The following is a 67,053-nucleotide window of genomic DNA, read 5'->3' as shown; positions in this document are numbered from 1 at the left end:
AATTAAAAGGCATACAGACCGGAAAGGAAGAAATAAAACTTTTTTTTTTTTTTTTTTTGCGGTATGCGGGCCTCTCACTGTTGTGGCCTCTCCCGTTGCGGAGCACAGGCTCCAGACACACAGGCTCAGCGGCCATGGCTCACGGGCCCAGCCGCTCCGCGGCATGTGGGATCTTCCCGGACTGGGGCACAAACCCGTGTCCCCTGCATCGGCAGGCAGACTCTCAACCACTGCGCCACCAGGAAAGCCCGAAATAAAACTATCTTAATATTGATGGCATGATTGTGTGCTAAGGAATCTATGAAAAAGATGCTAGACTAAAATGAGTTAAGCAAGGTCACAAGGAAACAAGGTCAAAATACAAAAATCAATTGTATTTCTGAAGACTATCAATAATCATTTAGAATAAAATCTAAAACCATGAAGTCTTTAGGGATACATTTAACAATATGTGCAAGATCTTTAACACCAAAAATTACAAAACACTGCTGAGAAAAACTAAAGACCTTAATAAATGTAAGGCTATATCATATTTATGGAAAGACGCCATATTGTTAGGATCTCAAGTCTCTCCAAATCTTTTGTTACAACACAATCAAAAGCCAAGCTGACTTTTTTGTAGAAATTAACAGGATGATCCTAAAATTTACATGAAAATGTAAAGGACTTAGACGAGCCAAAATGAATTTCAAAAAGGAATAAAGTTAGAGGATTTATACTACCTGATTCTTAGACTTACCATAAGCTACAGTGATCATGACAGTACTACTGATGCAAGAATAAGTCATGTAGATCAATGGAACAGAATAGAGTCCAGAAGTAGATTCATGCCCACATGGTCCATTTTATTCAGTAAAGATGCCAATGAAGAAAGGCAAGTCTTTTCATCTAATGGTGCTGAGCAACTAGATGTCAATATGCAAAAAAGAACTTCTACCCTTACCTTACACCACAAACATTAACTTGAAGTGGATCACTGACCTAAACATAAATTTATATAAACATAAAAGCTAAGACTATACAACTGCTAGGAGAAAACAGAGAACAAAGTCTTTGTGATGTAGGGTTATGCAAAGATTTCTTAGGACACAAAAACCATAAAAGAAAAAATTAATAAACTAAACTTTACCAAAAGTATAAACTTTTATTCTTTGAAAGACACTGTTAAGAAAATGGCAAGGCAAGCCACAAACTGGGATAAAATATTTGAGATATATATCTGACAAAGACTTGTTTCCAGAATGTATAAGGAATTCTTACAACTTTAGCCATGAGAGAAATGGAAACTTAAAAACTACAAGCTACCACGACACACCTATTAGAATGGCTAAAATTTAAAAGATCAGCAATACCAAGTGTTGGTGAGCATGTGGATCTCCTGGAACTCACGCATTGCTAGTGAGGATTCCAAATAGTACAACTAATTGGAAAACAGGTTGGTAGTTTCTTAAAAGTTAAACATACACTTACCACACAACCCAGCAATTACACTCTTAGGTATGTTCCCACAAGCAATGAAAACATGTGTCCACACAAAGACCTGCACACAAACGTTCACAGTAATTTTATTTAAAATAGCAAAAAACTGGGAACTACCCAAGAGTCCAGATGAGTGGATAAACAAATTGTAGTATGTCCATATAAGATACTACTCAGAAATTAAAAAATCTCGAAAACCTGCAGAGTAAAAAGAGCCAGATACAACAGAGTAATGTTGTGTGATTCTGTTTATAGGAAAATCTAGAAAAGAGTAATTTATAGTGACAGAAAGCAGATCAGTAGTTGGGGACGGAATGGGGAGGGGCAAGGAACCTTCTACGATAGTGGAAATGTTCTCTATCTTGATTGTGGTGGGGCTGACACAGGAGCATATACTGTCAAAATTCAAACTGTATAATGCTCACTTAAAACAGGTATGTTTTATCGTATGTAAATTATCCTTAAGCAGATGACTGTGAAAAGAATAAGCTCAATATGTTTGGACTGCTATGGAAAGAGCACTAAGACCCATTATTAAGTGACAAGGAAGCCACAAAATAACACACAGGATGAGTTTTTTATATTAAGTATTCTTATGTGCACACTGTAAAAAAAAAAAAAGGAATAACATTTATCAACCTATTACGGTAGTGTCTGAATTTTTATAAGTATTATTTTGCAAGCCCACCTCGCAAAATTGATAAAGATTCTTGACAAAAACAGGTGACTTATGAAAAAAAAAAACCTATGAGACCATTCCTCACTGAACTCAGAAGGGAGCCCAGCACCTGAGGACTCCCAGGTGTGTGTGTTTCTTACCAGCACCATTTCTCAGTGACTGAACACAGACACCTGAGTCCAGGAGAACGTCCTCAGCCCAGCTGCCTACAGCAGCGTTTCCAAACCCCCCCACAGAAGATGCCTCCAGGACAACACGCCAACCCCTGGGCCGAGCCACGGGGCATGTTGGGGGCCGTGTCTGAAATAAATGCCTTTCAGACAAGCAGCCTCTAGGGTGAATCCACTGCCCACAGACAGCAGGGAAGGGCTGGGACCTGCTGCTTCAGCCTCACCTGGGCACTTGTTGAAAATGCAGAATCCCAAGCCCAGCCCTGACCCACAGAGTCAGAAAGGATCTTAAGCAGACAACCAGGGCTTCTTGCTCCAAGCTGGGCTGTCTAAACCCCGCCTCGCCCACTGCCCGGAGGAGCACTTTCTGCCCACTCTGAAGCGGGCACCATGAACTCCGTGCTCCTGGGAAAGTGGCATCACGGTGCCTGACCCCAGGACGCGCCCAAGTGCATCACGCTCACCTTGGCCCAGGCCAGTTTCTCCTGGATGGCAGCATTGCTGGGCTCCACATGGCGAGCAAACTTGAGGTTGTTGATGGTGTATTCGTGGCCACAGTATACTCTCTGGGGAAAAAGCCAAGCCCGCCAGCTCTGAGGAGACTCATTAACCCACCCTCAGCCCCTCAGAGACGGGTGTGAGGGACCTGGCTGGTCCTGGGGGCAGCACCCACGAGACGTCCCTCAGGACAAGGACACGTCTTGCGTGTATGTTAAATGACAATGAAAAGTATGCTTAAAGAAAAAAACACACTTCCAGAAGCAATGCCTCTACCCTCCTGCTCCTCCCAAGATGCAGGGGAGACCCCAATGGGGAGAGCCAGCAGGGTCCTCCCACCACCGGGTGAGCGAGCGGGTGGGGCACCACCTACCGTGTCTGGAGGGAGCCGGCCCAGGACCTCGAGCAGGGCTTTGTACATCTCATCCGCTGTCCCCTCGTAGAACTTCCCGCAGCCAGCCACAAACAATGTGTCGCCTACAAGACAGGACAGTGTGGAGCTGGAGGGGCTGTCAGCAGTGCATGCCCCCTCAAGGGCCGGGGCTTTGCCCTGACCCCTGTGCTGACTGGGCCACAGCCCCAGACCTGACCTCCACCCCAAAAGGGCCCAGGGATGACCCACGAGTACTGGTTTCCACCCTTCCCAAACCTTTTCCCTCAAGTTGCACTAACTGGCACCGCCAGGCCCCAAACAGCTGTTCAGACCCAAACCTTAGAGTTACCCTGGCTGCTCCCTTCACCGCCCAGTCCTATCAGTCATAGCTCTGAGAATCCCCAAAACCCAGCCCTTTCCCCCACCCATCCAGCAGACCCCTCCCAGGCCAGACCTTCCTGTGACTTCCCTTACTCCCAACAGCCAGCACCATTCTGTAAGACCCCCATGATCTTGCCTGGACCCTCCAGGAGCCCCTCACGTGGGACCACAGCCCCCATGGGCCCTTGAGACACGGACCTGCCACCTCCCAGACTTGCCCCCTTCCTGCCGCAGCCCTACCTCCACCTGACACCCACCAGGTCTCCACGTGCTGCTTCCCTCCCCCAAGACTCTTCCCTGAGAACGGGCTTCATGCCCAGCAGACACACATGGCACATTTGTTCTCCAGGCCCCTGGAGTGGGGGAGGTGGGGGAGGGCCAGGGACCCCACAATAGGGAGCAACAATCCCCCTCCACCAGCGTTTGCCAGGCCTCTTCCCAGGGAGCTCCAGGCCAGGCCAGGCAGGAGCCAATGCCCACCCAGTGGCCATGGTGCAGCACTGTCCCCTCAGAACAAGACCACAGATGAGAGAGTTGGGTAGCCTGTGAGCAAAGCCTCAACACGCAGGACTGGGGCTATGCCCTAAAGGACCCCTCAACCTCGTGGTCTGGGCACCAATGAGAGGCCAAGGAGAGCCCAGAGGACAGGCCATGAGCAGGCACAGTAGGCTGGGGGGATCTGGTCCTCCCTCCAGGGACCAGCAGTACCTGCTGTTTACACACCGGAATTTCATGGGCCTCCTGCCACAGGGGCTGGGGAGCCCGCCTGGGCCTCCTCCGTGGGGCCATGTCCTCAACCAGCAGGACACTGAGAGACCCGGGGGCCCCCACGTCTCTCCCTGGCAGTGGGACCACCATTCACCTGCACCCCCAGCCTCTCGCTGACTGCTCTCCATCTTCACCACCAGCTAAGAGTGCCTGGAGGCATCCCTCCCCTATGCAGGCTGCCCCACCCCCAGGCTCTACAGAGCCAGCCTTGCCTCTCCTCCCTGCACACTGGGCCATGGTTCTAGCAACGACTTCAGCCTCCATTTCCCCACCGCCGCCACCTGAGCTGCTCCTGGCGCTCACTGCCATGAGTTCCCAAATCTGAGGTCCCAGATCCTGACCTCTCAAACAGACAACCCACTAGTGCCATCACAGCACCCTGCTCCAGGCCTGCCCCCCCAGACAGCCATCCCATCTTCCTCCCCTGCTCTGTGGGTGCCCAGTCCTGCCCACCACGTCCCAGGGCCACATGCACACCCTTCTCTGGGCTGTCACCTCCTCTGCTTGCATCCTTTTCCCTTTGTTCAGCTCACCCCAGAGGAGAAGGGAGTGGGGCCATGGGTCACTCACATCCGAGCTCGAGGCCTGGAGCTGCCAGTCACCTCACCTCTGGACGCTGCAGGTTCCTCAGCCATGCACACAGAGGCCAGCCGGGGCCCTGCTGGACTGCCCTGCTCCCCTGCTCCTCACTGCTGATGCCCCAGGCAGCTCAGCTTCACCACTGAGGACCCTGTGTGACTCTCACCTATTTAGTATAAAAGCTACCAATTAGATAACGCACTCCCCTGCCGGCCACTGTCATGCAGACTAGAGAACAGCACGTGCAGGACATGGTCCAGGGCCTGCCTGGCGGTAACCAGCCCTCCACACCTTCCACAGCTGGCACTCGGCTTCTAACATGAGCGCGGTCCAAGGGGGCCACCGCCACGGGCCCGCACAACCCCAGGCCCTGCCGGGGGGGCAGACGGACACCCAGGGGCCGGGCAGCATGACAGAGACAGGAGCGCAGCTGTGAGAGTTCACCGGACCCAGCGCTGGTTCCACACCCCTCACCTCACACCCACAACCACCCAGTGGGGGAGACCCCACACCCACCACTGACGCAGGGGAAACTGTGCTTAAGAGAGGGGGTCACACCTTGCACAGGCAGCCAGCCCACCTGCCCCAAAGCGCTGTCTGCCGAGGCCCATCGGGAGGCCAGGGGCTCCCACAACATGCCCAGGGGCCCGTGGCCCACACTCAGCAGTCGGCTCAAAGCCCACACATCCTGCTACTGCAGCAAAGACCCTAAAAATGACTGTATTTTAAAAAATAAACATAATAGATTTGGAGATAATTTTGGATTTACAGACAAGCTGCAGGGACAGTCCAGAGGCCCTGTGACCCCTCATTCGGCCTGTGTGTCCATTCATGCTAGCGTCCCCACCCCTGATCTCATGTGGCTTTCCCATCAACACCTTTTCCCCACTCTAGGAGCCCACACTGCTTCAGCTGTTGTATTTTTAAACAAACTTTCACTGCGGTTATAATATCATGATTGTTACATAACTGGGGAAGACTCAAGACTGAAAACTGCTTATACTCGCTAAACAAGCTAAGGGGGAAGAGGGGCCTGCTCTGTGCCCATCCACGGCCACTGGTTCACACCGCCCTGAACACCCACCGTCACACGGCTGCTCTGCTTCACAGGTTCCCCAACCACCATCAAGATTCTTCCATTTCCTCTCAAAAGGAGAAACACCGCCAGTTGCTGGAAAGGCCTGCTCGCCCCAATCGAGAGCCACTCACACAGCCCGATGCTGGTGGGGCTTCACCTCCACCTTCCAAGCTCTTTGGGCCACCGTGTGCGACACCCTGACGTGGGGCTGGCTTTTGCCAGACCCACTCAGCTCACAGCCCGTGGAGGGATGGGGCAGCGCCCAGCACTGATCAGGCCCCACACAAGGCGGGTCTGACTGGCTCCACTTGGGGTCTCCCTTGGCCCCTCACTTGCCTACCTGTCTGCTGCTGGACGTAGTGGGGGCTGGGACTGCACCCCCACCAGGCAGAGTCTCTCAAGGAAAGGCCTGTCCCCATGCACCTGACAACGATGACCAGGATCAGAGGGGCGCATTCAGGCCAGCCTCGCGAGGAGGTAGCACCCCCACCACATTCCCACCACAGCTGCCTGTACCCTGGATGTGTTTGAAGCCAAGTCCCACGCTCTACCCTGAGGGCTGTGGTCCTCCTCACAGAGCCCAGCACAGTCTGCCTGGCAGGAGATGCTCTGCTGCTCTGCCCAAAGGTGTGCAAAGCCATCTCTATGCCAAGAGGGTCTTTGCAAAGAACACCAGACCCCCCAGCTCAAACATCTGAATACTCACCTGTGAACACCACGGGGCGCTCGGGACTGTTGGGTTTGCTCACAAAGTAGCAGATGTGTCCGGAAGTGTGACATGGCGTCGACAGGCACTTGACGTTGAGAGACCCCACCTTAAACAGAGCACACACTGGCCTGTGCTCCCTGCGTGTGGGGAGCCTGTCCTAAGGCTCACAGATTCTCCCAGACCCCATGCCCGCCCCACAGCAGGAGCTGCCATTAAGGGCCAGTGGGCTTCCACAACCACTGCTCCATTGAGCAAGTCATGGGTCTTGCTGGTGACCACAGGACCCAGTCCTTGAGGGTACCCCAGATGCAGAGACGCCCTGGAAGCCGGTGTTTGCTGGTATGCAAACGAAAGGGCTGATTTTGTTTTCTCCTCAAAACCAGGCCAAATCTGAACCAGGCGTCTTGCCAGAAAAGACAGTTTTCCTTCTTAGCTGCTTGGCCTTTTGTTTTGTTTCCCTTCTCTGCCTCCATCCCCCACCCCACTCTTTACTTCAAAAACGTTCAAACCTACCAAAAACTAAAATGACAATTAATCCGTGTGCCCTTTACCTGGGTCACTAAATGCTAACAGGTCCCACCTGTGCGGCACCTGCTTTGTTCACACACACATATCTTGACACACTGCCCCTAGACACTCCAGCTACATCTCCTGAGAAAAGGACATCCTCCCATATAAACTCACTATTATCAACACCCAAGAAATTTAACACTGATGTCAAATATGATCCCACATAGAGTCCGTATTTCAATGTCCCCAGCTGTCTCAAAACCATGCATACAGCTTCTCCCCTCAGCCGGTCACCATCTGCACACTGATTTGCTTGCAATGCTCTCAACACAAGGGACTATCCAGGCCCAGGCAGCCCCAAGAGCCCATCCACCCATGCACAGGCCAGGCTGTCTCCACAGCTAAGCCCTTGACTGCCCCTCTGGGTTCCTGGGGTAAGTGAGGGGACAGCCAGCAGGAGGCGGCTCTAGGGCCTGGAGCCCAGCAGGGCCACAGTTGAGCCCCTTCCATTCACTCCTCACCTGCAGTGTGGACAGGTGTGTGACCTTGTGAGTCAGGGCTCCGATCCGGTCATCACCCCCATACACCTTCAACCCAGGTTCCAACTTGACCAGCTTCTCGTTCCCGCCAGCGTGGTCCCTGGAAGTCAAAAAGGGGAGCTGGGGCTACTGCCGATATGAACAGGGTTTGCCTGATTTTACACCCTAACCAAACGGAATTTTTATTTTTCCCAGTTATGTTTCTCAGAAGAGAAATGCATCTTCCAACCCAGGATCCTCGCTTCTTGTCTGTCATTTGGCTCCACTGAAAAAGAATGTCCTCAGACACCCCATTCCCAAGAGAGGCACTTCTGTGCCCCTGCCGTCTTGCTGCAGAAGCTTCTGGAGCAGATGAACCAAATCACAAACACCTGGATAATCCCTACACCCGTGATTCCCAGACTTTGGGCACATCAGAGTCACCTGAGGATCTGTAAACAGCGCCAAGGCGTGACTCCCACACGCACATCCTGATGCAGTGGGCCTGGGGAAGCCCACAGCCCAGGAGTTTTAAAGGCCCTCAGGTGATTCTGATTCACAGACCAGATGGGACCCACTGCCCCGAGCAGATTGCAAAGCTGTCTTCTAAAACAATGCCCAGCTGCCAGAGGGGGATCTGTCCACCCAGGGACAGGCCAGCTCGGAATGACCTCCCCACGTGACTCGAATGTGCAGCCAGCATTGAGGCACCTCCTGGAAACTCATCCAGGAGTGCCCCACGCTTCCCAGGTCAAGAGAAGAGCTCCACGCCTTGGCCTTGTGGGGTAAGAAATACACTAGTGCAAGCCCTGCCAGGGTCTCGGGGCAGGGCTGGGAGTGTCCTGAGCCCAGAAGATTAGCCTTTCCAGGATGAGGCGAGGGCTTTCCAATCACCAGGGAACACCTGCTCCTCACTACACATTCACCTACGGGCCCAGAAACAGCAGGGCTCACAGATAAGAGGGGGCAGCCCTCTGCTCCCTGCCCTGCAGGGGGCTGATACACACAAGCTGGCACCAAGCACTCAGCACACTCATCACTGACCCCCGAAAATGCCACCTATAAGTGGGAGGGTGGCACAGGCCACACCCTGGAGCTCAGTTTGGGGCCTGTTTTAATTTATAAGGCATCACAATGTGGGAAAAGCCGTGGGAGAGAGACTCGCACTGTGAAAAGCTGGGGAGGTGGAGCCCCCCAGTGTAGCCCCACAGAGGCCAGAGGAGTAAGGGCGCCTCGGCACCACACGGGGCGGAGTTTCTGAGAGAAGGAGTGGCTGTGCTAAGTAGTCACTGCAGATCCTTGGGCCTGAATCAGTCAGGAAGTAACACCTGATACCCCAGAGGCTAAACAACCCCAAAGATTCTCAGCGACTTAGTTACATCAACAAGTTTCCAACACTTAGCAGACTTTGGCCAACCACATCCACGTGACACTCCCACACAGAAGATGAAAGGTGTCCTTTTACCCGAAGACACGCCCCAAGCTCCGTGAGATGCCACAGAACAGGTTCAAAGCTGTCCTAGCTGCCCTCTGGCAGTTATTTGGAAAAGAAAATTCAGAGCCAAATAAACATTTTTTCCTAGCTTTGAAGAGGCTCAAAAGTTTCAAAAACCCACAAGGGCCTTGGGCAGGCAACTCTAGTCCTAAGACCCAAATATAAGAACTTTTTTCATCCTTTAGCTTTCAAATATCAAAAAAACCGCAACCTCTCCAAATGATTGCTTGATTTTCAAAAACACTTATGTCTAGACTAGTTTATTCCCCGACATCAAGGCCAATTTCCCACCACACAAGCACAAGAGCTTTCAAAGATGTTGCCAAAGGTCCACCCATGGCCACAGGATATACAGCATAAGCCTCTCCCCTTGGAGCCCCCAAGTCACCAGACCCCATCACCAGGCCTGAGGGACACAGGGCAGCAGCACAGAGGCTAGTGCCCAGAAGCCCCGTCAGAACCCCACTGGGGCTGACCCTTAGCTCACAGCTGTGGAGGAAAGAAGGGCTTCCAGGGCTCTGAGCCCCTAGGCTCCCACCTGTGGGGGGACCCCTGGGAGCCTGCGAGCGCCCCACCCCCCTCCACCTGGTGGATGCTCCCCCTTGGGGTGTGCGCGGCACAGCTGTAAGGCCCAAGCAACTCTGCTGGCACAGAAGTTTGGCCTCTGGAGCACTTACCAGTGGTGGTGGGTGGTGAGCACTGTAGTCAGCTTCACACCGTGCTTCCTCACCATTTCCACAACCTGCAACCAAACATGAGGCAGGACACAGGCCACAGTCACACCCCGGCACTGGCTCATCAGTCTGCAGGGTGATGCCCAGTGGAGCCTGCCAATTTGCCCCAGCTCCAGGAGAGCAGGGTGACAAGGAGGCTTTTTCTCCCTTGATCTGTTCGGCAGTTCAGTCCCACCCACAACCTCTCAAAGCCCCTCCAGCAGAGACTGCCACTCTTAGAGGCAGCACTAAGGGGCAGAAAGCCCTGAGGAGGAGGAGAAAGTACTGAGAAGGGCTCCTCCTTCTCTTGCCCAGGGACTCTACAGACAGGAGCCCTTTTCTCTCCACTCCAAAGCCTTTGGTCGCTTCCACCCCTCTCACTGGCCCTTTGCCCCTGTAACAGGGTGGCTGGACACTAGTTTAACTGTTTTTCAAAAACCAAATGGATTAATTTCTGTTCAGCTTTGGCCAAGTTGCAAGGGCACTGTGGTTATCAAACTCATCAGGAGATGAAGAACTGGTGCTGAGGCCTCGCCTCCCACCTTCTGGGGCTGCACCGGGTCCACAATGGCAGCCTCCTTGGTGTCATCATCAATGATCAGGTACATGTAATTGTCGGTCAGAGCAGGCAGTAACTCAACCTTCATCGTGCCCTGCTCCACGGTCAAGCTCTTCCTTAAATCCGTGTGATGGAGAAAGATTCCCAGCAGGGCTGGACCTGAAGACAAAATGTGGTTCCAGTCAGCGTCCACATGAGGCCACGCTGGGCCGAGACTTCAAAGCAAGCCCTTGGCCCAGCAGTCCAGGCATCCGGGGAAGTGACATCCCAGGGATGCAACGTGGTGAGCCTCGAAATACGAGGTTTTCTAAGTTCTTTGATAAAGAAGAGGATAGCGTCATTTAACCATATCCGTAAGGAAAACAGAGAACACGATTCATGTTCATAATTGTGGAAATCAGCTCTTTCAGACTTAGGATCCCTATTTTCTTTTTCAAAGGTTCTAAAAGGACACAAATGCCAGCCTGTCCCTGTGATTCAAACCTTTGTCAGATGTGACCACTGCCAGTTCTGGGGTTGTTCACACCTGATTCAGAGAAAGACCATGAAGAATGAAAGCGCCAGGCCAGGCTCTTTTCCCTCGGCATATGGCTGCCTCTGCAAGCTAACAGAGCCTGAGTCCTGTGCAGTTACTCACAGCCCTTCTCAGGTCTCGAGCCAGAAAAGAAAACAATATCCACTTTCAAATGGCAGGAACTCGAAATTTGGATAATGCACAAAAGCCACCCGGGGCCTGAGAAATGGGACAGCTGGTCACAACTGTTCTAGATTCGAGTGTGCATGATACAGAATCACCATCCAACTGAGCCAAAGAAGGCTGCCAGGGTGGGCTGGGAGTGACCAAGGGGCAAAGCATCCTCCGCCCAAGAGACAGGTGCCAAAATGTTTTCAACAATGAAACTCCTATTCAATCTAAAAATTCCCAAAGGCCCCCAACAATACTTTAAATCTTAGTGTAAAAGGGATTAAAACTGCAAAAGGTGACAGAAGACAGCCATGAAATTCTGGAGTAGGTAGGTGCTGGGATGGGACCTCTCCAAAAAAAGGGATCCAGAGAACAGGCAGCATCAACCAACAGACTGATAGACCACGTCCACTGGGGCCGTCTAATACAGAATTCAAGCTCATCTGCCATGGCCAGGGAACTGCCTGAATTGCAGCGTTAAGGATCACACAGAGGTAGCTAAGTCCTCCTTTTGACAACCAGCTGGGCTTTTTCCAGGCCCTTTTCCTCATGCTCGGCAAAACAAACATTTTCACATGATCAGGTTTCTGTGCTATGCCACCTCCTCTCAGCCCCGATATGTGCCATACGAGCTCCAGGAGGACTACAGAGCAGAGTCAAGGCCAAGCCTTGAGACACATTTTGTTGGGCTTCTCTTGAACTGGATCCCTCCTTCTGCATGGCATCAAAGGGCTGGCGCCCCCTCTGAACGGGGCAGCCACATTCTTGCTGATTCCCTACAGTCCCACTTCCACCACCCGCCTGACTCCTGACACAGAAACTCTTAGCTCTGATGCTCTGACGAGTTCCCTAAATGGAAAAAACCCAGCTCTTTCCTTAATAGTGGTGACACACTGCGCACTCCAGAACCTCGACTGCTCTCAGTAAGATCTGGAAGTGGCCAACGATGGCTTCCTTCTGCTTCATCTCCCTACCTAGGGCTCTGCGGTCATTTAGCTAACTGCTAGCCAGCTCCAAAGACTCAGCTTAACCCACTGCCCCTATTGCTACATCAGCCAGATAAGATATAAGGAAATAAAGGCGGTTTCAAAATCAAAGTCAAAATATTCCAACAAAGCAAGAGGTAACACAGTGAAAATGGAATCTGACAGCTGGAAGAGCAGGCCCTTGGAGGTCAGGGCGCCCATCGCCTCCTTTTTTTTTTTTTTTTTGCGGTACGTGGGCCTCTCACTGTTGTGGTCTCTCCCGCTGCGGAGCATAGGCTCCGGACGTGCAGGCTCAGCGGCCATGGCTCACGGGCCCAGCCGCTCCGCGGCATGTGGGATCTTCCCGGACCAGGGCAAGAACCTGCGTCCCCTGCATCGGCAGGCGGACTCTCAACCACTGCGCCACCAGGGAAGCCCCGCCTCCATTTTTGAGGCGGGGATAGGAGACCCAAAGAGGGCAAGGGTCCCACGGCTCACAGAACCCAGTTCTGCCCCAGGCTTTTCTTGCCGGCCACAGCTCACATGAAAAGCTGTGATTCACTTCGTGGAGAATTCTGTGCGGCTTCAGGCACAGTTCCATCATCCCTGGGCGTTAGAAATAATGGGGTTTGTATGGGGCGCCGCAGTCAAGGAGGATGGGGGCGCTCGCTGGCTGCCAGGCAGACCTTAGGGAAGCAGGGTTCCTATGACAAGGCTCCCGAGCGTCCCTGGAACACCCATTTCCTTATCTAGCACAAATCCTTCAGCAACCCCCAGCTGACAAGTTACCCCACTCTGTCTTCAGCCCTCTCAAAGTCTGACTCAACTGCTGTGTGGCCTTTTCTCGACCCCAATCGGCTTGCCTGCCGACGTCAGTTAGGGGTTAAAATCCTGTGTCAATAAAAAACAGCGTCAGCCGCGGCAGCCCCAGCGGCTCCCCGCCGCCCCCCCGGTGCGGGCCCCGCGCTGGAACGCCTCACGGATTGCGGCCGGCCTAACCGCCTTTAGCCCGGCTACGACGCCGGCCAGGACCCGCCGGCCGGGCGGCTCGCCTCGCCTCGCCCCCACGAGCCGGTCACCGTGGCCCCGGCCCCTGTCAGGCCAGCGCCTTGGCATCCCGGCCAGTCCGGCCCCGCGGCGGCCCCGGCCCACCTACCCAGGCCGCAACGGGCGCAGGACGCTCTCAGCGCAGCTAGGGTCCGGCAGCCGAGCAGCCAGTGGCCCAGCACCATGACCGAGTCGGAGGGCGGGCTGCGGCGCGAGGGGTGGGCGGGCTCTTCACGCCGGCGACGGCAAACCGCGGCCAACCAGCGCCCGCCGCCCCATCCCCGACCAATCAGCGCTCGCGCCCAAACCCGTGCCCTCAGTTCGCCCCGCCCTTCGGCCAATCAGCGCTCGCGGCCACACCGGTGCCTCCTTAGCGTCCCGCTGCCGCGGATCTGAGGGCCCCCTGAGAGGCACCTGCGCAAGAACTTCAGCCTCTCTCCGGGGAGCGGGCCGCGTCCCGAGGCCGGGTCAGCCCCGAGGCAGCCACTGGACAGCCGCTCCCAAGAGGACGAGCGCCGCGACTCCTGGGCACCCGGCGGAGTCGGCGGGACTGCGTTCCGAGGTAGTTGGTCCTCTCCGGGTAGCCTTCGGCGTCCGGTGGCCTGCCGGGCAGAGTCCACGTGACTCAGGGGGGCAACAGGCAGGAGCATGGCTGCCACCAGACCGCTGTCCCGCTTCTGGGAGTGGGGGAAGAACATCGTGTGCGTGGGCAGGAACTACGCAGACCACGTCAGGGAGATGCAGAGCGCCGCACTGAGCGAGCCGGTGCTCTTCCTGAAGCCGTCCACCGCCTACGCCCCCGAGGGCTCGCCGGTCCTCGTGCCCGCCTACACCCGCAACCTGCACCACGAGCTCGAGCTGGCCGTGGTGATGGGCAAGCGCTGCTGCGCCGTCCCGGAGGCCGCAGCCATGGGCTACGTGGCCGGCTATGCCCTGTGCCTGGACATGACCGCCAGGGACGTGCAGGACGAGTGCAAGAAAAAGGGGCTGCCCTGGACTCTGGCCAAGAGCTTCACGGCCTCCTGCCCGGTCAGCGCGTTCGTGCCCAAAGAGAAGATCCCTGACCCTCACAACCTGAAGCTCTGGCTCAAGGTCAACGGCGAACTCAGGCAGGAGGGTGAGACATCCTCCATGATTTTTTCCATCCCCTACATAATCAGCTACGTTTCAAAGATCATGACCTTGGAAGAAGGAGATGTTATCTTGACCGGGACGCCAAAGGGAGTGGGTCCCGTTAAAGAAAACGATGAGATCCAGGCTGGCATACACGGGGTCGTCAGTATGAGATTTAAGGTGGAAAAGCCGGAATATTGAGTGTATCCAAAGCACCCTAACTTCTTAACACGTTTCAGGGGGAAGGGGAACAAGATAAAAGCAAGAAAAGGTTATTTAATGTGATAATCCTTTAATGAGAAACCAATTTTTTAAAAATGATTGGATTGCTATGCCTCAACTCAAGGAAGATGGACCGTCGGAGAAAAACCTGATCTAGAAGAGCTGGGCCAGAAATGGAAATGAGAAGCAGTGCCTCCTAGGAAACAACAAGCCAAATGTTCAGAAAACTTACTTTCCTTTCCTAAAACTGGACCGGATAAGACTTCAGTGGGTCATTCTGCGACCACGTGTTCAAGACTTAAAATCTGCAAAGGAAATGGAAAAGCACGTTTCATCAGTGTTTCCCAAAGTTCCTTGATGATGAAAATCATCTGGAGGTATTTGTAAAAGTAAAAATTTCCAAATTGCTGGGCCATCCCAGGCCTAATATATTAATTAATGGAATCAATCTCTGGCACTCCAAGTGATTCTTATCATGCAAATGTGGAAAAACACTACTCCACATAGTTAATTAAAAGTTTAATAAGTGAGCAATTAATGAAAACCTCACTTGTTTACTTAGGGTGTGTATTCTGGCCCATAGATTCTGAGTTCGGGAGATAATTTTGAAACTATTGTTTCCCAAATAAATATGCTGTCTTTTGTGTGACCTAAAAGTGTACATTTTTCCCCCCAGTAGTGGTTAGGAGGGACACATCTCATTAAGGGGCTTCAGACCTTGGTCTTTGGCCTCCAGAATACTGTGCTTTATTAACAGAGTTAATCAGCACCTGTACCTCGCACCCAGCGATAAGGAAGCTTCAGGGAAGTCAAACTGCCTGGGAGTGCTGCTTTTGCTCTCACCTGCTCCCTTCTCTGACAAAAAGCTAAGTGAGATGCACAACACAGCTATCAGAGTGCCTGGCGGAGTCCTTTAGGCTTAGGCAGGCAGGAGCTCCTGCTGTTAGCCTAAACAGAAGGCACCTGCTGGCTCCTAACATTTATTGAGCACTTAGTACTACTAGGCACTGTGCCAAGAGTTTTCTGCGTATTATTTAATCCTCAACAAAGCTGGAGGGTGGTATTATTACTACCATCCCTGTTACACAGACGGAGACAGATTTAGAAGCTAGCCAGCCTGGCTGTATGGTCACTCAGCTAAGTGGCAGAGCCAAGATGTAACCCAGCCATCCCAAGACCAAATCCTGAAGTCTTTTTTTTCCGTATTTTTTTTTATTGAAGTATAGTTGATTTACAATGTTGTGCCAATCTCTGCTGCACAGCAAAGTGACTCAGTTTTACACATATAGAAAATTTTTTTTAAATATTCTTTTCCACTATGGTTTATCCCAGGAGATTGGATATAGCTCCCTGTGCTATACAGTAGGACCTTGTTTATCCATTCTAAATGTGCAAAACCTGAAGTCTTGACCACAACGCAGGCTGCGTCTTTTAAGTTGATATATTAGAAAGTTCAAATGTTTAGGTCTTATGCAACCTAAACTTTATGCAATTTATAATTTATTATGAGGAAGTGTCATAGTTGGATTTGTTTATAAAATGTCATACTATCTTTTATCTTTTTTGTTTTGTTTTGTTTTTTTGGCCACATCCGGGCCACAGCAGTGAAAGCCCAGAATCCTAACCACTAGGCCACTGGGGAACTCCCTTTTTTTTTTTTCTTTTTTTTTGCGGTACGCGGGCCTCTCACTGTTGTGGCCTCTCCCGCTGCGGAGCACAGGCTCCAGACGCACAGGCTCAGCGGCCATGGCTCACGGGCCCAGCAGCTCCACGGCATGTTGGATCTTCCCGGACTGGGCCACGCACCCTTGTCCCTTGCATCGGCAGGCGGACTCTCAACCACTGCACCACCAGGGAAGCCCCAGGAACTCCCTTCTTTTATCTTTTAATAACACTTCTTTTTTCAAATGCTTAAGCAATAGATGTTTATTATAGAAGACTCAGAAAATATGTATAAGCTAAAAACCAAAACACCCCAAATTTCATATGCACAGAGACAGTCCAAATTAAGCATTTGGTGTACATTCTTCCAAATCTGCAGATGTAATTGTGATCTTTTAAATAGAATTTGTTCATATCATACACTTTTCTAACCTTTTTTCACTATATATCGTGAGTATCTTTTCATGTCAGCACATTTCAGTGATTGCATATGATGAAGTCAGTCCTCCATTTTTGGTCATTGAAATATTTTCTAATTATTTGCTAGTAGTTATTTCCTTTGGCTAGGTTCCCATAGTGGAAGAGCTGAATCAAGGGTATGCTTATATTGAGAGTTTATTAGTAAAACTATCAGATATGAGGTCCAGCTGAACCAAGTCTACCAAGCTGACAGATGTGAAAGCAACCTAAAGGTACACAGCAGGAGCAGTGTTCACATATGGCCCCCTTGGGTGGACAAGCCAGCATCCAGATAATGTACGGTGCCCCTGAGGTCAATGTTCACCCAGTGGTGGCACAAGCTTTGTCACAGACAGCTGCTATCAGCATTGCAGGTATAGCACACAAACTCCTTGACTGCAGGAATCAAAAAGAGAGATACCAATTCTCATAATTCCTGATGTTGCTAAAATCGCAATAATCCTAATACCCAGAAAGTACATTTTCACCAACTTTTATTTTTGAATAAATTTAAACCTACTATAAAATTGAAAGACTAATGCAACAAACTCCATATACCCTGCACTAAATTCAACAATTGTTGACATTTGCTATGTTCATTCTCTCTCTTCCCACCCCACACCCTGTGTGTATACACACACACAAACAAACACGTTTTGGAAAACTGAAAACTGGAAGTGAGTTGCAGAAACACTCTACCCTTTCAGCATGCATCTCCTAAAAATAAGGACATTCTCCTATATAGTCACAATACCCTTATCACAACTTTTTAAAAATCCATGATATTATTAGTTCATATAGAGTATATGGCTTGACATCTGTTCTTCTGGACTTTTTTTTTTAATTGTTCATTAGGCATATACTGTGAATATCTTTCCAGGTCGGTGCATATTTTCATAACCACTTTTAATGACTGTGTCTTAGATCATGTACCCCAGAAGCAGAGCCTTAAGTGGGGATATTTGTTAAGGTGATTTTTAGGAGTGCTCTCAGGAAAATGAAGTGAAGAGGAAGTAGAAAGGGCAGGGAACAAACTAAGAACAGGGTCTCAGAACTGGAGATGAGTTTCAGTCCACTGACCATCCCAAGAGGATGTCATTGCCAGAATCTGCTCCCCCACCTCTACTGTAACTTCCCCAGGTAATTCTCCAACCTTTATAGAAGCTGAGGGCTAGGTGCCTACCAGAGATCTGGGTGGAGCCCAACACTCCCCTAGAACAGCAGTGCCCAACGTTTCTAGCACCAGGGACCGGTTTCATGGAAGACAAGTTTTCCACAGATGGGGGGGAAGGGGAAGAACGGTTTCCAGATGATTCAAATGCATTACATTTATTGTACACTTTATTACTATTACATTGTAATATATAATGAAATAATTATACAACTCACCATATTGCTGACAGGAGGTGGAGCTCAGGTGGTAATGCAAGCCATGGGAAGCAGCTGTAAATACAGATGAAGCTTCGCTCCCTAGCAGGCCACTCACCTCCTGCTGTGTGGCCCGGACCAGGGGTTGGGAACCCCTGCCCCAGAGGTTGCATAGGTTTCAAATGCTTTGCTACTAGAAACAATGATGCAAGGAACATCCTCCATACACATTATTTGGCACTTGTTTTTTTCCTTAGGGAAAGTCTTAGAGGTGAAATTTATTAAATAGTTTGCCGGTTACATTTTGATACTTTTCGCCAAATTGCCCAGGGGAAAGGATATACTAATTTGTACTTGACAAGAGTGTTAAAGAATACCTTTTTGCTCACACCTTAGCCAACACTGGGTATTGTGGCTATGGTCTTTTTAATTTGCGTTTCTCTGATTAATAGTGAAGCTGATATCTTTTCATGTGTTTATACAGTTATCTTTTTTTTTTTTTTTTTTTTGCGGTATGCGGGCTTCTCACTGTTGTGGCCCCTCCCGTTGCGGAGCACAGGCTCCGGACGCGCAGGCTCAGCGGCCATGGCTCACGGGCCCAGCCGCTACGCGGCATGTGGGATCTTCCCGGACTGGGACATGAACCCGTGTCCCCTGCATTGGCAGGCGGACTCTCAACCACTGCGCCACCAGGGAAGCCCAGTTATCTTTTTTTTAATAAGTTTATTTTATTTATTTTTGGTTGTGTTGGGTCTTCGTTGCAGCGCATGGGCTTTCTCTAGTTGCGATGAGCGGGGACTACTCTTTCTTGAGGTGTACAGGCTTCTCATTGCGGTGGCTTCTCTTGTTGCAGAGTACAGGCTCTAGGCACGCGGGCTTCAGTAGTTGTGGCTCTAGGGCTCTAGAGCTCAGGCTCAGTAGTTATGGTGCATGGGTTTAGTTGCTCCGCGGCATGTGGGATCTTCCCAGATCAGGGATCGAACCCGTGTCCCCTGTATTGGCAGGTGGATTCTTAACTACTGCACCACCAGGGAAGTCCCCACAGTTATCTTTTTAACAAGACTATTGGGCACATCTTTGGTGTAAATGTTGGTGTAGGATCTGATTTCAAGGAAGTTTTATATTTCCTTTCAATACAATTCATATGCTAAAACCTTCCTATATTCTAAAGGGAAAGAGTAAAGTAATTGTAAATCTAATAAGATACTAGAAAAAAATTCAAATTATAAAAGCAGAATAGACATAATACAACAAATATATTGTCAAATATGAGTGCCAATGATATTGCTATACCTCGACATTTACAATAACTGGTACTTATTGATCATATACTAAGTGCATGAGTCTAAGCACTTTACATATACTAACTTATTTAGTCTTAACAGTTGCCCACAGGAGTTGGTATATTATTATCCCCATTTACCAAAGGGGAAACCACAAATGTGGAGAAGCTTAGAGCTGGAGTCCATCCTGGGAGTAGCAGACGGGGTTGAGCCTGCAGCCACAGAGCCTGCCGACTCAGCCACCTCCACATCTACCTCCTCTAACTTGGCCTTCATGTCCCATTTGTAAAGTAGGCAAAATAACAGTAATTGCATAAATCAGGTAATATAAATAAAGTGTTTATTACAAAATCCATCACATTAAAAAGTATTCAATAATGTAACATTGTTGCAGCAATTTAATATCTAGAAACTTATCCCAAAGAAATAAGAATGTGGGGCTTTCCTGGTGGCACAGTGGTTGAGAGTCCGCCTGCCAATGCAGGGGACACGGGTTCGTGCCCTGGTCCGGGAAGATCCCACTTGCCGCAGAGCGGCTGGGCCCATGAGCCATGGCCGCTGAGCCTGTGCGTCCGGAGGCTGTGCTCTGCAACGGGAGAGGCCACAACAGTGAGAGGCCCGCGTACCGGAAAAAAAAAAAAAAAAAAAAAAAAATGTGGCCAAAGATTTAGCTATAGCCATCATTTGTAATAGCAAAAAATGTGAAACATTTTAAATGTCAAATGTTATTAGATTGGTTACATTCACTATCATATACTCATATAATAAAATATGTAGCTATTGAAATTATGTAGAATATTTAATGGCATGAAAAGTTTATTATAAATTATTAAGTATAAAAGCAGGTTATAGTATAACCTGTATTTGTAAATCATATGTTTTTAATTTTTTGGTTTTATTTTATAAATTATATGCTCTAACATAGATGGAGAGATGATAAAAACTCAGGAAAGACATTTACAAAAATGTGGATGCTTGTACACAGATGTTCAAGTAGCTATGATTGGCTAATCACAATAGCCAAAAGGTGGAACAGCCCAATTGTCCACCAAGATATTAATAGATAAACAAAAGGTGGTACATTTATCCAATTCATACATACTACTCAGCCATAAAAAGGAATGAAATTCTGACACGTTATAACATGGATGAACCTTGAAAACATTATGCTCAGAAAAATAAGCTAGACACAAAAGGACAAATATTGTATGATTCCATGTATATCAGGTACCAAGAATAGGCAAACTCATAGAGACCAAGTAGATTAGAGGTTATCAGAAACTGGGGGAGGGGGAAATGGGGAGTTATTGTCTTAATGAGTACAGAATTTCAATTTGTGATGATTAAAAATTTCTGGAAATGGATAGTGGCGATGTTTACAAAAATTGTGAATGTACTTAATGCCACTCAATTGTACACTTAAAAATGGTCAAAATGGTAAATTTTATGTGATGTATATTTTACCACAATAAAAAAACAAAACAAAAACACATTTATAAGAAAAGAATATATTTCCTACCAGTTTAAAAAAATTGGAAAAAAAAAATTGGGATGGGAGATTATGGGTTTTCTTTTCTTTCCTTTTCCTTTTTATCATTTTCTCTAATTTTTCTACAATAAACACATAAAACTTTATGATAAAAAATATTTAAAAAGCAAAAACAACTCCAGGGTTCCTCAAGATGAGTAATAGGTGGATAAATATATATTGTGTTTCTGCCACGTACAGAGTATTGAACCACAACAACAAAAACCCTCACCAAAGCAGAATTAGGAAAGGAAAACTGTATTTAAATGAACCACTAATAGAAGATTAGGAAAAATTATATAGTCACCAAACTATTTATATAAAGCAATATAAAACATGTAGATCAGAAGTCACTAGGACCAGGAAAAGCAGCTTCTGGAGAGCAGCAGAGAAATAGAGATCCTGGACAGGGAGTTGTAGATTTTGTGTTGATGGGGCAGAATGCTTCTTTCTTTCATTGATACTTCAAGTACCTGCATTCTGGCTAATCTACAGCCAAATTTTAGATACTGACCCGTTTGTAATCTTCATTCTGTGAATGTGTAAGTTAAGTAAGCTCTGTGAAGCACCTCTGATTCAGTGTGGCATGACAGCTAGCCCTGTAGATTCCAATTTCATCAGATGAAATAAGCAACTGTGATGTCCCTCTAGTGACAGGCATGGGGTCTCCTTAGTTAAATGCCAGCGGACTGAGAGGTCACCATGGTAGCAGTGAGGAAGTCATGCAGAGCCCTCTGCTGCCCACTAGGCCTTCACAGGCCTTGGTTAGGCAACACTAAGTACTGCATATGCACCTACTTTGAGAATGCTGGTATTTTGTACCTGTATTATGCAGTTGAGGCTAGTGGTGAAACATCCAGAGCAGCTGAGGGCCATGGACTATAGGAGCCCAGACAGCTGGTTCTGGCACCCAAAGTACCAGGTGTTGGCACTTTGAGACCTGCTGCTGGAGGTCAGAGCCCCAGGAGGCCTGGCACAGCAGCGCCGGACACACTATCTGGGCCAGGCATCCTTGTCCCTGCACCACTCTCCTTCCTTCCTTCCTTCCTTCCCTGTCCACCTTCACAATTCACCCTGATTAACACACCTATCCCCTCCCCGAGGGAGAAAGGAAGGAAGCCCTTCATCAGGTACACTTGATATTTGCATAACTATGATCAAGATCTTCATTACTTCATTTATTACCACAATTTAGACACACTAAGTGTCAACTCATATCCCTCCCCCATGGCTGCATATGGTTAAAGCCAGAGAAAACATTACTGACAAGATAAGTTTATCTCCCAACACCAGCTTTATAAAAGAATTTCGTTCACTTACTTTTTCTTTTTTCACTCCTGTGGTAGGTGAAGTGTAGCCTTTGAAGTGCCAGACCCAAATTACGCTGGACAAACCTCCCACACTGTGGATCAACACTGACCGCAGTGGTGGGTCTTTGCCCTGAAGCAAGTGACCAGTGACCGGAGATGGTGTGGAGCTGAGCAGAGCACTCTGGGGCTGCTGCAAAGGCAGCTGAAGTGGAGGGGCCGTCGCCCTGTCAAAGCAGAGCAGGTCACCCACCCTTCCAAGTTCCTAAGACTCGTCACCGCTTGTGAAACTTCTGAAGCTGGTCTTCCCTGAGTTGATTCAGACTCACAAATGTCAAGCCTGAGTCAGCAAGCCTTCACAAGCATTGGGTAGCTCTGATGTGTCATCAGAGAAAGCAACCGACTAGAAAAGCTCTACAGTGATCAAAACAGTTGTACAGCATCACCCATGGACTTCTGCCGTCCCCACCCGGCACTGGGAGAACCGGTCGTCCGCGCCCGTCAGCTCCAGCAAAGTAGTCTGAGCCATGGCCACGTTGTTTTTATAGGTTCTGATCTTTCTCCAGGCAAACAAGACAAAGAGGAAAGGGGCTTAAGAAAAATCATTCATATCTGTGGGAAAGATTAAACTTGTTTATTAATTCATGCAAACATTTTCCAACTTGGGAAGAGAGAGAGGGCAAAGCCAGTAGAAAAGGCCTTCTAAGAAATGAATAAGAGGGGGATTTTAGGATTTACTCTTAACTGACTCCAGGGGGAAACAGAATAACAATTTACAGAAACATTCTCACCACATTTGAACAAAATACAATTTTATCTGTAATTTTCAAACTCATTTTCCACTTTAAAGGCGGTTAAAACTTGTATTCTTTTCCAGAGTTTAAAATGACGTCTGGTTTTTAAATATTTCCTTGTCCAGACAAGTTCCTACTTGCCTCGATAGGATCTGCGAGCTTACAGGAGAGCACACTCGCTCTCAGTCCACCCCTTGCTCTATGAGATAAAAAAAACTGCAGGGAGAAAAAGAGAGTTAGTTTCTAAAATCACCTGGTATACAACGCTGAAAACCAATGACCACAAATAGAGAACAGCAATGAGTTTTCTTTACAGATATGAACAAATACTTCAGTTAAAGCTGTAAGACAATGGAAAGAGTTCCAGTCTCAGGCAGAGTTGGGAGAAAAATTATAGATCTGGCTTCTGACAGTAATTTTGTAAAAATCCACATCAATTTTTCATGACCTTTTTCTCAGGTAGGAAAGTTGGCATTTCAAATCCAACATATAGAAAAATGGGCTTAAAGTGTGTTCAAACAACCAATTGTGACAGACGTGAACCCGCAGCAGTAACGTGACCTGTTAGAGCACAACAATATCATGATGCAGTTGATTAATAATGATGTCTCACTTTTTACAATTTACAAAGCACTCTCACCAACATTTTATTTAGTATAGAGTGGAAGGACACATCAGCTAGGCACTTTAATTTCCTTCATTAATTAATGAATTGAATTAAATCTTTGACATGTATTCATTTTATTTTGTATGAGTCAATTTAACCTTTTTGAAAATTATTCTTTAACATTAATATCAGATCTTACAAGGATCTGTGATACTAATATCACTATGTGTTTTAAAACATTGAAATGAATAACTCACTTTGAAATCCCTCCAAATGAACCACTTTAAGTAGCCATTATTTTTAATTGAAATATGATAAATATACAAAATGTCCTATATGGAAATCCTTTGTTTTTATCTTATTAGCAGAGCAATGTAAGTTCTTATTTTTTAAATTACATGTTCTGTTTTAACTGATTTATAACAATTGAAATTGTATTTGAGGCTCACAATCTTTATTACATTTTGTGATATAACCACTACCTGCTTGAAATCTTTGTTAAATCTGACAAATATCTTTTTAACATATTCTTTGGAAAGGTACAATATCCATTTACTTGAGAGCAATTTGTTGCTATATTTGAATCAAGTTTGGGAAACTATAAATAAGTTACCATGAATTTAAATTGATCAAACTCAGAGCAACTGGTACCTCCTGTTTGGAGGGAAACCACAAAGTTGGACAAGGATCTGAGTATATGCTGATTTGGGTATAGACAGTATACAGTATTTAGGTGGATTCATGCAAATGGTGGAAGAGATGCAGTATATTACTGTAATTTTCCCCCTTTGGCCTAGTAATGAAGAGGCCTCAAACTGAGGTCCTAGAAATATTGTTGAGGCCATTGGTGACTCCATGTCTGTAATCTATTCAGATATGCTTGAGGCTGCAAGGAAAGGAAGCCACAGGAAAACAGGAAAACCTGCTTACGAGGCTGAGATGGAGCAGAACACTGTCTCGTTCTTTCACCAGAGTGCACTGTAGTTTTCGAGACTACATGACATGAGATATCATTGTTCTAACTGCTAAAAGAATGTGTGCTCATGAATACATTTAAAATTTTTCTCAATGTTAAGTTCTAGTACAATGTTGACAGATATAACTCACTTAAGAGCTCAAAAATTTTTAAGAGTGTAAAAGAGGAAATATCTGAAATAATGTAGACTGTGTAGCCCTATCTCACCTGTGACCTGGGGCAAGAAGCAACATTTCTTGGTCCTCTTTTCCTCATTTGCAAAACAAGGGGAGTTTGTCCCACTGCCCATTTTACACTTTTAACACTAAGGTTCTGTGGCCTTCCAACACTGAAGTGTTGCTATTGCTGCGGGAGTCTGCTCTGATCAGAGTTGTAGGAGCACAGAATTTTAGAGGCTTAGAGAAGTTAATTAACTTCCCCAGGGTCACATAGGCTGAGGAATGGTGGGACTGGGAGTCAAACCCAAGTCTGTCTCACCGCAGCATTTAACTTGCTATTGAATACTGCTCACTGAAGTGAGGAGCATCGCACATGGGGGCGGGGGGGACCCAGCTTTGACTCTAAAGCCCAGTTCCTAGCCTTGGAGTTAACATTAACGCAGTTAATATTTTCTTTGTTGGTCTTTTTATTTTGTATCATTTATAACTTCTTTATACTATATGAAAAAAGCTGATTACTTCCACTGTTTCTATGGTAGCCAAATCCTTCTGCACATCTGGGAACTGGGCATTATTGAAAATAACAAATTCCTGGGTTTCCCTGGTGGCGCAGTAGTTAAGAATCTGCCTGCCAGTGCAGGGGACACGGGTTCGAGCCCTGGTCTGGGAGGATCCCACATGCCACGGAGCAACTAAGCCCATGCGCCACAACTACTGAAGCCTGCGCACCTAGAGCCCATGCTCTACAACAAGAGAAGCCACTGCAATGAGAAGCCCGTGTACCGCAACAAAGAGTAGCCCCCGCTCGCTGCAACTAGAGAAAGCCTGCACGCAGCAACGAAGACCCAATGCAGCCAAAAATAAATAAAAATAAAAAAGTTTATTAAAAATATAACAAATTCCCTAATTTATTACATCATACTCCAGGATTTTCTTATTGCTTGAACATATAGAATAACATAGTACTGGGACTTCCCTGGTGGCACAGTTGTTAAGAGCCCGCACTCCCAGTGCAGGGGGCCCGGGTTCAATCCCTGGTCAGGGAACTAGATCTCACATGCATGCCACAACTAAGAGTTCACAGGCCACAACTAAGGAGCCTGCCTGCCACAACTAAAACCTGGCACAACCAAATAAATAAATATGTTTTAAAAAAGAATAATATAGTACTATAAAATGCACTAACCTTTACATAGATTTTGCTTCTTTCCAAAAGAAACTGCCACTTTAATGCTGTTTTCTGTTCATCCGTCATTGCAAGAAACTCATTTACCTGGATAAAAAAATTAAACAAATATTTCCAAAGAATATATAGATAACTCATCTTGACAATAATGTAAAACAAATTTGCTCACTGGAAATGGAATTTATCCATAGTAATTACAGGTCAATTCTCTTGACGGAGGAGATAAGGCTAGATAGAAAGGCTCTAAACTGAATGTCTGAAGCCAGCCAGGTGGCTCGGCACAGAAAGCCCCCCTTAACAAAGTGGAAACCACTGAGGCTTAATGGTAAACTTCATGAGTGGGTTCTAACAATAAAAAACATCAAACCTAACATCAAGCACACAAGCTAATCTCTGCTGCTATGCTATGGGGCAGACTGAGGAAGAGCTCATGGCTGACCTTATACACCTGGGAAGGTGAAATACTGCCAAACCCTCCTCACAGAGGACCCTGCTCAGTGTCTCCAAGGTGTTGTTTTGCCCATTGTTATTTGACTATATAAAATGTCATGTTTATTCTCCACTGTCACCAAGGATGTCTCTTGTTATTCCTAACAGTTAATGTTAGCTAGAATTTTAATATGCAATATGTAATTATTTGTTCATAAAAACAATGTGTGTTTAAGTCAAGATTGATTTTTCCCAGACCTCTTTATTAATGAATTAATTTCTATCAAATGTTCACCAAAATAACCTATGTTTGGGGAAGCGAATTCAATTTGGAAGTATTTCTAAACATATTTTCCTTTTTATTATTTACCGTGAAGCCCAAAGTCTCCTCAGCAACACTTCCTGTGAGACTACAGGAGTGGAGGGTACCTGTGTGATCAGTAAGATCAATTAGCATATGGAAGCTGCGAAAAACTGATTTAAATTCTGAAGAACCTTTGTTGCAAGTTGTACAAGTGCTGGATGCTTCATTTACAATGTAACCACAGCCTGAACTGAAAAGAAACAAAGACAAGATAGAATGTGAAGGCCCTAAGTGACAAATCTGATCTCTAGCAGAAGAATTATCACTTAGACTTTTAGCCTAAGTCAGCACCTGGAATATTTACAGAGCAAGTAATTACAGAGTGCTCAGTGCTGAGCAGGGTACAAAACAGACCTACAAAATAACAAGGAAAAATGCACAGCAATACAACATGCTTTCTATGCAGTCAACCTCATTTTCAGTATTCCTGCTTCGGAAACTGGGACAATCCAGTCTTCTCACAGTTCTGCCTCCTACTTTCCCCCATGCTGGGGTTCTTGCCCAGGATCACTCCCCCACTGGGGCCTTCCTCACTTGCACCCCAGCCCCACACCCTCCCTTCTCTGAACAGCTGCACAACTTACACTTCAGCACGAACTTACACCCTATCACATCCTATTCCATGTTATTGCAGGTATGTTTGTTTATCTCCTGGCTCAGAGTTTGAGGGCAGGAATCCCGTCTTGTGCCTAGAAAGCCTGAGTTCCATGAATGCTCATTTGGTCCTGTACTAAGTCCTCTGTACATCCACAGAATAACCTGAGGGTTGGGGAGGTTCACACTCTAAATGCTGCTAGCACTGCTAGTGACACATTCTCCTCTCTTTAAGGGGTAATTCCATGCTCTTCTATATTTTTGAAGCAGTCATTACTTTGCCAATTTGAATAGGCAGAGACTAATTCAAATTTCTCAAGCAGAGGGAATGATCTGAAGATACTGGTTTCTTGTAAGCCACAGATCAACTTTTGAATTAAGTTTTAGATACTTTTCCTCAGATATCAATATTAAAGATGTAGGAAAAATAAGGGAGACAATAACATTTTTTTTAATTTTTGAAAAATATTTTTCAAAAAATAAACACCTGCCTTACACAACAGCCTCTACATTAGTTTTTTTCAACTTTAACACCAAATCATACAATGTTTTAAAAATCCATAGGTCAATTTCTTGATTGTGGTGGTTTATCATTTCATACATGATAAAACTATATGAAATTTCACATACACACGATGCATATTAATCTGGGGAAATCTGAATAAGATCAGTGGATTTAATTAATGTCATTACTATCTATGATGTGATACTATAGTTTTGCAAAATGTTACCATTGGGGGAAACTGCACAAAGTGTACAGTTTATATATTATTTCTTACAGTGCCATGTGAATCTAGAACTATGTCAATAAAAATGTCAATTATAAATCCATAGGGAGGCTTTCACAATAACATTTTAGAATTTTCTTGCCAAGCATTTTTTGGCTAAGATTATTAAATCTACTTGGGTTTACTTTTCTATGCAAGTAGATACTAACTTTGACCTAGGAGAGGTTGGAAATCATATTCTTCATACAGTTGAAATAATTTATTAAAATGCTATTACTTGTATTGCTATAGGATGTGGTCACCAAAATAATTTTCAAATTGTCATAAAACAATAGTTTCTCATCCCAGCTAAAAGTTTCGACATTATTATATCTTTCTATTTTAAGGTTGCTGAAACACAGTAAATTAAATTTTGCTTTAAAAGGCAATTATAATTTTGAATCTAAATAGTTTGTCAAATGCATAACCACTTATGCATAATGCATAACCACTATTCAAATGCATAACCACTATTATGTCAAAGAATAGCTTAACTTTTATAGAGTTTAAAATTTATTAACAAGGGGGGCTTCCCTGGTGGCACAGTGGTTGAGAGTCCACCTGCCGATGCAGGGGACACGGGTTCGTGCCCTGGTCTGGGACGATCCCATATGCCGCGGAGCGGCTGGACCCGTGAGCCATGGCCGCTGAGCCTGCGCGTCTGGAGCTTGTGCTCCGCAACTGGAGAGGCCACAACAGTGAGAGGCCCATGTACCAAAAAAAAAAAAAAAAAATTTATTAACAATAACTGTTTTTATTTCTTACAAGAATGAACTTTCTAAAAGTAATTTGGTTGCTTACCATCTATTTCGAACTACTTTTGTAGTTTCATCATCAATGTTCAGTGTAGAAATGTAAGCATAAAGAATTCCATAGATAGGATCAGCTTTTCCTTCATTCTTCAAAGCTTTTACCTTTAATTGTTCAACTGTATAGACATCAACTATTGTATTTACTAAAAAAAAAGAAAAGTCATGGAAGTTCTAAATATATTCTAAGAACTCCAAAGGATTATATCCAAATAGAAAAGCTACAAAGCTCAAATGAGAATACGTAGCAGCTTAAGTTATGTAATAGAAAAATTATTATATATGATATATTAAAACTGATTATATAGAAGGACATAAAAGCAAAAAAGGAAAAGAATGAGAAATTAGTCTTTATTAAAATGAATAATTTCTGATCATCAGAAGATTCCATTAAAAGAATGAAAAGGCAAGCCATAGAGTGGGAGATGCTAGCAATCTATAAGGAGATAAAGGGTTCATATCCAGAATATCTAAAGGATTCTTAAAAATAAATAAGAAAAAGACAAGTCAACTCAATTTTTTAAATGGTGAAGAGACTATATTTATTTATTTATTTATTTTTGGCTGCACCACGTGGCTTAGTTCCCCAAAAGCCAGGCCGTGCAGCCGAAAAACAAAACAGAACAAAACAAAACAAAAAAAACAAAAAGAAAGAAAGGAAACATGTTAAATATCCCCCAGGAAAGCATAACAAAGTTCTTCTTTTACAAGTTAATGTGACTTGCAGCATAACTTATTTCATGCTTAATTCAATTGTTACTCTCTCGAGAGGAATTATTAGGAAGTATTTCACCTCCTAGGATGAAGTTACAAGAACGGGCCTTCAGGGAATGATTGAAGTTTTCCCTCTGCTTTCCGCCATTCTCCTGAGTGTCTAAGCATAAGCCACAGACGGCAACAAACCACATCCCTTTTTTTTTTTTTGGCCACACCACGAGGCATGTGGGATCTTAGCTCCCCAACCAGAGATAGAACTCACGTCCCCTGCTTTGGAAGCATGGAGTCTTAACCACTGGCCTGCCAGGGAAGTCCCAGCATCCCTTTTAAAGTCAAGCTTCAGTCTGGGGTCTGTGAACACATGACATTTTATGCAAAATTCTATGTGTGGGTACAGCTACTTTTCTGGGGAAAGGGTCATAGCTCTCATCAGATTCGCAAAAGGTTATATAGGCCTCCAAAAGTTTTAAACTACCTTTTAAAAAGTGGAAGTATAGGGCTTCCCTGGGTGGCACAGTGGTTAAGAATCTGCCTGCCAATGCAGGGAACACGGGTTTGAGCCCTGGTCTGGGAAGATCCCACATGCTGCGGAGCAACTAAGCCCGTGAGCCACAACTACTAAGCCTGCGCGTCTGGAGCCTGTGCTCCGGAACGGGAGAGGCCTCGACAGTAAGAGGCCCGCGCACTGCGATGAAGAGTGGCCCCCTCTCTCCGCAACTGGAGAAAGCCCTCGCACAGAAACAAAGACCCAACACAGCCAAAAATAAATAAATAAAAAGTGGAAGTGTAGCAGTTACATAATAAGAATACAATATCTTTTACTAAGTAACTTTACAGGCCCAAATTCTGGCCTTTTAAAAATTCAAATAATATTTAAAGGTCACTTACAATTTGTGGATTCTTTCAAATAACTGTCAATTTCATCATCCAGAAGATTCGTTTCTTTATTTTCTCTTATAAAATTCAATAGGATGTTAGCTTCTGGTGTATCTTAATTGAAAATGCATAATAAGTAAACAGCAAACTGATTATTTTTTAAATCACTGTAAATGATCCAAAATTATTTTTACCAGTAAAAAGTGAAGACGTATAAGAATACAATCAAACACAATATTACAAAGCCACTGACAATGTGATGGGGTGCTCCATTAACACAGAGATGTACACCAGATATCATGAGTTTAAAGAGCAGCTTACAAAACATTGTCATACAATTCCCTTTCATTTTAAAAAAGATACATAAGCAAAATTATCTGGAAGAATATGTATCAAAGAAATGATGATCTCTTATGAGATGGTGAATTTACAGCTGATCTTCCTTTTTATGTATTTTTTGAATTTTATATGTATTTATTTTCTAGTCAGAAAAAAAATTTTTTAAGATTGTTTAAAAAGCTTGCTCCAGACTTGCCTGGTGGCGCAGTGGTTAGGAATCTGCCTGCCAGTGCAGGGGACACAGGTTTGATCCCTGGTCCGGGAAGATCCCACATGCCGCGGAGCAACTAAAACCGTGTGCTACAACTACTGAGCCTGCTCTCTGGAGTCTGTGAGCCACAACTACTGAGCCCACGTGCCACAGCTACTAAAGCCCATGTGGCTAGAGCCCATGCTCCACAAGAAGAGAAGCCACCACAATGAGAAGCCTGTGCACCGCAACGAAGAGTAGCCCCCCGCTAGCCACAACTACAGAAAGCCCAATGCAGCCAAAAATAAATAAATAAATAAAAAGATTTTTAAAAAGGTTCTTATAATTAAAAAAAAAAAAAAGACCTTGCTCCTCGGGACTTCCCTGGTGGTCCAGTGGTTAAGAATCTGCCTTCCAATGCAGGGGATGTGGGTTTGATCCCTGGTCAGGGAACTAAGATCCCACATGCCATGGGGCAACTAAGCCCGCGCACCACAACTACTGAGCCCGAGTGCTCTAGAGCCCACGCGACACAACTGGAGAGAAGCCTGCCTGTGTGCTCTGGAGACCGCGCACCACAATTAGAGAGTCTGTGTGCCACAACTAGAGAGCTTGTGTGCTCTGGAGCTGTGTGCCACAACTAGAAAGAAGCCTGCGTGCTGCAGCTAAAAACCCCACATGCCACAACGAAGACCCGAAGCAGCCAAATAAATAAATAAAATACTTAAAAAAAAAAAAAAAAACTTGCTCCTCAAGTTGGGACATGAGTATCCTCAGGAATAGTGAGATAATGTGCCAGAAGGCACGAATCTGATTTTGAAGAGGGGCTCTCTAACTCTGACACCCTTCAACTCCAAGCCCCAACCTCTAACACCTGCTTGTCTTCAGCCCTCCCTCACAATCTCCAACATTCTGCAAACCGTCCTGCCAATGCTTGGACCCCCTGACTCCCCTGGACAGAGTCAGGGTTTCTTCCTCCTCGTCCTGTTGTACCACAAGTCTTATCACTGTTGGTTCTTTCTCAGAACTAGACTGGAATCCCAGACAGGGGTTTTGCCTTTTCATTTCTGTGCTTCAGTTATAGTGACTATCCTTCCATCCATCTGAGCATCCATCCACTCATGTACTTCCTTGTTCCAGAAAGTGTTAAAGTTACCTCAGTAGTTGTCAAATAAAAGGCATTCACTAAATATCTGTAAATTAATGAGCATCCTGGGACAGAAGTTGGTAGGAAGGGTGGGGTGTAGGCACTGCTGTCAAGAGCTCTAAGGACAACAGGGTCATCCCAGACTGTCTGTGGGGGGACAAATTCTTCCTTCCCCATCTGATGAACTCTCTCGGGGCAGGAAGCCTGGACATGCTGGCTAGGATGAAAGCTCAAACCATTTAGAGGTTCTTAACTTCTACGTGGCATGTGTAGCCCAGGAAATTAGAAATAAGACTGATTTAAATAAGCATATTGAAATTCACACACCGTTATACATATTCTCCTTTATATTTGTCTCCTTGAGAAATAAGGCATTTATTCTAATGATGTTAGCATTGCTCAAAACACTTTGACATTTCCCCTTTGAACCTGTTTTCAGAGCCAAACGCACAACATCCTTCAAATCTGTCTCATTAACTTAGTCTTGAGGTATTTTTTTTTTCTTTTTTTGCGGTACGCGGGCCTCTCACCGCTGTGGCCTCTCCCGCTGCGGAGCACAGGCTCCGGACGTGCAGGCCCAGCGGCCATGGCCCACGGGCGGAGCCGCTCCGCGGCATGCGGGATCCTCCCGGACCGGGGCACGAACCCGTGTCCCCTGCATCGGCAAGCGGACCCCCAACCACTGCGCCACCAGGGAAGCCCAGTCTTGAGGTTTTGATACGATTAATACTGTCAAGCTTGATAACCTTTTCCACCAGACAAATCCAACTGGGCCTGTGAGACACAACTACTGAGCCTGCGCATCTGGAGCCTGTGCTCCGCAACAAGAGAGGCCGTGACAGTGAGAGGCTCGCGCACCGCGATGAAGAGTGGCCCCTGCTTGCCACAACTAGAGAAAACCCTCACACAGAAACGAAGACCCAACACAGCCAAAAATAAATAAATAAACAAATTTTTTTTTTTAAAAATGAGTCTGGTTTTTCACATTTCTTTTGTAAAGATATCAAAGATATAGCTCATTGTAAGTTTTTCAAAGTCATATAAAGCAGTTTTTCACTTTTAATTCAAATGAAATCCAAGCTTCATTCTTAAACACACTGCACAAATATTAGAATACATGATGTAGTCATTTCCAAAGGGATAAAAAATTTCAGATAGCTTTTTACCTGGATTAGTTGTAATAATCGTTTTTGAGATTACAGTTGCTGTCATGCAGTTCCGAAATTTGTCAAAACTTATTCTTACATCTGAGGCAAATATTACTGTTTGGGAAAAAAGCCATTTTAAAATTATTACACAGGGGGATAAAAAAATGACAAATATTGAACGCAATCATTGAAGTATTATACCTGTTTCTCGTGGCACCCAGCTCTGTGCAAGTAGAATAGATGCATTATCCCAACTGCATGTGTTAAAAAAGAAGTGATAAAAATCAAATAAATTAGAAAAAAACTGGCAGTGACCACATTATTTACCAGAAAAAGGATGTCTTAATGGATGAGGTTAATAATCCCCCATACGGTCCAAGGCACAGTTAAGGATTTTGGCTTCTCCTGCATTTTGCAGGGCTACACTGCCTATTTCACAGAAAATTTAACACCTACGAAAATCATTCCTTTCAGCACCTTTCATCTCTAACAACTTCTGCTCCTTCAATTCCTTCTTTTCCTATCACCCAGGTCACTCCAGGCTAGTTAGAACTGAGTGACTACAAGTTTAAAAATTTTGAAGTCACTCTTTCCTGCCATTAAGGGAGGGCCCCCACCATGGATAAACTGCTCGGGGGACTTGATAGGTTGAAGCCCTGTTTCAAATTAAGTGCTTTCTTTGGTACCCAGGCATCTGGAGTCTAAACAATACCATGTTATACCCTGTGATGCTTCAGGATGTAGCCCTGCCCCACATCTGACACACTGGGAGCCCCATAGAACCCAGCCTGTGACAATGCTTGCTTTTCTACCATCTTTCCATGGCTTGGCTCCAGGGTACCACCCAAGGAATCACAGAAAGTCTGGCTTGTTCTTTATCAATGAGACTTAGTAAATGACGATTTGTTACAAAACAGAGTACAATAATAAACAAGTTACAGTAGAGTCCATCTATGAAATCCCATGCCATCTAAAGATCTCATTTTAAGGTAATCATAGACTGTAATGACTCAACATACAAGAGAAAGGTTTATTTTTTAAATATCATTTCTATATCATTACTCCTCTCCTGATATGAAATCCATCATCTCCTGATGAAATTAAAATGTCTGACTTGGTGATAATAGCACAGATTTCACAGTTTGGAACAGATGTGGGAAGTTACCATATCATTGCAAAAGAAGGCTCTGTCTCATCATAGAGTTTAACTTCACACCTCTGGCCTTTTCTTTGGTCTGAAGTTGTAAAGTATTTTGGCTCTCCAACCTTAGAAATTGAAGAAAATCATTATTTTTCTTCACCTACAGTTGTAGAAGTACTTAAATATTTGTTGATGGAAATACTCAAATGTTTACCTTTTAAACAACAAATTAGAAATATCAAAATAGCTAGAATCACTAATATATATTTGATGATTTAACAGCATCTTTTATCTCTGAACCAGGTGTATTTAAGTTGTAAGTCACACACTTTGATTGAAGAGAGATACAGGTATGTGTGCTTTAAGTCAAGACTGTGGGATCTTTTCACCATGTCAGAACAAATGCTCCATGACAAGTCCCTGGGTGGCATCTATGTGGACTCAGTGAGGGTAGAAAGTACATTTTCAATACCTGTGTATCCCCATGGCTTAGCACAGGGCCTGGCACGGAGTTAATGTGATTGGATGAATTCATCTCTCTGGGCCTCAGTGTCCTCGTCTTGCTAGCCCAGGTATGGATATTGATACCCCCTTTGCTGCCTTCCTAGGGACAAGCTGGTGAGAATCGAATGAGGGATACATGGGAATGTGCTTTGATATACCGTCTGATTCAGTCCACACTGTGGTGTAAGAGGATCATGGACGTGGAGGTGAACTCAGGGGCCCTTCTGTGCCCTCAGGGAGTTCTCAATGGAACAGCAGCACCTCTGATGGTCACACAGCAATGGCCCAAGCATGGACAGTCAGCTGCCCCCTATGCCACTGTCCCCCATGCATCTATTGTCAGGGCTGAGCTCCTTAGGAAGGAGCTGAAGAAAGAGTCACAGCTGCCTGCAGAAGAGAGCATCTAGAAAGAAAGTCAGAGGAAAGGACAGCCAGAGTATGAGAGAGGCCTACCATATCACAGCATGCAAGAAAACTGTATGAAAAGGAGTTTTAAAGTGAAGAGACCTAAGTAGAGGCGAGAAGGAAGAAAACAGGTTAAATAAAAACGTAAAGATAAGGAAATGTAAGAGGGATGGAAGCAAAATGGGAGAAAAAAGGCATGAAAATAAAAGAAATAATATAATCCTATGAAGGGTGGTACCAGACTCAAGGGGTGGAGGCAGGAAGGGGGACATGGAAAAAGCTGTTGTAGGTTTTATATTCATACTGAGTTTTAGAAAATCCTTACTACATTGTGATATAATGGCATTATATGGAATTTCAGGGAAATTGAGAGATCATATCCTGCCTTTAAGTAAGATTGAACCTAAGTTGCCCAGAAATGAATTTTTCCCATTTTTCATGACTGTCATATCAGGTGTTTATTCCTCCATCCTGAATGATACTGAGTGTTCACTGTGTGGCAGGCACTGGGCTGGGCTGGGCTGGGCTGGGCTGGGGAACAACGCAGGCAGGCCTCTGTTGGCCTGTCACGGGGATAGTCGACACTCAGTCATTTAATATGGAAACGCAATTAGCAATTACTTACAACATTAACTATAAGTACCTAAATCTATTTCCCATTTTTTTGTCTTCTGATTATCATCATTCTGTATATTGAGAAATTCTTCTTGCCCCTTTATTTATGTACTTTATTTTGTGAAAATTTGCTCCCTGCCAAGTGATTCTAGTCTGTCCAATGGAGTTCAAAACTTGCTGCAATAATTGGGTAAGAGGGAGATGTGGAAGCAAAGGATGGTGAGACATTCCCCGGCACCCCATGGAGTGTCGTTCTGCCCTGGTTTTCAGCACCTGATGCTATGCATTAGCTCACAGGGCCCCTACTGCAGCACCGTGGGTTTCTCGCTCTCTCCCCCAACTCAGGACAGCTCTGAGAACACGCACTGAATTGATTCCTTGATTTATTCAACTTAGGCCCCTTCAAAGAACTTCCTGGAGATCTTAAAGTCAATGAATTTACCCTTTCTATCTGTGCCTTTTGTTTAACTCAAGTATGAAAAGCTCTCATATAGTTAGCGGATCATTTATGACTGTGTACTGCATTTAACATTCAAATACAATTTTATTTTGCTACTCATTCACAGGTAAAATGCTGCTTTCCCTTTAATGAGAAGTGTTATTTTCTAAATTCAATGGAGGATGCATCAAGATACAGAGGAAATTTTACTCCAGTTGATTATTACTTTCCAAACACAAATAAAATGATAGAACTCCCCCCACCAAATTGAACTTGGCTTTGTTGGGGTTTTAACTTACCGACCTCACAGCTGCAAGGACATTAATAATTCTCCCATCAAGACTGTGTCCGTTTGCAACAATGTCACCCAATGAATAATAATCACAAGACTCTTTAACAGGTAAGTATATCAAAGAAAGTAGCTTGGCATCCACTTCATAACTGGAACAAACTTTTACCATTGAGTGATTCTCACTGAGCAATAGTTTATAATCGCTAAATTGTAAAAACACACACCAAGAGTTAATATCAAATGATTTTCTAATAGAAAAATACTTCAAAGTTCACAGTTAAACTTTGGTTGTAACTTAAACTATATTTTAAAAATTATATTAAGAAGATTTATACTTTTCACTCTTAGAAACATTGAAAAGCTTTGTAAAATATTTTTTGTCTAAAATGTATTTTCATTAAGAAAATGTTTTAAAGACCAACTGTGTCTGAGTTTTAAGCACACTAATAGTCTGATCTTGCACAATACTGAGTTTCAGTTTCTTTCTCTGTAAAAAAAAAAAAGGGGGTGTAAAAGCACTCTAAAACATTGTGTGTATGTGGGGGGTGGATTTCCACCTCTATGACACTGACTGCCCTGCCTATGTGCTTCCCTTACCTCTGTGGTGCTCTGTAGGAACAGATGCACAATATTTACACAATTGAGGTGCTCTTCCCCTTCCAGCCAATCAACTTCCAAGTGTCCTCCATGGAGCATCTTTCTAGTCCTCTAATCCAGAGCCTCCCCCGCTCCCCCTCCCCCTGCTACTGCTTTAGGTGTTTCCCTCATCACTTCTCACCCAAACTACTGCTTGTCTCCTAAGCTTTGTTCCCCTACTGTCTGTCCTCAGGTAGCCAAAGTGATCTTCCTAAACCACGAATATGAATATATTTCCCATCTCCAAAGATCTTCTGGGCTAGCCATCACCAAAGCATGAAGTTGGTACAACAAGCAAAGCTGTCTGTGAAGTGTCTCTGCTTCTCTCTCGAGCTTCTCCTCCTGCTGTTCCCCTGCCTATATTCCAGCCACATCATATTCCTAGACTATGAAACTACCACTTTAGAGAAGAACGTAGTCAAACATCAACAGTTTCATAAGGTTTAAACTACTATTAACTGTTCTGGAAAAGGCCAGGAGGTTTCATGTTTGTTCCCTCTGCCAAGGATGCTCTTCCCTCCCTCCATTCATGTGTTCATTCCATAAACACTTACTGAGAGCCTATTATGTGCCAGACCTTAGACTAGGCACAGGGGGTACAGTGGTGAGGAAGACACACAAGACTTATGATCTCACGGAGTTTACATGCGTGAGAGGGAGACAGATAAGAACAATTAATCAAATAATCCCAGATTGTGATCAGGGTTATGATGGTACACATACACTGTGTACAGGACGAAGTCCTAGTAATGCAGACTGGAAGGGCTACTACAGACAGAGTAGGTGGGGGAAGATCTAAGGAGGTGACATTTAAGCTGACACTTCAATGAGAAGAGCAAATAAGATTGTTCTTTGCAGAGGGAAGTGAACATGCAATGCTGTTAGTGCAGAATGAGCCCAGGATGTTCATAAAGTGGAGGACTCTTCATGTGGCTGCAGAGAAATGAGACCTATAAGATGAGGTCAGAAAAATGGGTGCAGGTGCACGTGTAGTAGAGACTTTTGTGCCCACCCAGAGCTCTTTACCAGCTACTCCCTTCTCTCTCGAGATTTGCCCTCAGCCAGAAATACCTTTAAGCCTTCCCTCCTCTGCAGGAATAGGGGGTGGACTTCAACCAATAACTTGTAAATACAGGGTACAAAAGCCCAGGCCTCTTTCTTTAGGGTGGTACCACTTTGAGGTGCCACTCATGCTCCAGAGCTCCCATCTGGGTCAGGATGAGACTGGGCTCCTGCTGAACCTGCCTCTTTGCTCACCTTCCCCCCAGTGCTATCCTTACAGGCTGCTTCTAAGGGCTCTCCCTCAACAAATCATCTGCACAAAAATCCTCCTCTGGGCTCTACTTCCAGGTAACCTGAACTAAGATAGTAAGGCATGTGAAGAGAGTTATAAATTGAGATGAAAAAATGGATATATGACTTCCATGATTTACCTTTTCACTGTTCAGCTTTAATGTGACTAGAGTCAGATTTTTGTAATCTAAGAATGAGAATCAAAGCACTAAAAACAAAGCCATTTTTTATGTGATCCTATGTCAAAGTAAATTATTTCATAATCAAAGATAAATATTATGAAGCAGAATTAAACTCCTAATTTTCAAACTGAAGTATACACCTTTAATAAGCTCTCTGTTAATCTGACATGCAAAAACTTATTAGTAATAATCATTCTGGCATAAACTTATTAGTAATAATCATTCTGACATAAAGTAGTAATCATTCTGACCTCTGTGCTAGATTTACCTAGGAGTTGCAGGGCTGAACTTTTCTTCTCTTTCTAATTCCTTTCTTTGGATCAGGGGATTTTCAATTATCACTAAAACAGAGGGGAAAATATGATGCTATTACAAAAAAGTAACACGATAAGTTTAAAAAATGAGTGTACATAACAATGAACATTACAATGTTATTTCTAATTTTGAGTTGGTGTTATGTATCCTTCATAATCATTTTCTTGTGGCACTGTGAGCAACAGAATCCTGGGGTATGACCAATCAATTTGATCTCAGATGACATTTCTTATATTTTGTGTTTAAATCCCAACATATGATCCACATTAATATTACTTTATTGAATAGTTACAGTGAACATTTGATTTGGTTACAACATGCCCTTCTATAAAATAAATTGATCTTCACCCAATTCACAGCTGTCCTCAAAAATAGTGGTAGTTAGAAAGAGCAATGCAAAATCTGGGTCCTGATTTGAGCCCCACAACTTATCAGCTTTATGACTTAACATTTTAGGGTTTTCATTTCCTATGGTCTATGTTAGAGTTTTATGTGCTCTATTTTGCTAATTCCTCACACAACCATCCCTCATTATTATCCCTTTTTCCAAATGAAGAAATTGAAGTTCACAGAGGTTAAATAACCTTCTTGAGGTATTATATCTAGAAAGTAGTAGAGTTGGAATTAGAACTGTTCTAATTCTATTTGTAATTCTAATTTAAAAATCTGTAATCTTTTCATTCTACCACACCAAAATCTTATTTACTTCTATAAGCATCATCAGATTTACACCTTTAAAATCCCTTATCTCATTCATCCTCACAACAGCCATCAACATGGAACGTAGGTTAATACCGAAATATATCTTTAGCTCTAGGTAACTAATGTTCTGGCATTCATCCAAGAAATTCATCCAAGAAATGTTTTGCTTGTAGGAGGAGTAGGGTGTGGACTTCAGCCAATAACTTGTAAATACAGGGTACAAAATCCCAGGCCTCTTTCTTTAGGGTGGTACCACTTTGAGGTGCCATTCATGCTCCAGAGCTCCCATCTGGGTCAGGATGAGACTGGGCTCCTGCTGAACCTGCCTCTTTGCTTACCTTCCCCCCAATGCTATCCTTACAGGCTGCTTCTAAGGGCCTGTAAAGTTTTTGCAAAGTTTGCAAAGTTTTCTGCCTTCATAGTTCATATGTTCAACTACCTTATTATTCAGTTAGAGAGATACTATATGTAATCCTGAAAGTTAATAATATGATTGGGTGCTGAGTAACTAGTATGGGTACTAGGCTGCTTGATACTGCAGGGTTGGAGAGGAGTAGTTTAATTGTCCGTGTTACCCTTTCCCTTCTTTTTTCTACCATGAAAGAGAACTGGTATACATGCTTTCTTGTTTCTTGTATGAGGCTAGAGCTGTCATCTATTGAGTGACTAAGTTCTACACTTTATAACAGGCACACTATCTCATTTAACATTCACAAGCATCTATAGGGTATTAATTCATAGTGGAGACCCAACAAGATTAAGAAATTTTCTCAAAGCCACAATGTAATAAAAGTTGGTACTTGGAATTGAATTCAGATCTACCTGTTCTCAAAGTCTTGTTCTTTTCAATATACTACACTGTACCATAGAGGGCTATTGGGGTGGGTAGATGATATGAAAGATTTGGTATTTTAGGCTGAAGGTTTCTTAAAATCCATTAAAATTTCAAATATCTTTTATCAAAATCTATTTAGCATCCCTATTATAATTTTACAGGAAGATAAATGATTAGAGCCACAAGAGGGACTGATGCAAAGTGAAATAGAAATAAACCAAAGATCATAGAGCTACTTAGTAAAAATATGTGATTATCATGTTTGTATGTTTCAATTAAATGCTGAATGCCTTGTGTTATACTCTTAACACTTGACTTTTTTCTGGTAAGGTTCTTGAGAATAAGAATTGTGTCTCATTTCATTTTGAGTCCCTCAGTGTAGTTATCACAAACATATCATGGGAATAATACTGTAAGAGAAACAGTTTAAGAATCAATGCCAACTTACCACACTCCCCAACACGAAAGCTGTCAGAAAGTGATCTGATGTAATCTTCCTTGCCCCACGATGTTGCATTTACAAAATGGGTTGTTGAATCACGAATGGTGAAACTGAAAGTGTACCTTTCTGATCCAATATCTAAGGAAAAAACAATGCATTTATTTTTCAAATGAAAATTTTTATTTTAACTTTGAACAAATATGATTATTTGATGCTAAAACCACTCAAACACATGGTGTAAAATATTATTTCAGATATAAATTATATAAGTTATGCTTTTATGAATTCAAAGCTGCCAAGGTAGATAACTCACCTCACTGTTACCCCTATGTTTCCTTTCCCCAGTTATCTGTATATTTGGAGGTAAATGACATGTAGACTTGAACCATCCTGATATTAGCTTAGAGTCTCCATTTCTCTCTTACTGTTGTTTTAACCTAAGTCATAATTCAGATCTAAATTATTTCAAAACAAATAAACGTGTGCTGCTAAAAGATACCACTAGGGGTCAGCAAGTACTTTTTTTCCAAAATAAAATTTCTTTATTGTTTTGCTAATTTAAAAAGAAATACAGGGCTTCCCTGGTGGCGCAATGGTTGAGAGTCAGCCTGCCGATTCAGGGAACACTGGTTCGTGCCCCGATCCGGGAAGATCCCACATCCCACATGCCGCAGAGCGGCTGGGCCCGTGAGCCATGGCTGCTGAGCCTGCGCGTCCGGAGCCTGTGCTCCACAACAGGAGAGGCCACAACAGTGAGAGGCCCGCGTACCGCAGGAAAAAAAAAAAAAAAACTAATACAAAACAGCGTGGTACTGGCACAAAAACAGACACACAGATCAATGGAACAGGATAGAGCGCCCAGAAATAAACCCGCACACTTATGGTCAATTAATCTACAACAAAGGAGGCAAGAATCTACAATGGAGAAAAGACAGTCTCTTCAATAAGTGGTGCTGGGAAAACTGGACAGCTACACGTAAAAGAATGAAGTTAGAACATTCTCTAATACCATATACAAAATAAACTAAAAATGGATTAAAGACCTAAATGTAAGACCAGATACCATAAAACTCCTAGAGGAAAACATAGGCAGAACACTCTTTCACATAAATTGTGTCAATATTTTATTGGATCCATTCCTAAAACAAAGGCAATAAAAGCAAAAATAAACAAATGGAACCTAATTAAACCTAAACGCTTTTGCACAGCAAAGGAAACCATCAACAAAATGAAAAGACAAACTACTGAATGGGAGAAAATATTTGCAAATGATATAAACAATAAGGGGTTAATATCCAACATACATCAACAGCTCATACAACTCAACATCAAAAAAACTAACAACCCAATTTAAAAACTAGGTAGATGAACTGAATAGACATTCTTCCAAAGAGGAAATGCAGATGGCCAACAGGCACATGAAAAGATGTTCAATATCACTAATTATCAGGGAAATACAAATCAAAACAACAATGAGCTATCACCTCACACCTGTCAGAATGGCTATCGTCAAAAAGAACACAAATGGGCTTCCCTGGTGGCGCAGTGGTTGAGAGTCCGCCTGCCGATGCAGGGGACACGGGTTCGAGCCCCGGTCCGGGAAGATCCCACATGCCGCGGAGTGGCTTAGCCCGTGAGCCATGGCCGCTGAGCCTGCGCGTCCAGAGCCTGTGCTCCGCCACGGGAGAGGCCACAACAGTGAGAGGCCCGCGTACCGCAAAAAAAAAAATAAATAAAAGAACACAAAAAACAAACGCTGGCGAGAATGTAAAAAGGGAACCTTGTACACTGTTGCTGGGAATGTAAATTGGTGCAGCCACTGTGCGAATCAGTATGGACGCATCTCAAAAAACTAAAAATAGAACTACCATATGACCCAGCGATTCCACTTCTGAGAATATATCTGAAAAAAACAAAAACACTAATTTGAAAAGATACATGCACCCCAATGTTCATAGCAGCATTATTTACAATCGCCAAGACATGAAAGCAACCTAAGTGTCCATCACCAGATGAATAAAGAAGTTGTGAGATATATATATATATATATATACACACACACACACACATATATATATGCACAATGAAATTTTTACTCAGCTATATAAAACAATGAAATGTTACCATTTGCAGCAGAATGGATAGACTTGGAGGGCATTATGCTAAGTCAAATAAGTCAGACAAAAGACAAATACTGTATGACATCATTTATATGTGGAATCTAAAAAATACAACAAACCAGTGAATATAACAAAAAAGCAGAATCACAGATAGTGGTTACCAGTGGGGAGACGGAAGGAGGGAAGGAGGGAAGGGGGGAAGGGGGGAAGGGTGGAAGGAGAGAGAGGCAATATAGGGGTAGGGGATTAAGAGGTACAAACTTCTAGGTACAAAATAAGCTACAAAGATATACTATACAACACGTGGAATACAGCAAGTATTTTATAATAACTACAATGAAATATAACCTTTAAAATTGTAAATCACTATACTGTATACCTGTAAGTTCTATAATACTATATATCAACTATACTTCAATTTTAAAAGTTTTTAAAAAGTAATACAACCTAACATACAAATGCACATTATAGATATCTATTGAACTGTGATTAGTGCTTACCTTTGGGGTGGGGGCTGGGATGGGAAAAGTTGAGGGTTAAATGAAGAATTTCTCTTTTTGACTCTATGACCTTCTGCACTGCTTGAATTTTTTATGACAATATATTGATATGTGTAATGTTTTTTAAAGTCAGTAAGCATATCTTCTCCAAAAAAGGAATACTGTACAGACAATTATAAAAAATAGTCAAACACTACAGAAATGGTACCCTACTCTCACCGTCTAATAGGTGAAAATTTTATTTCATTGCTGTAATTTAAGCAAATATATAAATATTGACCTTTTCTAATTCATATATTTCAAGTTATTCCTTTTACAGCTTAGAAAACAGAGATGCAGGATTTCTCAAACTATTCAAGTGGTAATTCTGATCTAATTAATTATGATGCAGTAAAGAGAAGACAAACGAGTATGGGTGGGAGATGACATCTTTGTTATTTACCTCAAAAATAACAACAGAATATTATAAAAAATAAAATGAAAATAAAGGTACCTATCACTACACCATAAGTCAATTAACACAGCCACAATTAATTGTCTTCTTCTGTCAAAATTACTGGCTGGCTGACTAGAGCTCGGATTCCCTCAGGCTGTTTAGAAGGACTTATACTGTACCTTTTAATAAAAAGCATTGACACTTCAAAAGCTAATAATAGTGAATTGCTACTTTTGGCATTCTATAGTTTATCTCTGCATGTAAACTACAAAAGTTTGAGAGCCAGTTGATTTTAAAAATCCAATTTTAGTCTCGGATTGTGTTTCCATAGTCCTAAAATTCTTGCACAGTTCAAGCAACTCAATAAGAACCACTAAAGCCAAACTTAACTGTATTTTCCACATGTGAAAGATGATTTTTTTCCACTGAATTGTCTGGTTCTTTGAGTAAATACATAGATACTGCTGCCATACTTCTCTCGCTCAACACTGTCAGGACATATCCCTGCTGGAAAACCTTCCTCCTTATCACTTTCTGTCTTCTATGAAGATTTACCTGTGTACTTGTATCTCTTAGGCTGATATTGATAGTTAACATGGAGTTCTTACTGTGCCTTACACACCCTTCCATGTATGAGCTCATTTAATTCTCATCCCAGCTTTATTTACCCCGATTTCACAGCTGTACATAGAATAGATCTCAGATGACTCGTGCTGAGCCCAGTCAAACTAGCTCCACGTCCATCCTTTCAGATACTTTGATAACTGAGGATGATGAGACTACATACAATGTCTCTCTCTCTTACCTTTCCACCAGGTTTTACACAGTGGAGGTGCTCAATAAGTACTCGTTGATACACATTAATGAGTTGACCAATTTAGCTATTTTAGTACTGTATACACAGCTTTTTAAATTGTGTTTTAGAGATATCAAATAAAATCATTAAGAATGATTTAAGGCCACACATGTGGCCTTAAATCAAGTACTTTACCATGCAATAGGGAACATGGCTGTTGCTCTTAGGGAGTTAAACAGGCATGAGAAATTTAATCACTTAAATATATTTTGCTGTAGTCATAAGCCACAGTTGATGAAAAATGAAGCAAAGAGTTAAACAGAACTCAGCTTTTTCTGTCTGGAAAGCCTTTGACATCTGTTTTTCCAATAACTATGCCGATTATTTTCTGAAAAACAAAAAGGTTATAGAAGACAAATATTAAACACAGATGGAGATGGTAAATTTAATTTCATGGACTTGTTATATTTTACTGGCTCTAACAAACATTTTTAACTAGGAACCATTTAAATGTATTTATTCCAGACAAACATCTAAAACAACTTCATAAATGTTCAGCTCCACAAGGAGCAGTACAAAGTAATAAGACAGTTAACTGATATTACAAATATAATCATTTAATACTTAGTATGTTTCTACTTTATTTTCAATCATTAGGTGGAGCACAGTAACTGGCCTATGCTATCAGTCCTTACTGAATTCATTCAAAGCACATGTATAATGCAATTTAATTTGCCATGGTCTTCAAAGCTTTCTTTTATATAGGGTTTTCTAACAATCCACATAAAATTGCTTAGCTTCTTAATGCAAACATGCTGGACAGTAACATAAATTAGATTGTAACAAAACTTGCATATTGCTGCTAATAAATCTAAGCTCTGAAGTCCTAGATCTTAAACCTTAAAGATATTAACATCTTTAAAAATTTTAAAGTTCTCTTCAGTGACTAACAAAGAAAAATTAAGTATTTTTAAAATGTTTTAAGAAATAAAAATAACTACCTTTTTCTGAAAGGATGAATTTATATCACTAATTCTAGCAACTGATTTTAACCTTGCAATAATCTGTTACATTTAAAATACATTCAAGGACTTCCCTGGTGGTGCAGTGGTTAAGAATCCGCCTGCCAATGCAGGGGACACAGGTTTGAGCCCTGGTCTGGAAAGTTCCCACACGCCAGGGAGCAACTAAGCCATGCACCACAACAAAGTGAGCCTGTGCTCTAGAGCCCGCGTGCCACAACTCCTGAAGCCTGCACGCCTAGAGCCCGTGCTCCGCAACAAAGAGAAGCCACCACGGTGAGAAGCCCACGCACTGCAATGAAGAGTAACCCCCACTTGCTGCAGCTAGAGAAAGCCCGCGCACAGAAACAAAGACCCAACGCAGCCAAAATAAATCTGAAAAAAATATAAATAAAATACATTCAAGCTTTTAAGACTACCACATCCTAGCTAAGCTATTAGCTAGTCTTATTACATTTAGACATATTACTATTATTTCTTTAAATTCCATATGCATGCAGATCTCACTGAATTTTGTTGGGAAAACAACTAATGGAAATATTGAGTAAAATTTTCTAACTGAAGAGGCAATTAGCAAATAGTTTACCTTTCAAGAAAAACTGTAACATCAATAATTATTTTTAACATTAATAAAGTTTAAATTGCAAATTATTGAAGTTATATGTAAATTTATCCCATTTTAAGAAATATGATTTGCAAATTCTAAATGTAAACAGCAGACTGCTGGGGGTAGGAAAAGTAAGGCAGTATGATAATTGCTTTACAATGAATTCTTCACCTTATAAGATGATTCCACCTAGATTTCTTTTAAATAAATAACAATCTAGGCATACTTGACATGACTGATTCCCCCACAATCCCTTCCCCCAAAATGAATTTTCACATAATGATTTCAGAAATATATCTTTTGTGTACCTTTATGTCATAAAAGCAGCATAATAGCAAGTATTTCAGTATATAACTTGGGCAATTTGACTAGAGAATAGATACTGCTGAACGACAATGTTTTAATTTTATAATGCTAAATTTGAGTACTCATTAAATATTTAATTAAAATATAGTACAAGGACTTCCCTGGTGGCGCAGTGGTTAAGAATCTGCCTGCCAGTGCAGTGGACACAGGTTTGATCCCTGGTCTGGGAAGATCACACATGCCGCAGAGCAACTAAGCCCATGCACCGCAACTACTGAGCCTGCGCTCTAGAGCCTGCGAGCTACAACTTCTGAAGCCCGTGTACCTAGAGCCCGTGCTCTGCAACAACAGAAGTCACCACAATGAGAAGCCCACGCACCACAACAAAGAGTAGCCCCAGCTCACAGCAAGTAGAGAAAGCCCGTGCAGCAAAGAAGACCCAATGCAGCCAAAAATAAATAAATAAAATAAAATATAATACAAGTAAACTTTTGACAATTTTTAACAATCGCTAGTCATATCTACAATCTCCTAATCCGTAGACAAAAGAAAGACTAATTTTCATTTAGCTGGCATAAATACAAAGAAGTTTAGAAGTGTTTAATATCTAACAATCACTAATGCAGTATCTGTATACTTGTCAATTATACAAGCACGTGTTGAAACGAATCAATAATGTTGACATAATGTAATATTACCACCTAAAGTTTCAACAGAGATCAAATGAACCACTACCACCGCTGAAACCTACCAGATTAGCCATATTTGGATGCAGGTCTGAAAGTGCAGTAAAGTTCTTTGATGCAATGGAGTTAGCCATTCTTTTATCTGCATATTAGAAAATATAACTTAGATGCATAAATTAAACAACTGAAATAAACCTTGAAAAATTCCAAGACTGAAAAAAGAATTTATTAGGAAAGTACTGGATATTCTACTCATTCTTTGGGAAAACTTTATGTTACAACAATGAAATGCAAGTTAGATTCAACCTGTAAAAAGCATGTTTCAAAATGTCCACTTAAAGTTTTGAATGATAGAGTTAGGTTTAAATTTTTAACTTTCACTTTTCAAAAAAATAATTTAGCAATATTTGAGCCCCCTGCAAATTTAGTTTCAGATGAGAAATGATTCAATGGGACATTTGCAGATTTAAATATTTATTACCATAAAGCCTACTTTAAAAAAACATAGCAAAACTCTATTGTAACCACCTTGAATCATGCATTTAGTTACACTGTGTAAGGGTAGTACTTTATCCTCACCTCTGGATGGTAAGTAAGCTCCATCAGGGCAGAGGCAGGATCTTACAAATTTTTTGTATGTGCATTTCAATGCTACCTTGCACGTAAAAAGCACTCAATAAATAAATGAAATGGTGGCTTGTCCCTCAATATCATCACTAGAAAAGGTTTTAGTGTAATAACAACTGTCAGCTACACCAAACTAGCAGATTTACTCCATTTCACTTCATATTACGTGGCCTCTTTAACAGTGAATGCCCTCAGCTACAGGCTGCACTTTCAGGACATGTCGCATAATACGTTTCAGGAAGACTGTGGAGTTAGTCAAATATGATTATGAATTCCAGCGCCACTAGTTTGTAGTCAAATGTTTTGAATTACTGAGCTTTAATTTCTTCATCCACAAAATATGGATAACATCTACCCTACAGGGTTGTTGTGAGAATTCAAAATAATGTACGTAAGGTGCCTAGATGTTCACAGGCTCTTGACAGATGAGAACACTGCTTTTCATTCTTATCCAATGTAGCAGCTTCTGCATTCAAGCCAGAATAAACAATGGGGAATTAAGCAGCTTTAAGGTCCTACTTATTCTTCGGCCTAGTCTGATCTGGCTTACTATGCAATTTCAGTCTCTGAAATTCTTGACAAACCCTGATGGATTCATTCATTCATCCATCCACTCAACAAACATTTATTGAGAGCCTGTCAAGTGCTACACACTTGAGGTTAGAGAGGAAGAACTATTCAGTAGCCAGATTTTGTGTAAAAACACTATCCATCTACATATTGAGTTCTCCAAATTTTTACCCCTTAATATCTCTTGGTGGTTATTGACTTACAAGTAATATCACATGAACTCTTTGAAGTTCCTTCACTTTCTACTATTATTCAAAATATATGGTGATATACCTTAGTGTCTGTCTACCAAAAAAATGACAACTTGCTTCTCTACACGGACATTTTGAGAAATACAAAATTACCATGAAATAAAGAGCTCAATATGGTGATACAGAGATTATACGATTCAACAGCAACTACTGTCCCTTCTACTTTCCAAATATATTTTAAATGTCTCCTTTTCTCCATCTCCGATGCCATCTCCTCAGCCCAAGGCTCAGTCATTCCTCATCTAGAGTACTGCAATTACCTGGTTTTTATACATAGTTTATTCATTCAACATGCGTCGGTTGAGTGTCTGATATGTATCAGGCCCTGAATCAGGATGGGGGATGGCTCAGAGAGCAGCAACGAAAACAGAGGGCCAGATGTGGGACTAGTGGCCTCAAGGCCACTGACTCAGATACTTGATAAGGGTAAAAGGAAAGAAGAGGTGGTGGTGAACCTAGTCTGGTTAAGGTAACATGATGGCAATGTAACAGGTAATAGTTGTGGCGTGTCTACTATGAGGCTGACCCTATACCACAGACTAGATACACCATGACCATCTCTGACAGCCCCCCAGCCCAGGTCTCCCAAATTCCCTTCCCTGAGTTCTGTGCCCTCCTCCTACTTTTGAAGGGCAACCTCCCGCCTGGACCGGAGCCCAGTCTGACCTGGCCAATTCCTCCCAGGGCCTTCCTGGTCCCTTGCTTTAGGTTTCATGAGGGCATGGTAGGGCCCAAGCCCCTCATGCTCCTACTTGCTACAGCTTTCCTCCAGAGGACAAAGCTGCACTGCTTGGTCCTTACTCTCGTTGTGGCTCTGGAAAAAGAGAAGGGGACTCTGGACCCAGACAAGGAAGAGGCATTGCTAGCTGCTGGCTCTGAGAAGGTGTCTGACCCACAGGTCAGCTGAGGCTGTCAGTCAGACCCTCAGGGCAAACCCCACCAACTTTCTGATTTTGATGCCATTGTCTCAAATTCTGAGCAGGCCAGAGTGAGCAGACCTGGGGCCTTGGTATACACAGTTTCCTCTTCCTTAAGCATCCTCTCCAATCCCACCCTCACATCTTCCCAAGACAGGATCTTCAGCATTCTTTGGATCTCAAGGAGAAGACTTTCCTACTACCCTCCTTCAAGTATCCCCCAGCCTCTATTCCCTCTCTTAGCATTCCTAATTCATAATTGTTGCTTGTGTGCTGTCTTTCTCCCTCATCACAGAGTGGGGTCTATGATGATAGGCTGTAATGTGAAATTATTGCTATAATTAACTTTTTGGATAAATAGAATTTTAGTTAACAGCTAATTTTACATTTATATCCAGCATTTAAACTATAGAAACAAGTACAGTTTATATCCTGCTATTCTAGATAAATAGAGCTTTCAAACAGCTCAGCAATGATGGTCCTATAATTTGCTATTTTACTCTGTGCTGGGGCTACTACAGAGAAGTCCTCTTTATGTGGTTATTTCTATACATGGAAATCCCCCCAAACTTTCATCACAAACCAAAGATTTTCTAACAAACTTTGACAAAATTGGTCACCTCTCACAGAGGGGAACAGTCGCTCAATTATCTTTATAAATCCATTTCAAAAAAGTAGATTTTACTCCTCTTACTGCTTCAATGGGAACTCAGCAAGTTTTGCACTTTTTTTAAGTTTTTTTTTTTTTTTTCCCGGCCCCATCGTGTGGCTTGTGGGATTTTAGTTCCCCAACCAGGGAATGAACCAGGCCACGGCAGTGAAAGGGCCAAGTCCTAACCACTAGACCACCCACCAGGGCACTCCCTGTATTTTGAAATTCTAGAAGAACGCTTGTTAATAACCTTTCAAGGTAGTTTCAAATTTTCTAACTAAAAGCTGTTTTGAAAAAAAGAAGAAGAGAAAGAGAAAGAAAGAAAGAGGGAGGGAGGAAGGAAGGAAGGAGAGAAAAAGAAAGGAAGGAATGAATGAAGGAAGGAAGGGAGGGAGGAAGAAAGGGAGGAAGGAAGGGAGGGAGGAAAGAAAGAGGAAACATGCATGACTTGCATCCAAATACCATTTCCCAAAGTTTATCATTTCACGCCCTCCTCACACTTTTGCACCTTATAGATGATAAGTCCAGCGCTTGGCAAACAGGGATTGAAAGCGGTCCCTTTGAAACCCTGAGGTGAAATGCGACTCTTCTCCCTATTCACTCTGTTTTAAAATGTATTCTGAAGATTCCAACTCTATGACATTCCGGAAAAGGCAAAACTGTAGAGACAGCACACCACCTAAAGTTGCGGGAGGGAGGGGTGAGTCGTGGGTAGGGAGTTTCCGAGGCAGTGAAACTGCTCTGAAGGATCCTGTAACCCTGTGTGTCCTTAGGCATCTGTCAAACCCACAGAATGTCCAACACCAAGCGCGAACCCTAACGTAAGCCAGTCTCTGGGGGGAACTCATTTTTGAGTCACTGCAGGACGTGGGTATATATCTCGCATAATTACACCCCCGCGTCTGCACTCGCCGCGCTCTACGCGGACGTCCACACTCTAAGGTGTTCTGCGTGTTTCTACGTGACTGTGTCCCCGCGTGTTTCGACTAGAAGCCGAGGTCACCTGCCCGCTTCGTATCCGGGCGTGTTCTACGAACCCTAACCCGCCGGCTTCCACCGCGCGGGGAGACGGGGGTGGCCCGAGGGCCGGCCAGGACTCGGGGCCGGGGGCTCGGCGCAGGCCTCGCCTTCGTCACCACCCGCCAAGTGCGCGGGCAGCTGGGAGGGGAGGCCGCTCCCACCGCGGACGCCGCAGCCCTGAGATCCGCCCTCAGGAGCGGACGAGAGCCAGCCATCCGCCGCCCACAGCCGCGCGGGACCCGCCGCCCGCCGCCACCGGGCTTCACCTCAGGCGTCCGCGCCGGCTTCTCCCGGGAGCGCTCGCTTAGCCGCTCCTCGCACCTGGACAGCGGTCCGCCACACACAGGCCCCACCCGGCCGCTTCTCCACAGCGCGTTCAGCCCACAACCCAACAGCTCGACTACGGTCGCGCGAGGAATGCCGCGCGACCGTTAGCGCAGGCCCCGCCCCGCCTCGCGCTGGCCCCGCCCGTCCCGAGAGCCGACTCCACCCACGCCGACTCTGCCGCGACTCCGCCGACCTCAGACTTCGCCCCCGAATCCGCCCCGAATCCGCCCTCCCCGCCCCACGAGGTCCGACTCCACCCACGCCCGGGCTCTGCTCCGACCCCCCAGCTCCGACCCCACCCCCGCCCCGCCCCCGAACTCCGATTCCACACACGCCCTGACACCCCCAGAGTTCTAACTCCTATCCCGCCCCGCCCCTGCGTCCTGACTCCGCCCTCGACCCTGCCCTGTTCCCTCGGGCTGCATTGAGGGCCTCGGTCCTTCTGGAGTGCGGGTCATGAGGAGCGAGACTCCGGGAGGCTGGGCGCGAGTGGTTCCCGTTTCTTTCCTTTCCCGGGGCCCCAAGCCTGTCCTCCAGACTCGAGGACCCTCCGGGGCGGGAGTCCGGGGTGCTAAGAACCAGGCGCCCAGGAAGATGCTGGGGATCTTTTCTGCTGAAACACGGCAGAAATGCAGGAGGCGTTGCTATAGAAAGTGCAGCAGCTGAATGCACACCTACAAACAAGTGCTAGTGAAACCGGGGAAATCTGGAAAAGACTGGGTGTGTCTACTTCAGTAACCTAGTTGTGAGCTTGCAGGATGTTCTGATTGGGGAGAAGTGGATCAAGTGTAGCAGGGATCTCTCTTTTTTCTTATACTGCGTGTGACTCTATCTCAAAAGAAGAGTGCATGGAAGAAAAGGGTGCATGATTGCTCATAAGGCTTTTAGAAGGGGAGTGGGTGCTGGATGCAGACCCTGTCACCTGATGGGGGAGTGTGAAGGAAGGCCAGGCTGCTAGAACAATAACGATAAATACTGATGACGCTATTTATATCATTTCAGATATATACATATAGATATACACTATAAGTATAATTTGATGTGCTAAATATTGAGCTTAGGTGAACCTGATAAAACATCGCTAGATTTTTAGTTAGTACCATTTGGAAATCTTTTTAGTCTGACTTATAAACTAATTTTTGTTAATAGAGTACTAATCAGGGGCAAATAAGTTAAGATCCAATAACAAAATCCTTTAAATTTGTCACCAACGACTGTCCACATGTAGCATTACTTAAATTATTGAGCTTCTTTCTTTAAAAGGAAAAACAACTTTGATACTTATTAAACAACCATATACGGCAAAAGAAAAATACAACATCAGGGGCAAGTCTTATGTAGTTATCAAAACATAGTGTTTTTTTGTTCGTGTGTGTGTGTGTGTGTGTGTGTGGTTTTTTGTGGGGTTTTTTTGGCAGTGCTGTACGGTTTCCAGGATCTTAGTTTCCTGACCAGGGATTGAACTCAAGCCCCAGCAGTGAGAGCACCGAGTCCTAACCACTGGACAGCCAGGGAATTCCTTCCTTTGTTAGTTTTTAATTTCCTAAATAATAGTGGAAAGGAAAATGAAGTACCTGCATTCCCACCACTTAAGATTTAATAGAGGGCTTCCCTGGTGGCTCAGTGGTTGAGAGTCTGCCTGCCGATGCAGGGGACACGGGTTCGTGCCCCGGTCTGGGAAGATCCCACATGCCGCGGAGCGGCTGGGCCCGTGAGCCATGGCCGCTGAGCCTGCGCGTCCGGAGCCTGTGCTCCGCAGCGGGAGAGGCCACAACGGTGAGAGGCCCAAGTACCGCAAAAAAAAAAAAAAAAAAAAAAAAAAAAATTTAATAGAGAAAGCTTTAAAATTTTTTCCATATTCCTTTCTAGTCTTTGTCTTCACAAGAACTTGCGTTGATCTTCCCTAAAGATTTTAAGTCAATTCTAAAGAAAAAAAAAAAGGTATAGAAATAGTTTGCATGCACTTTTCATTTGAGCCTCAGTGGGGGAATAATATTTTAAATTTTTGTTTTTATTTTTTCATATTTTAGCAAATTAATTTTTGCTGAAAGCTATCTAAGATTAAGCAAGCATAGTCAGCCTCACCAGGATACAACAGGCTTTTCATAAGACATGCTGCTTCGAAACACAAGCCTGAAAGAGTGGGATTGTTTGATGTTAATAATAAAATTGGGACCCCCCCTCCCTCGTTGAGTAAAGCATTCATTTCTTCCATTTTTTATAGCAATTCTGTGAACTTGCTTTTTTCTTCACAATAGAATTAACTTAATACATTTTGGATGGATGTGAACAGAAGCAAGGACAGGGAATGCCTAGCCTTGCCACTTGATGTAGAAGTCGAGGGTGAGTGAACAAAGGTCAGCACTGAAAAATACTTGTGTGTCTGGCTAAAGAAATGGCGTGAGGCTACACTCGTCACCTCCCGGGAGCATGCCAGCCGTCAGACCATCAAGGAGCATGTCACAAAGGCGTGACAAGGAAAACATGTAGTAATCAACTTCACATGTACTAATTGGTGGGGAAAAAATGGACAATTCTTTTAATGAATTACAAGACCACCTTTTATTTATTCAACAACAAAATAACTTTTCTAAAGTTGGTCCAGTGATTACAATATCCCTCCCAGGAGCTGAAATGCAGGCAACTTAATTATTAGTCTCACTCTCCACTCTTCTGTCTGTAATGGGACCAGCCAACATTTAAACAGATTGTACAACAAGGACCTACTGTATAGCATGGGGAAATGTACTCAGTATTTTGTAATAACCTATAAGGGAAAAGAACCTGAAAAATATATATATGTATATATATAACTGAATCACTTTGCTGTACACCTGAAACTAACACAACATTGTAAATTAACTATACTTCAACTAAAAAAAAAAAAAGAAAATCAATTAACCATAAAAAAAAAACAGATGTAGATGCACTAGCATTTACAGATACTTGTGTAAATTTTTGCAAAATTTTTCTGAAGAGAAGCGAAGTAACCCGTGAATGAGGTTGGAAAAACTAAATGTGGAAATCGGGTTTAGAGGCAAAATGGAGCAATTGAAGAGCTACTGGAGCACATGAGAGGCATTTGGGTGGAGCCAGATTCAGGAAAATTTGAAGTTGAATCGGAAAAGAGAGCATTCATAAAAACACAAAGCAGTAGCAACTCCGGAGTAACCTGAGGACCACGAGCCCAGGAATGTTCCCTGCAAACTGCTGAGTCAGGATTCAGGAGCTGTGGGAAGAACAGATTACTTCTCAAGTCCGAGGGACTCAAACAACAACAACAAAAACTTGATTTGTTCCCCGAGCACAGTAACTGAGAGGGAAAACTGTAAACGTTGGCGAATGAATGGAATTAGTAAGGATCAGGGTTTAACTACAAAGTGAAACAGAAAAACCTACTAAGAGCCTGAAATACGAGCTGATCTACAGTAAATAAACTAAACTGAGTCAGGAGCAGGGTCTGGAACACAGTCACACCTCGTTTTATTATGATTTTCTCTCTCTTTTTTTTTTATACATTTATTTTATTTATTTTGGCTGGGTTGGGTCTTCGTTTGCTGCGCGAGGGCTTTCACTAGTTGTGGCGAGGGGGGGCTACTCTTCATTGCAGTGCACGGGCTTTTCATTGCGGTTGCTTGTCTTGTTGTGGAGCACAGGCTCTAGGCGCAGGGGCTTCAGTAGATGCGGCACGTGGACTCAGTAGCTGTGGCTCACGGGCTTAGTTGCTCCGTGGAATGTGAGATCAATCACCAGGGCTTGAACCCATGTAGCTTGCATTGGCAGGCAGATTCTTAACCACTGCACCACTAGGAGAGTCCCCCAATAAAGTACTTTTAAATTAAGTTATGTACATTGTTTTTTTTAGACATAATGCTATTGCACACTTAATAGACTAAGCATAGTATAAATAGAACTTTTATATGCACTAGGAAACCAAAACACTTGTCCGACTCAGTTTTATTGCGGTGGTCTGGAATCGAGCCATGGTGCCTGTCATTTGGTGTCTGTGGTCCATGCTATGTATTGCAGTGTGTCCTTTCTGTGCCCTACATGCCTGCTGTGCACTGTACCAAAGAGAACGTGTTGAGGGAAGGAGAGCTGGAGGAGAAGGAGGTCATGAGCACACAAAACACAGGCTTCCATTTGGGGAAAAGAACCCGGCTGCCCCCAGCCCACCCCACTGGAGGGTTACTCCTGTGACAACATTAGGAAGGCCCACCTCTCTGGAGGGCTGTCCTGGGCCAGTTTCACCACAGTTTATGTTAGACATATACAATTTTTTAAACCTTCTGAAATTATTGCAAACAACTTTACCAGCTACATTGCAATGAACCACATCACTGACCTCTCAGTTTCCAGCTCCATAGTGCCACCTGGCTGCAGGCATCTCTGCCTACTAGACAGACCAGGTGGAGCTAAGCTCAGGGCACCTAAAACTAAACTCAGAAGCTCAGGCCGGCCCTTCTTCTTCCCGTTCTGTCATAAACGTGCACTAGTAACCCAAGCTCAGAGCCTGAAATGTAGCCTTGCATCTTCCACTCTACCTTCACCTAATCAGCTGTTGGGTTCTATTTTTCTTTGGAAAATCTTTCTTTCTTTCTTTTTCTTTCTTTCTTTCTTTCTTTCTTTCTTTCTTTCTTTCTTTCTTTCTTTCTTTCTTTCTTTCCTTCAACTTTTTAATTAAATTTTTATTGGAGTGTAGTTGATTTACAATGTTGTGTTAGCTTCAGTCGTACAGCAAAGTGAATCAGTTATAACATACATATACATATATCCACTCTTTTTTATTTTAGATTCTTTTCCCATATAGGCCATTACAGAGTATTGAGTAGAGTTCCCTGTTCTATATAGCAGGTTCTTATTAGTTATCTATTTTATATATAGTAATGTGTATACGTCAGTCCCAATCTCCCAATTCATCCCACCTCGCCCCCCATCACCTGGTAACCATAATTTTGTTTTCTACCTCCCTGACTCTACTTCTGTTTTGTAAATAAGTTCATTTGTACCCTTGTTTCTTTAGATTCCAGATATAAGCAATTAATTTTTTAAATTAATTTTTATTGGAGTATAGTTGGTTTACAATGTTGTGCTAGTTTCTGCTGAACAGCAAAATGAATCAGTTACACATATACATATACCCACACTTTTTTAGATCCTATTCCCACATATTTAGAAAACCTCTTGAACCTGCCCTGGTCTTCCCATTTCTGTTGCTTCATTTTGCCCAATGGCGTCACCTTGGAAGCTTACCTCTGCCTGGTCCAGCCCCCCTACACCCTACTGCTGCATTAAGCTCCCAGCTCCCATCCCAGCATTCCCCTGCTGTGAAATCTTCAATCCTGCCTATCTTACAGGGCCCAGCTTTTTCTGTAAGGGGTCATCATATAAAGGGCACTGTGGGCCAGATGGTCTTGTCAAAATGACTCAACTCTACCTGCATAGTGTAAAAAGTACCCATAGGCAATACCTGAACAAACAAGCATGTCTGTGTCCAATAAAATTTTATTTACAAAACAGGCAGTGGGCCAGATTTGGCCTGTGAGCCACTGTTTACAGATCCCAGGATTAAAATAACAATTCCTTAGTTTGGAATTCATCACTTTCTAGAATTTGGACTCAAATTAAAACTCTAGCCCTCTTTCCCACCATTTCTCTAAAATATGCCTTTTCTCCCCAAGACTTTTAGAGAGGTAATGAATTTCCCGCACTGCAAATATACAAATACTTTTACAGATACAGAACAGCTACTGGTCCTGAGACAACAGTCTTTATTCCCATGTTTTTCATTGTCAGTGAAGCTGACACTCAGCACTTCATTGTTACTTCTAGAAGACATTTTTAAGAGCTACCCCGCATGAAGCCACCACACCATCGTGAATGACGACTGCCCAATTAGGTGACTTTATAGTCCAAATTACTCCAAGCTAAGAGTATGGGTGCCTGGGAAAAGCCGATTTCCACATGCAGCCCTACGCTTTCCTTCCTCTGGGTCCAAATCCCAGATTTTGTTCTATGTTCGGTTTATTTTGCATGTTTAGGAATCTGCTCAGAGCTCGAGAGCCTGTCTGTGTTGTCCACACATTGGGCAAATGTTAAAGGAAGCAAGAGGAAACCTCAATTACGAAAGACATTTTTGTTTTTAATGATCACTCTGGGATAAGTACCATGGATATTTCTCAACATGCTTAATTTCAGTGCACATTAGTCAGAGTTCTCTCATCTTAGCTGTTTTATTGCACAGTTGTCTAAAATGAGAAAATAAATGAATCCTAGAAACTAAAAGTCAGGCTGTGCAGTCAAAATTTCAGTTTTGCCACTAATTAGCTGTGTCGGTCAAGACTCTCTGAGCTTCATTTTCCTTATGTGTCAAATAAAAGGTTTGGACAGATCCAGTGGGACAGAGATGAATACAAAAGTCCAAACCCTGTGGGAAAATGCTGTCTATTTATTTGTGTATATGTTTGTCTCTCCTAGACTGAAGCTTTTGAAAGCTTGTTCATGTCAGAATCCTCTCATTGCTAATGTGGCAACTTGCACAGAATCATTCGATAATCATGAATAATATCAACCTCTAAAATGTGGCAATGCTGAAAAGGGGGAGGGGCATCTTGCTCACTTGGGGTGTATAGAGGTTGCTGCATGTGATGAGGGGAGATCAATTAGATTTGTATTTTAGGGCTTCTTCAAGTTCTTTCTAGTTCTAACTTAGTCTGCTGTAACAATCTTAGAAGAGTTATTCTACTCGATGTAAAATGTAAATAAACATGACTCCTCCCCCACCCCCTTTTATTTTAAACTCATAAGAGTCATGGTTAGTGTACTCATTCCTATGAAATAATGGATGGGAAATCATAGAAGGTTACATTCCATTGATAACCATCACTAAAATGGGTTGCAAAATACCATAACAGGTATTCCTGGCTGATAGTATTTTGCGGCCAGGCAGCCTATGAAAACAAGTTGAAATGGCTCTACCATTCTCCTTTTCAACTCAACTTTCCCTAAATTAACCAGATTCTAGTACACAAAAGAAGCAGAGAACCCTCACAAGTTTCCTGGGAATGTCAATGTGTCTGTCCTTCCTTGGTAGAGCTCAGATGGAAACGGCCACGCAGGGTCCTGCAGCCTCAGCATCATTCTACTGGTGTCACCAAGTTCCACTCAGGGGACACCCACAGGTCATCAACTGAGAAATTCTTTCCCTCGAATTGGTTTTCTACACTTTTAAGATCACTTTTTTTGTGAGGGGAGTGGGTCTCAATTGAATTGTTAAATGTGGTAGGAGGCATGGAAATGCCACCAAGTAATGAATGTTCCAACCTGGTGCCACAATCAGAGTGAAAGTTGTGAAGGAATTGTGACGGCCTTCGAAGTGGCTTAGGAAACAGGGTGTGATGAGGGAAATAGGGCTTTATGAGGTATTAAAATAGGCATAATCCTAAAATTAACAATGGGAGTTATGGGAAGGGCTGGGCAGTAGGATGGGGAATGGAGGAGAAACATCTAGTCCACAGGCAATGGAATCATGCAAACTGAAAAATGAGCCTCAACAATGAGATGCAACTTCACATCCACAAGGATGGCTATTATTAAAAAGACAGACAATAACAAGTGTTGGCAGGGATGCAGAGAAAACAGAACCTTCCTATGTGGCTTTTGGGAATGAAAAAGGCACAGCTGCCGGGAAAAAGAGTCTGGCAGTTCCTCGAACGATTTATCATAGAGTTACTGTCTGGGACTTCCCTGATGGTGCAGTGGTTAAGAATCCGCCTGCCAATGCAGGGGACACAGGTTTGATCCCTTGTCTGGGAAGATCCCACAACCTGCAGAGCAATTAAGCCCTCATGCCACAACTACTGAAGCCTGCACGTCTAAAGCCTGTGCTCCACAACAAGAGAAGCCACTGCAATGAGAAGGCTGAGCACCGTAACAAAGAGTAGCCCCCCATCGTCACAACTAGAGAAAGCCCGCACACAGCAACAAAGACCCAATACAACCAAAATAAATTAATTAATTAATTTTTAAAAAAGAACTGGAAACATATGTCCACACAAAAAGTTGTACATGAGTGTTCATAATTCATAATAACCCCAAATGGAAACAATCCAAATGAAGTACTGATACCTGTTACAGCAAGGAGGGGCTTGAAACCATTATACTAAGTGAAAGAAGCCAGTCACAAACTGACACACATTATATGATTGCGCTTATGTGAAATGACCATAATAGGCAAATCCGTAGAGACGGAAAGTATATTGATGTTTGCTTAGGGTTAGGGGGAGGGAGAGAAAGGGGCAAATTACTGTTTCGTGGGTATCAGTTTTCTTTAAGGGGTGAGGAAAATGTTCTGGAACCAGATAGTTGCACAACTCTAACTATACGAAAAACGGTTCAATTGTATACTTTAAGAGGGTGAACTGTGTGATATGTGAATTATATCTCATAAAGCCATTATTTTTTTTAATTGAACTTCAAATTTCCTCATTGTTCTTGTCGAAACTATGATCCAGGCAACTGTGAACTTCTCGGCATTGGAAAACCCAACACTTCAAGTCTGCAGAGAACTTCCAGAAATTTCTATACCATCCTAAAAGTTCTGGTTTATGGAAGAGGAGGAGAAAAAAGGTACCCCTTATAACACATATTATTATCTGTTGTTTAAATTTGAGTTTTCCCAGCATAAATCACCTTTAAAGACACACCAAAGTTTTCTTTGCCATCTGTCATTTAATTCTTACCACAGCTAAGACGGAGAGGCAATGAATAGAAGGCACAAAGTTCTGTTCCAATTCATTGATCGAAAGCAGTCAGCATTTTTTTTAAAAAAAAGATCCTTGGTTACACCTGAAACTAATACAACATTGTAAATCAACTGTAGTCCAATATAAAGTAAAAATTTTTTTTAAATCCTTGGAATTTGCACAACTTTTTATGTTTTGCCCTTAAATTAAATGTTCTTTTGATATTTACATTTTGAGTTGTATGAGAAAAAGTTATCTGTATGTGGCCTCATGTACTGTTTCAAAGAAAATCACCGATGTGTTTTCTTCATGTCTTAGTGTTTGTGCACACTGATGTCAGCTTAAAAGGGCTACCTAGTATAGTAGAATTCCAGGACTCTTGGCTTTTTTTCAGCATTCTTGAAATAGAGGTTGACCATATTTTATTATTTAATAATAGCTTATGACGTCAGACAATATTTGTATAGGTTTTCCTACTCAGCTTTAGAACAGATGGTGGTGGAAAGCAGTTCATTCTCTCCACCAGCCTCACGGCTAAGAATAAAATAAGTCACTATAGTCACTTCTATATCATAAAAATTTTTTCCTCTTGATCAGTCATTTTCTGACCCCAAGGTCACAGCTATTGCAAAATTTTATTGTGGCTTGACAAATTCTCCATGTCAACTCCATATTACAAGATCTTTCATTTCTTCAATTAAACAGATGGAAATGGATACCACCTGTGCTCTCACATTTATTATGTCAATAAAGCCCGCCATAATTACACGGTGCTGTTGAAAAATGGCATGCCAGCGAACTGACAGGCATTTGGGGGTCACCATTTCACACAATACCAACCACTGATCAAATTATTTCAAAGGCTTCAAGCCATGGATTAATAGGAAAAAAGACTGTCATATCCTTTTATTTATGTTTTGCCAACCCCTCCACTAAACAAAACATTTATTGTATCAGTCTCTTTACAATTGTAAGGGGAAAAACTTGAAAACATGTTGAAACATGATGTTCTTTGAACTATAACTAGAGAGAAAAGATGTTAAAGTTTACAACAGTGATTCTATACAGATTCCCCTTTAAATAATTATTTTATGAGGGGAGATGTTAATACAGGGTACGTCTTGGATTTATAAGTCTTAATACAATTTTTAATTTATTAACCCACTGGGCAAGACAGTAAAATGTTATAAGGAGTAAGAAATTAGGAATGACAGAGACTTCCCTGGTGGTGCAGAGGTTAAGAATCTGCCTGCCAATGCAGGGGACACGGGTTTGAGCCCTGATCCGGGAAGATCCCACATGCCGCAGAGCAACTAAGCCCCCGCGCCACAACTACTGAGCCTGTGCTCTAGAGCCCATAAACCACACTACTGAGCCCGCTCGCCTAGAGCCTGTGATCCGCAACAAGAGAAGCCACCGCAATGAGATGCCCACGCCCTGCGACAAAGAGTAGCCCCTGCTCGCCACAACTAGAGAAAGCCTGCGTGCAGCAACAAAGACCCAACACAGCCAAAAATAAATAATAAATTAATTAATTTAAAAAAGAAAAGAAATTAGGAATGACAGATTCAAATTCTAGCTCTAAGACGCATCTTCAATTATTAACATCTGAAAACCCTTTACCTACTTTATGTGAATGCTCCCAGAGTTCTGGCATGAATATAGGTTTGCTATTACAGTGTTTAGGAAGGAGTCAACCTATTAAAATAGAAAAGTTTCCCAGTTGGATCAAGTTTGTCTTGTATCAGTGTTCTTTGTTGTAATTTTAAAATATTAGAGTATAAAGACTGAGTTCTGTTTAGGATAATGATAAAGTTCTGGAAATAGATAATGGTGATGGTTATAGATGCTGTGACAGTATTTAGTGTCACTGAATTGTACACTTAAAAATGGTTAAAATGGTAAATTTTATGTTATGTATACTTTATCACAGACACAAAAAAGAGTGAATTTTACTGGCTCTATGAATTATATCAACTTGAGACTAAACATTTTAGAGAAGTCAAAATTGTGATATTTTCCAGTTTTCTATCCTCTTGAGGATGGCAGAAACGGTTGTTTAATAAAATTGATAGATAATTTTTATGCTGTTCATTGTACTTATCTTTTATCTGGTGTACCTCTGAGTATCCTTCTTAAAGATCTAAAAGTACACTCTAGGTAAACAGACTCTTTATTCCACTGTGATATGGAGGCAGGAGAGTCTAGACAGACTCTTAACTGCCCGGGTCCTAAAGGGCATCTTGATCACTTTCCCAAACATGATTTGCTGTGTTAAAGTGGCTGAGAAACAAAACAAAACATCAAAACCCTGCAAAACTTATAGTCTTGTTAATATTTTCATTAAGACATTAGCGTGAAAGTTTCCCTCTGTGAAAATTTTCTGAGTTAATTGGGACTTTTGCCATTGCAAGTGACAGAAAATACAATTTAAATGGCTTTAAAGAAAAAGATAGTGGTGGTAGTGGTGGATGTGGAGTTTATTCGTTCTAGTAACTGGGAAGTCAGGGTCGGGGACCAGGTGGAGAGAAAACTTCATCCAGGGGCTTAAACGGTGTCCTCAGGTTTCAGCTTCTCTGCATCCCTGTTGGAGATCCTTTTCTCTACAGATGAAACGAAAGGTCTGGGTCTACGCATGTGCCCCAATGTTCATAGCAGCATTATTTATAACAGCCAAGACATGGAAACAACCTAAGTGTCCATCAGCAGATGAATGGATAAAGAAGAGGTGGTATGTATATACAATGGAATACTACTCAGCCATAACAAAGAATGAAATTTTGCCATTTGCAGCAACATCGATGGACTTGGAGGGCATTATGCTAAGTGAAATGAGTCAGAAAGAGAAAGACAAATACTTTCGATACAAGACAAATAGAATATCATTTACATGAGGAATCTAAAAAATACAACAAACTAGTGAATATAACAAAAAAGAAGCAGACAGATATAGAGAACAAACTAGTGGTTATCAGTGGGGAGAAGGACAGGGAAGGGGTGATATAAGTGTAGGGGATTAAGAGATACAAATTATTAGGAATAAAATAAGCTACAAGGGTATATTGTATGACACAGGGAATATAACCAATATTTTATAATAATTATAAATGGGGTATAACATTTAAAAATTGTGAATCACTATATTGTACAGCTATAAATTATATAACATTGTACAGCAACTATACTTCAATTAAAAAAAAGTTCTAGGTCTGCCTGTCATTGGCTGCAAGTGGGTCACTGTCCCCATCCTGAATCAACCTTATGACCAGGGGATGGAAAACATTGATTGTCTTGGGCCTACTTCAGATTCCCAGCCCTGGAGTTGGGGTGAGGTCGTCCCTCCCAAACAAACTAATACAAAGGAAATTGGGGTTCCTTCTAATGGAAAGGCCAATGGACACTAAGAGGCAAAAAAACCCATGTTCTCTACACTTCAGACACCGAAGGTTGATCTTAGACCTGGGTAACCCAGAGGACAGTTGTCCAGGTAGCAGCAAGAGTATGAGCTTCAGAGTCAGACTGTATCGTTTAGGATTCGGTTCAGCTGCAAACAGAACCGGCTACAGAATGTTCAGGGCCCTGTTCAAAATGAAAACACAGAACCCCTTGTTCAAATATCATTAAGAATTTCAAGATGGCAACAGCAGAGCAGTCAACCAAGGGGAGGGGCCCCTTCTAAGTGGGGGAGCCTGGGCCACTGCAAAGTGGTGCACCCATGAAGCCCACCCTGACTGCAAAGGAGAGTTAAAAATATATATAACAGAGGCTAAAACAAGATGGACGTTTCTTTCTTTCTCACATTGAAGTTCAAAGCAGACACTCTAGGGCTACTTGGCAAAGCTGTTGGGGACCCAAGCTTTTTCCAGCTCTTGCTCTACCACCTCTAGAGTATGGTCCCATCCTCATGGTCCAGGCTATCCAGGCTGTATTCCAAGTGGCAAGATGAAAGAAGAGGCATGGGGAGAGGGCAGGCCCCCATCCTTTGCAGAAGATTTCCTGGAAGAACTACACACACTTTGATTTGTGTCTCATATACCCAGGGCTTAGGGAGCTACACAGCCACACAAGGTTTCCAGGGAAGCAGGTGGCAGTGTGCCCAGATAAAGCTCAAACTTCTGTTATCAAAGAAGAAGGGAATGATATTGGGGTGGGTCAGGGGGTGTTGTTAACCAACCTTTTCCGCCCCACAGATGGCCTGAGTTTCAATCCCTCTTCAGTATCCCTCAGGTGAGTTATTTGAGGTGCATTATGTAACCCCTCTGGGTTTCAATTAATCTATAAAATTAAAACAATGTTTTCTCTTACCTCCATCACTTGGCATATGTTCAAGGAACTGAGGAAAGGCAAGGGGCTAGGAACGAGGGGTGCATGGAACACCGCTGGGGCCGAAGGCAGGGGCAGCTAAGAGATTTAATCCAGAGTGTGAGCTGGGAGTGACTGGTTTACTTTCTATTCTTTTTTTTTTTTTTTTTTGCGGTATGCGGGCCTCTCACTGTTGTGACCTCTCCCGTTGCAGAGCACAGGCTCCGGACGCGCAGGCTCAGCGGCCATGGCTCACGGGCCCAGCCGCTCCGCGGCATGTGGGATCTTCCCGGACTGGGGCACGAACCCGTGTCCCCTGCATCGGCAGGCGGACTCTCAACCACTGTGCCACCAGGGAAGCCCTACTTTCTGTTCTTGAAACGTGTTCCTGGCTCTCTCACCAGGCTGTGGGCAACCTGAAGGCTGGCATATCTTGTATTTTTACCTCGTATATATCCAGTGACTGGCACAGGACCTGGTACAGAGAAAATGCCCAACAACAATAAAATATATATATGATGGGTGGGTGGGATTGTTTAGACCAAGATGTAGCATTAGCACAGCAGTGGCTCCCTCCCCTGATCAACCCTGGAAGAGCTGGAGAGGCAAAAGGGACAACCTGTGAGCACACCTGGGTGACAGGAGCTCCTGGGTGACAGGGTTGTTTGAATCTTCTGGCACAGAAGCAGCCCGTGGGCTTGGAGGTAAGAACAGGGGAGCGGTGAGCTCCTCTTTGGCCTCTGCCCACCATCACCTTTGGACCAGCAGTGCCTGCCTGCTCCCTGCGCCTGAGGGGCCCCACACTTCTGGTCCAGGTGTCCCCAGGTAGAATCAGGAGGGCCCCAAAGCCCAGCGCTTGTGAAACATGAGCAGAGCAGCTGCTCTCCCGCCACTCCCCGCCAGGACCCTGCTGGAGGAGGACAGTCTGAGAAAGGTCTCCTGTCCTGTGGCTGCATAACCAAAAAACTGAGTTGCTAAACCAACAGAAATGTACTGTCTCACAGTTCTGGAAGCCAGAAATCAAGATCAAGGTACCACAGGGCCGTGCTTCCTCTGAGGGCTCCAGGGCTCCTTGCCTCTTCCAGCTTCTTGGGTTTGCTGCAATCTTTGGTGTTTCTCGACTCGTAGATTCCAGTCACAAGGCCATCTTCACCCTGCATCTTAACATCGTCTTCCCTCTGTGTGTGACTAACTGTACCCAAATCCCCCCTTTTTATAAGGACACCAGTCATATTGGATTAGGGCCCAATCTGCAATGACCCTATTTCCAAATAAGGTCACATTCCGAGGTGCTGGGGCTTAGGACTGAGACACAATACAACCCCTAAGAGGAAAAGATGATAAAGACTTGATCTGAGAGGTCGTTTAATGGGGTGGAGAATGAGCATGGTTTTCTGGATATGGAATGTCCAGATAGGCAAAAACATAGTCTTTCTTTTTTAAGATTTTAAAATTATTTTATTTATTTATTAATTTATTTTTAGCTGCGCCGGGTCTTAGTTGTGGCACGCGGGATCATCGTTGAGGTATGCGGGAACTTTTTTTTTTTTTTTTTTTTTTTTTTGCCGTACGCAGGCCTCTCACTGCCGCGGCCTCTCCCGCAACGGAGCACAGGCTCCAGTCGCACAGGCCCAGCGGCCACGGCTTGCGGCATGAATCCGCGTCCCCAGCATCGGCAGGCGGACTCCCAACCACTGCGCCACCAGGGAAGCCCATGCGGGAACTTTTTATTGCGGCACGCGGGCTTCTCTCTAGTTGTGGCCTGTGGCGTGCGGGTTCCGCAGCACGTGGGCTCTGTAGTTTGCAGCATGCAGGCTCTCTAGTTTAAGGCATGTGAGCTCAGTACTTGTGATGCTCGGGCTTAGTTGCCCCGTGGTGTGTGGGATCTTAGTTCCCTGACCAGGGATGGAACCCATGTCCCCTGCGTTGTAAGGCGGATTCTTTACCACTGGACCACCAGGGAAGTCCCAACATAGTCGCTTTGAAATTAGATTAGTGGTTGCTGGAGGCTGGCGGTAGGAGGAAGCAGGGATTGGCTGCTATTAAGTACAAGGTTTCTTTTTTGCATGATAAAAATGTTCTGGAATTAGAGAGTGGTGATAGTTGCATAATTTTGTGAA

At 43.6% G+C, this 67,053-nt stretch overlaps 3 protein-coding genes across 6 annotated transcripts in view; 1 reads left to right on the top strand and 2 right to left on the bottom strand.

The window, feature by feature from the left end:
* HAGH (hydroxyacylglutathione hydrolase) overlaps nt 1–13,452 on the bottom strand; it is a 19,087-nt gene extending 5,635 nt beyond the window's left edge. The window contains exons 1-7 of one of the 3 annotated variants that reach the window (XR_002177049.3): nt 13,316–13,452; nt 10,493–10,668; nt 9,915–9,979; nt 7,746–7,863; nt 6,712–6,820; nt 3,200–3,303; nt 2,793–2,894 (exon numbers count right to left, since the gene is read on the bottom strand). Coding sequence is in view for 2 of the 3 variants with exons in the window: in XM_019938850.3 (XP_019794409.1) it covers nt 2,793–2,894; nt 3,200–3,303; nt 6,712–6,820; nt 7,746–7,863; nt 9,915–9,979; nt 10,493–10,668; nt 13,316–13,391 (750 nt within the window). In the remaining variant the exon portion in view is untranslated. The remainder of the gene's footprint in view (nt 1–2,792; nt 2,895–3,199; nt 3,304–6,711; nt 6,821–7,745; nt 7,864–9,914; nt 9,980–10,492; nt 10,669–13,315) is intronic. The other 2 variants (XM_019938850.3, XM_073792478.1) reach the window with 2 other exon arrangements.
* A 153-nt stretch (nt 13,453–13,605) lies between these two features.
* FAHD1 (fumarylacetoacetate hydrolase domain containing 1) lies at nt 13,606–15,190 on the top strand. Its single transcript, XM_004320485.3, has one exon. The coding sequence runs from the start codon at nt 13,855–13,857 to the stop codon at nt 14,518–14,520; it is 666 nt and encodes a 221-aa protein (XP_004320533.1). The 5' UTR covers nt 13,606–13,854; the 3' UTR covers nt 14,521–15,190.
* A 7,571-nt stretch (nt 15,191–22,761) lies between these two features.
* Nucleotides 22,762–51,984, bottom strand: MEIOB (meiosis specific with OB-fold). Of its 2 annotated transcripts, XM_019938824.3 has the most exons (14): nt 51,827–51,984; nt 47,589–47,665; nt 45,233–45,290; nt 41,057–41,188; nt 39,025–39,097; nt 36,653–36,848; nt 34,415–34,515; nt 33,451–33,503; nt 33,268–33,363; nt 30,438–30,539; nt 28,825–28,978; nt 26,669–26,852; nt 25,870–25,956; nt 22,762–23,158 (listed from the first exon to the last, which is right to left on the bottom strand). In XM_019938824.3, the coding sequence occupies exons 2-14, from the start codon at nt 47,655–47,657 to the stop codon at nt 23,048–23,050; spliced, it is 1,416 nt and encodes a 471-aa protein (XP_019794383.1). In that variant the 5' UTR covers nt 47,658–47,665; nt 51,827–51,984; the 3' UTR covers nt 22,762–23,047. The 2 variants fall into 2 exon arrangements, with proteins under 2 accessions (XP_019794383.1, XP_019794391.1); XM_019938832.3 differs by lacking the exons at nt 22,762–23,158; nt 25,870–25,956 and having other exon boundaries at nt 26,663–26,727.
* Between the last annotated feature and the right edge of the window lie 15,069 nt (nt 51,985–67,053).

The sequence above is a fragment of the Tursiops truncatus genome, chromosome 15 (genome assembly GCF_011762595.2).
Source record: "Tursiops truncatus isolate mTurTru1 chromosome 15, mTurTru1.mat.Y, whole genome shotgun sequence".
Lineage (NCBI taxonomy): Eukaryota > Metazoa > Chordata > Mammalia > Artiodactyla > Delphinidae > Tursiops > Tursiops truncatus.
The sequence above is the reverse complement of the archived record's forward strand: the minus strand, read 5'-3'. Positions and strand labels throughout refer to the sequence as shown.

Coding starts and splice junctions, on each gene's coding strand:
- FAHD1 (XM_004320485.3), top strand. CDS start 13,855: ATGGCTGCCACCAGACCGCTGTCCCGCTTCTGGGAGTGGGGGAAGAAC.
- MEIOB (XM_019938824.3), bottom strand. CDS start 47,657: ATGGCTAACTCCATTGCATCAAAGAACTTTACTGCACTTTCAGACCTG. Junction 45,291..47,588: donor ATCCAAATATGGCTAATCTG/GTAGGTTTCAGC, acceptor TTTGTTTTTCAG/AAAATAATCGGCATAGTTAT. Junction 33,364..33,450: donor CTGGGTGCCACGAGAAACAG/GTATAATACTTC, acceptor TTTCCCAAACAG/TAATATTTGCCTCAGATGTA.